This window comes from Talpa europaea (genome assembly GCF_964194135.1).
Source record: "Talpa europaea genome assembly, chromosome: 9".
NCBI classification, from domain to species: Eukaryota; Metazoa; Chordata; class Mammalia; order Eulipotyphla; family Talpidae; genus Talpa; species Talpa europaea.
The window spans coordinates 54795931-54868019 of record NC_140076.1 but is presented as its reverse complement, the minus strand read 5'-3'; the positions used below and the strand labels follow the sequence as shown (position 1 = coordinate 54868019).

Below are 72089 nucleotides of genomic sequence, written 5' to 3'. Positions count from 1 at the left end.
CCTGAGCTGATCCAGTGGAACCTGGTACCTCTCTCTGGTGCTCATCTCTCTCCCCCACCTCTGTTCCCTCATCTTCACTCTCATTCATTTATTCATTCGAACTGCAACACTGGTTCGATCTAGACATAAGTGCTTATTAAATTTTAAATGGTTAATGAGTTTCTCAAAAAAAAAAAAGTGTACTTGTCAACTGGCTTACTATGTATCTTGTCTTCTAGAGATTCCTTTGAGCAGTACCATGAATGTGCAGGCAAATAATTGAGGCTTAATAAAAGTATGTGGAAATATGAATAAAATTATCCTATCTACAGAATTGTTCTATGTACAGAAACACATACGAATGGACAGGAAGTTCAGGTGGAAATTTGGCAAGCATTATTGACCAGCAAGGATATGCAAAGGATTTCATCCTCTGCAAATCAACTAAAGTCTTCAGTCTGGTTGGAACTAGAGCACTGAGCAGGATCATTAAGGTGAGCAGAGAGGGTTAGAAGTGTTACACTGTGCTTCCACAACACTCCATGTTTTCCCTATTTTAGCACTTACAAAGTGTTATTGAATATTTGTTAGTTGTTGGTTACCCTTGCAGATTTATAAGATTTATAGAAACAGGGACAGTGCTCATCTCTGTTTCGTTCATGAATTATGTGTAATAGATTTTTAAAAAATAAATAAATAAATAAATAAATCTTAAAAAAAAAAAACCACAATTAATCTGAGTACTCCTCAAGGTAAAAGCTAAGAGCTTACTTTCCCAGCCTGCTTTGTAGTGAGGGAGCAAACATGTGACCTGGCTTCCACCAATTAGAGAAAAGGGCAGAGCTCCTAGTAGTACCACCTAGTGCCCAGCATCAGTGGTGTTTCTGTCCATCCAAGGCAGTAGTGTCTCCACTGGAATCATTCCACAGTGGAACCTACAGAATTATCACTAACATGGTAGTCTCTAAGTCCCACCTTTTAATCATCCCAGAGACTCTGTTACAGTGATCTACCTAATTTTTAAAATATTTGTGTACTTCTTTGATTAGAGCTGCTTTCATTGTTCACAACTAAGAGTTCTGCCTCAATAACATGATAATAATATAGAATACTGTGGTATCACAAGGAAGAACATATGTATGTGTGCATAAATATATAAATATTTATATATGTGTATATATATGTACGTGGAGGCCTCAGAGGATTTTTTAAAGCTCGTATCTAAGATAGGAAGAGTATTTAAATGTTAGCTAATCAGGGAGAAGAGTCTTGAGACATTTGTAGGACTTTTAAAAATCTGGAAGTGATGGTGATTTGGGGAAATGGCAAGAAATGAAGCTGGACTAGAGACTATCATAGGACAGATTTTGTAGTTTTGTAAACTATGCAGGGAAATTGAAACCCATATCATGAGAGCAGAGGGAATCACCGAAATGTCTCATCCAGCAGTAAGTGACATAACCTGATTTGCATTTTATAAAGACCACTTTGATTTCATTGCAGATAATATGTTGTAATGGCAGATTTGAGAGATAAATCAGAGAGAAACTAAATTAGTCAAGATAACTGATGTAGGAGGATGTATTGGGGAAGACTATGAATGCTCAGATTCAAGAGCTTTTCATGGGAGTACTGATAAAACTTTATGACTGGTGAAAGATTAGTTTCTGGATTGAAATATGGCATACTCATTGAGATAGAACACATTGTATGAATGTGTGTGTGTGTGTGTGTGTGTGTGAGAGAGAGAGAGAGAGAGAGAGAGAGAGAGAGAGAGAGAGAGAGAAGTGATGTTTCCTCATGCAGAGAGAATAAATTCTGATTTTGATATTTCTATTGAAGAAAGAGAATATTAGGGACTGTGAATGTTTCAAGTTCCATAGGAAGTAGTGTGGTGGTATGAGTTGGAATTTGAATGATAGGTAAGGTGTGGACCTAGAGAAAGTGGAAAAGGCATTCCTGGTGAGGAGAACAGAGTAAGAGAAGGCCAAACAGGCAGCTTTGGAGGTGGATATTGAAGAATTTTCTATCTCCTATGCCATTTCAGTTAGATTTCACTTTCTCAGAAGAGCCTCTTCTTGAGAAGAGTTATGGGTAATGTTGTGATATGTGTAAACTATTCAGTCTACTGAAGATAAATTCGAGGAATACCAGGACCCAGTTGCTTTATTCACTTTACCTGCTGTTCCAAGGGTCCAAAGTAGAAAGCTTTGTGGTAGCCAGATGCCAGAAAACCTATATTCGTCAGGTGATAGAGCTTTAACAAACTGCATTTTCTATTGAAGATCACCTCAGCAGATGAAATACTGTCTTACTAGTGTGTACAACTGCACCAAATGCTTTAGGTATCCCTGTACTGTCCTTGGAATTTTGGAGTTGTAGTCATGTTGTTTAAGAACAGTAACTGATTTTAGTTATTTTTGCATTTTGTTTCCATATTTGGTAGCCTTTATTTTCAACCTATAAATCCTAAAAGTTAGCTCTTTGAGGGCTATTTCTTTCAAGTAATACAATTTATGACAATTCATTCCTGGAAAGCTTATGGATGCATGGATTGTGTTAGTATGCTTGATTAAAGTCAGGATGAAAATGAATTAGTATGCTATGACCCCAAGTTCTATAGGTACAACACTGGGAAAATATGCAAAAACTTTTTTTAGCCAAAAGTACCCTATAAATATTATTACTTATCAATGTTCATTCTCCAGAAGTTTGGTTTCATCTTTAATCTTTCAGCTAATAGCTTCTACCTCAGGAGTAACCCATTTCTCCTATTTTCTTGTTGGTATGGCATTAAAGAAGAGCTGGGCTATACACTTTCCAAAATGTCACCTTAACTTTTTTGCTTCTAAAGCCCCAAATGTAGACTTTTTTTTTTTTCAGATTAAACTGTGTTCTTCTGTCATTGCACTGCCATATATTGGATTACTAGTATATTGTTAATTTTACTTTCAGCTCTCCTTCTTATTCTCCATCTCAAATTTTTATTATTTAGTAAAATCAGATCTTCCTTTTCAGTTTCTGTGTCTGCCAAATAAATTGTTTCCTTTTAATCCTTTTGGGTACATCTGCCAAATGACTTGTTCTTAGAACTGGAGATTGCCTGGCTGTTATTTATTAGCCAAAACAAGGCCTGATGCCAGCTCATATTTCAAAGGGTTTGAAAATAGTCCCTACCTTTTTAGCTTTAGTGAGAACTAGTGTGTCATATGGCCAAAGTCATGAATATAAGGAAAGACAAAGAATAAGAACTGGTACCATTTTTGCAGGGTGATACATAGGAGAACCAAATAGGACTTCTAGGTTTTTGCTTAAGCAACTGAATGTCATACTATTCTTTTTGACTAGTGGAGAACTGACTCAGTGGGAATGGGTGTATCAGGTGTTCCCAGTAAAATGTGAAATGCTCTAAGGAATTTACACAGGAGGTGGGATTCAAACCAAAGCAGACTGATTCCAGAGTCTGCATTCTTAAATGAATTATTTCCATCCACACATGGAAGTTCTGGTAAATATTATTTTCTTGATTGCATAACATGGTCAATGACATTTAGTGGGCTTTGCAGACAGATGCTCCTGCAAGATTCCCAGTTGACTTGCCCCTTACTTGTGTCTTTAACTGATCCCCAACCATATGCCAGAGTCATTCCTCTGAAAAGAAAAATCAGACCATGACTACTTTATACTCAGAAACTTTCAAGAGGTCTACATTATCTATTGGATAAAACACTTCAGCTATAAGATCCTCCATAATCTGGCCCTTGCCTCCTTCTTAGTGTTATCCTCTACCACTCTCCCCTTTCTTAGTGTTATCCTCTACCACTCTCCCCTCTACCACTCTCCCCTTTTCTCCACTTGTGCTGCAGTAGTACCAAGATATTCATTGCTCCACGTTGATAATACACCATTTCATGCTTCCTTTTCTTTACGCCATCTAGCTCCTTTGCTTGGAACTCTCCTCTTTCTCTGTCCATCTGGTAAATTCGGCTTTCCTCACATTGATAGAGCATCCCTTCTGTGATGCCTGAGACAGGATACTCTCTTGTATTTTTTCTTCTGTTTGTATTTATATAGATCTATTTTTGTGTGTGTTCCATTGTTATTCCATTTGTTAGCATGTCTGTCTTCCATTTTAGATTGCAAGCTCCTTGCTTAATGTAGAGAAATATAATCAAATCACCCCCAGCATAATGACATTTGGCAATGCCATTCAACACCTGTCAAGATGGAAACTGGCAGTCACCCCAGCTGACCCCTCAGGGTGAAAACCCATAAGCTAGCAAAAGCTCTGCGGTTACTGCTGACACACTCCCATAAATCACATTTGAGGCATTCTTCCCTGTTGTCTCCCTACCACCACCAAAAGGTAGTTTATGCTCTTGCATCATTGAAAAATGTCAGGAGGATGGAGAGAATTTACTATATATACACACACATAACCATGCATGCTTGCTCACTCTCTTCTTTTCCCTTCTGGTGGACATCAGAGTGTCCTTTAAAAAAATTATTTATTTATACAAGCATTGGGTACAGTCAGAAGCATGGGAGGGTGAGAGAATTCACTAGAGCCAGAGCAGGGAACAGAACCCGCAGATGGACCGAAAGACACTGCTGAGGGGAGCAGTGGGAGTGGCAGGAGAGGTCTGCGTGCCATGTGGGACCCTCGCTGGTGGCCAGGGATTGAACTGGCAATGCAGAGTCTGCGGGCAGCTTCGCAGTCCAGCGCTCAACCGCTGTGCCACAAGGAGAGGCCCCCAGAGTGCCCTTTTGCTGGTGGGTCTTACCCCAAACTCAGGAGCTCACCTTTGCACATGACTTGTGGGTAATAAACATTTAAATTATCTGTGTTTGGGTGTGAAGATATTTTGAAATTGCAGAGCCTGATAGCCTTAATATTATCACTTGTGCATCTTTATGTTCAGGGCATCAGTGCAAGAACTTGATAAAAGTTATTGCTCGTTGAACCAAATTAGTGAAGGCCACTAGAACAACTGCCTTAATGAACTGAGAATAAGGATAATTTCAAAAGTGTGTTTATAAATGGGTGCTTAGGGGTTGGGTTTAATTTTCCTAAAGAATGTTAAATATTTTCCTTGAAATCCTGATTATGCTCTAATGTTAATGAATCAGCTCTTTGATTCACACACATACACAAAAAGCACAAAAGAGGATTCTGGGTCAGCCCTATTGGATTAACAGTGCCTTGTCTATTAAGTGTCCCAGCACACTCATAAGTGCTCAGGTTTTGCCCATTGTTGTGAATGTAGAGAAAAATGGTCATCTGAAATCTTTTAAAAAAAGAGACTCCCTGCTCCCTTCCCTGAACCAAAGAACTAGTTTATTAGACAAAAGAAGAGCAAATGTAGATTGGGAGTTATTTATCCTATTAACTAAAAGGCACATGAACATCAGATAAGGAACTATTCTAATAGTATTAAGAATCTGCTTGTGTTGATCCAGTTTATGGAATTATTAGATTGCTTATGGGGCATTTTCAGATAATGGAAGATTAGGTTTCTTTCTTTTCTTTTTTTTTTTTTATAAATTTTATTGTTATATTCCCCATACAATTGCAGCCCCCCCATTCTGACCCCAATCCCTCCCCTCTCGCCCCTGCCCCCCTAAAAGTGTCTCTGGTTCATAGTTTTTTGTTGATTTTGATTTTCACTTTCTTATAGTTATTCATTTTCCTGGTCCCTTATTTAAGTTTTCTAGATTCCTGCTATGAGTGAGACCATCCGGTATTTTTCTTTTTCTTTTTGGCTTATTTCACTGAGCATGATCCCTTCCAGCGCCATCCATGTTGCTGCAAATTGCATGTGTTTATCTTTTTTGAATGCTGAGTAATATTCCATGGTATATATGTACCACATCTTCTTGATCCAGTCATCTATTTTGGGGCATTTGGGTTGTTTCCAAAGCTTAGCTATTGTAAACAGTGCTGCTATAAACATAGGGGTGCAGGTGTTCTTTGGAATTGATGTTTCTGTGTCCTTTGGGTAAATACCTAGGAGTGGAATTGCTGGATCATATGGAAGCTCTATGTTTAGTAGGTCCAGAAATCTCCACACAGCTTTCCACAGTGGTTGGACCAGTTTGCACTCCCACCAACAGTGCAGAAGAGTTCCTTTTTCTCCACACCCTCGCCAACATTTGTTGTTGCTAGTTTTTTTAATATGTGCCATTCTCACTGGTGTAAGATGGTATCTCATGGTAGTTTTGATTTGCATTTCCCTGATGACAAGTGATGTTGAACATTTATTCATATGCCTGTTGGCCATTTGCATTTCCTCTTCAGAGAAGTTTCTTTATGGTCAACTAATCTTTGACAAAGGAGCAAAGAATATGCATTGGAGCAAAGAAAGTTCGTTCAATAAATGGTGCTGGGAAAACTGGGTCGCTACATGCAAAAGAATGAAGCTTGACCACTACCTCACACCATACACAAAAATCAACTCAAAATGGATTAAAGAACTAGACATAAGACCTGAAACCATAAAATATATAGAAGGAAATATAGGCAAAACACTACGTGATTTGCACATCAAAGACATCTTTACAGACACATCACCCAAAGCAGTGATAGTGAAGGCAAAGATAAACAGCTGGGACTACATCAAATTAAAGAGGTTTTGCACAGCAAAAGAGACAATAACAAAAACAAAGAGAAACCCCACCAACTGGGAGAACATTTTTGCACCCAACACTAATGATAAAGGACTGATCACAAAAATCTGCAAAGAGCTGATGAGACTCAACAACAACAAAGGAAGATTAGGTTTCTTAACAGGAGAAAGTTATTGCTAAAAATTGAGCGTTCACACTTATTTTTATTCTACTACTTATCATTCTATTATCTATGTCCCCATTTAGAGAGTTTCTTGAGGTCAGAGTCCCTGCTTATTTGTACAGTATCAGAACTGAACACTTAGCAAGTTGTTGCTAAATATAATACTTTAGGCTATTATAAATAGTAATGTTATTTTAATTTAAACTTCTACTGTTTGATGCTAGTCTACAGAAATAAATTTGAATTTCTGCTGCTCTTGTACCCTGCCATACTTCTAAGCTCATTTGTTAATGCTAGTAGATTTTTTAAAAATAGAATCCATCAATGTTCTACATAGAAATCATCTTGTCTAGGAATAACAACAGCTTTATTTCTTCCTTTCTACTATGGGTCCCTTTAATTTTTTTATTTTCTTGTCTCATTGCCCTGGTTACAACTTCCAGTACAATGTTGAATAAAAACGGCAGAAAGAACATCCATTCTTTATTCCTGACCTTAAATATAAAGTTCTGAGTCTTTCACCATTAAGTTTGATGTTAGGTAAAGGTGTTTTCATAGATGCCTTTTATCAGGTTGAGGAAATGCCCTACTTGTTGAGGATTTTTAATCAGGATTATATCAAATGTTTTTTTCTGCACCCATTTAGATGACCATATGGATATTTGTTATTAGTTTATTAACATAAAAATACATTAATTTTTCACATTAAACTGATCTTACATTTCGGGAATAAGTCAAAAACATCATTTTTAGATTTTATTTGCTAAAGTTGCAAGAGTTTTTGCATCTTGCTCATGTAGGACACTGGTGCATATTTTTTTCTTTTAATGTTGTCTGGTTTTGATATCAAAGTAATGATGACTTCAAAGATGAGTTGAAAACTCCAGCCTCTAGAAGCTGTCTATATTCCTTAATTTGTGGTCCTTTCCTCTATCTTGAAGCCAGCAATATAGCACCTTTTCTCCTATGTTTCTTGCTTCCATCTTTACATCTTTCTCTGACTCTGATCCTCCTGTCCTACTGTAACAGGTTGGTCCCCAGGAAAGGGGGAGGTTCCAGGTTCCCTGCCCCACCCAAATGGAGGGTGGAGCTGAGCAGGAAGAGAAGAAGCTGCAGAGGAGACTGAGGAAGGAAGGATGGAGCCAGAAGGAGACCTGGAGGAGGCACATGGAGCCTAGAGACACGTGAAGAAACTGCCCTGGTCATGGACGGGGTGACACAGATGTGGGTGAGACCCGTGGGGAGGTGACCATGGCAACTTTTATCTTGATTTTGATTTTGCTCTTTTCCTTCCGGGCTTGTCTGGTGGTTTCTGACCCTTTTCTGTGGGTCCCCACTGGAAGATGCTTTAGACTTGTGGCAGGCTTTGGGGCCTTCTCTGGGCCAGTCCCATTTGGATGGAGTTTTACCCACGAGGGGACGGGTAACTTTGGGTGCTTGATTTAGAAACTAGATTCTTTGCCTTTCCTGTATTGTTTACTACTTGTATTAAAGTTGTATTAAAGTCTCATATGTTTTTGTGTTGATGCGGGGGATGGCAGAGCCTATTTAGAACAAGCAGGTTTGCGGGGTCTGGGCTGCCCCTCTCCGTGCCCTGTAACATAATCACAGGATTTTGGCATTAGGATGTGAGCTTACTCGGGGACCTGTTATTCAAACTGCCTCACTGCTACACCTTAATAAAGCTCATCTTTATAGTAAGGTTCAAGTTCTTGGATACAACTTAGATAAATATTTTGGATTTTTTTTTCTTTCCACTGTATCTCCAGTAGCACCCTGCTTAGTTGAGCAATCCTGAGCTGCTTCTACAACCCCTTGCTCCCAGAACACAACTGCTATTTCTCATCCTTGTGCTTTGCTCCTGTCCACCAAGCTCTAATCTCCCATACATCTTCTCTACATTCCTGACCTTTGGCAAAATACTCTGCAAGCACATTGCCTTATCTGAGAAATGTGCTTTCCACTTCTTTCAATGGAACCTATCCCTGCCTTTACTTTTGACTTTATCACACTGGATCAGAACTGATTAAGTATTGGCTACCTTGTTTATTAGTCAAAAGCTGCTTGAGAGTGGAGAGCGTGTCATTCATCTTTCTAGTCTCATCAATTAACATGGTACTTGGCACAGTAAGGGCTTAAGAAAAGTTAAATGGATAAGTGGATATCACTGACATTGTTTATTAGTTAATTATGAGTGAAGAAGCTTAAGTAGTTTTTATCTCAAATTGTTAAGAAAGTTTGGTAAAGAGCAGATTTCTTTGCTGAGTGAGGAGAAGGAGCAGCAGACAGGGCAAAGATGAGATGAGATATGCATGACTCACAGGCAGTGATAAGAGCTGGAGGCACTGAAGCTTCAGGGCTGCTCCTCTCAGTGGGGGTGCTTTTGATGTGTGCTTGCTTTGATCCCTGCTGTGTAGCTATGGCCCAGGATGTTCTGGAATGAAGAAAAACTACTTACTCTTTCCTGTACCAGGGCATGTTAGAGAAGCAGCAGTTGGGGAGGGGATTGGTTTTCTGGTGGCAGATTAAATTCATTTCCTAAATGTTGTCTCTTCAACAAGGCAGACAGCTGAAACAGGAGTAAAAGGATGCAGAGAGGGGACACTGCAGTGTGCAGGAAAGAAGAACAGAAGGCAGCATAAAAGCAGAAACAAGATAAAATAGAAAAATACAGAAGGGCAGCAGCAACATATTGGCGAAACCAGCAAAGCTGTACTAGCAAATACAGCAATGGGACACTGAGCTGTAGGTGACAGGATTATATCAGTCTCTCAGGCAACACACTGGAAATAGGTAGTGACATTTCAACTGCCCTTAAGCAAAGTAAAAATACAACTCAGGTGACAGATCATCAGTGGGGGCAAATGGACACAAAGAAACACATTGCTCTCCCTCCCTGTATGGGAGGCCAAGTAGAACTCCCATATGTATATACTTTATTTTTAGAAGGATAAATTCTATCATGAGTTATGTGCAAGTTAAATCATCCTTATAAACTTTGTCTGATCCAGTTATTCTCAAAAGCTTTTTTTGGAAAATAGCTCCCATATTATAAATTTGTTAAATGTGTTCAATAGCCTGATTCTATCTGACCATCTTAGACTGATACTGTATAAATCTTCTTGAATCTTTACAGGTTGAAAGAAGGGTAGAATGATGTAGTTTTTGGAGGTAGTGCAGGGTCCTTGGGTTCACTCTGGGAAAGGTTTCACCAAAGCTTCCTTTTCAGTGGCATGTGGTGAGTTTCCGGTGAGTTTCTCCATGAGACAGAGATGGTAGTTATAGTTAAATGGCAGGTTTATTAGGAAAAGGGACAGAAAAGTAAAGTACACTTGCATAGACAAAAGCGGGTAGGAAGAGCTGCCCCAGAAGGGACAGGTTTGCTGAGAGAGACCTGCATGGTTGCAGGCGGGCGGCCTTGAGGAGAGCGGCCTCCACTGAGGGAGGTCAGTGAAGAGAAGTCCCCGCATGGACAGGTCACAGGCAGGCAGGAAGCTGCTGCCCTGCAGGGGGAGAGAATTGGTGAAAAAAGAGGCACCTGCATAGTCACAGTGGGACTGCTGCTTTCCCTCCCACCCCACCCCCCAGTGCAGAGACTGCCAACTGCCCTGATATAGTCTTCTTCTGTTTGGGAGGGGTCACTTCTTGTGAGCCTTCAGGTTAGTTGCTAATTTTGGATAACTATGCAGAATCCAAAAGGGACCAGAGATTCTTCAATGGGCTCAATCTCCATATCTTTACCTTTGGATGCACCCTTGCATACCTGCCGGGATGTGATGATTTGTAATCTAGGCATCTGTGCCTAAGGATCTTAGTTTCCACAACTGTGTTGTCAGTGCCTAAGGATCCTATTTCCATAACTGTGTTCAAGGTTATGCTAATCTCTTCTACCCCTACCTCTAGTGTGAGCCAGGTTTCTGGTCTTTTGGTGCTTCCTTTTTCAGTTTTTTTCTTCTATTCTTGTCGTCCATCAGAGAATATTATGAACTTTGAAAAGAAGGGAGTTTGCAGGACAAGCTCTGCAGTTACCAAGCACTCGTATCAAACACTACAACACCACTGATTAAACAGCATAAGGGACAAATTGTTAGGGGGAAAAGGATGTCCTAAAGTTAATTCCATACAGGCTTTGTGGACTCCACCTCCACTTTAGACCAAAGCCATCAGGACATTGGGAAAGACAAATCCCATCACCACCAAAGGGAAGGTTGCCGGAAACTGAGAGTGGGGTTAAGCAGCCAGGTTTGGTATAAAACCAGACACATGGGTTTTGAGGGATTTTCTTTTTGGCTCTCTGCCAGCTCGCAGCGCTCGGCCAGCTCTTAGAGTGCCTTTGGGTTTCCAGGTCGGCAGATCAGGTAGGACGCATTAAAGACTTTATTTCCCTATTTTTTCCCTGAGTTGTACATTTCCTCATTTTTCTTTCCCTTATAAATAAACCTTTTATTAACCTTTTGTGTGTGCCTGTAGTGGAGTGTTAATAAGTCCCTTTTAAGCACGCAGGTGAGGACCCACAGCCAGGCAACCTGTTTTATATCAGGGCTGCTCCGTAACAGTTTGGCGCCCAACTGGGACTGTACCTAGGCAAATGTCTGATGGGACTTGATTCATAAACTCCCTATACCCTACTATTTGATAGAATATGAAAGTGGAGGACAGTCGCTACAAAGTACTCCTACAAAATCCTAAATCGGGCCTCCCTGGTGGCACAGCAGTTAAGCGCTGGGCTGTGAGGCTGCCCACAGCCTCTGCAGCACCAGTTCAATACCCGGCCGCTGGCGAGGGTCCCACATGGCGTGGCAGACCTCTCCTGCTGTGCTTGCTGCTCCCCTCGGCAGCAAGTCTGCCTGTTCTTCCCACTCTGGCTCTGGTGAATTCTCTCACCCTCCCACACTTCTGACTGTACCCAGTGCTTGTATAAATAAATGAATAAATCTTTAAAAAAAAAAGAACAAAATCCTAAATCACATAATATAACACACCAGAGGCAGAGACCTTTTCTGTTTTCTTCACTACTATAGAAATTCCTTTACATTGAAGATACTCAGAGAAATATGTGACATGACTAATGTTGCCAGAAGAATCTCCCATACCCAGCTCTTCTCCTTGCACTTTTCAAGTCCTTTGTTTGTTTTCCCCATAAAAGACTACTTGATCCCTTCTTTGAGAGAAAATGTCTTTAGAGCATGAACTCTCCTTTCTCCATTCCTTAGTCAATGAATAAAAGTATCTGCTTGCTATTCCAAATCACTCTGACTAAAGGACTTCAGTGATACCAGCAGGAGCTCCTCTGTTTGGTAAAGAGGGGAGGCCACCCCATTGGGGGTCAGTAATAGCACTGATTTTATAAAATGTGTGCTTGAAAATGGTACTAACAAATGGGATGAAAATTATGATTTTCCAAAGACCTATGAACATCTGTGGCTTGGGTTTCTGTGATTTAGTCCTCAAGAGTTTATATTAATAGCTATATTTTTATTAAGAGTCCATTCTGTACCAGACATCAGACTATACAATTCAGATACATTGCCTATAACCCTCAGAATAACTCCCCAAAGTGCGCAATATTGTCTAGGTGTAGGGGAAAATTCCTAACCCCTTTGGGTTCTTCAGAGGTGGATGAACAAATTAACAATGGACAGATTAGTAGGAAAAAAAAGACCAAATTTAATAACACATATGGAGAATTTATATGGTTGTAAATTCTCAAGTAAATGCAGCAAACTATAGTTTTATATACTATGCTAAGGGACCTGGAGTGTCAAGGAGAAAAGAGGGAGTTTCATATGACAAAGAGGCAATGATTTTATTTGCCAAAACCTAATCTTTGATAGTTTGCCATGACTTTAATTTCTCAGGTAAAAAGCTGTTTCTGGAGATATTCCTAAATCTAGATGATCTTCATTCTTTAAGTTGTAGTAACAGTTTCTCCCAAGGTCAGGAGACCCTGAGGCTTGATGAACTTTATTTCCTCATAACAAGATGACATATTGAAAAGGCCTACTCTGTACATATTTGAAAAAGTCTGTCTGAACCCTTTTGAGGAGACCAAACCCACAGTGTCATCCTTGTTCTGCAGATAGGGAACTGGCCTGTAAAAGTTAAATAAATTTCCCAAAGTTACTTAACTAGCAAAAAACAGTACAAATTCTAACCCAGACTGCTAGATTGATGTTTTTTATTCATACCATGCTATCTCCAAAATATATTTTATGATGTATTAAAATAAATATATTTTGAATGTATATTTAAAACTATTATGTATTTTAAACTTTTATTCCTTATAATAAAATTAATATATGCTCATGAAAACAAGTTGGGAAATTATAGAAATATAAGAGGGGGAAAATCAGTCAACGTACTGCCACTGTTTTGTAAAAATAAGGTAATACAATTGATCTTCATTATTTGCCGTAATGTTTTATAAATTCACCAATAAACACTTGATCTTAGGGGAAATTATAGGGTTAGATTCCTTAGTGTCACTGGTTACGTTTTCATAGACAGATCAATCTATAATCTTGCTTTAACTGTGTTTCTGTTTAAAGGTGATTATTTACTATATATTGTTAATTCGTTAACATTTAACTCACAACCAATAGCATTTCCTGTAGATCATGCCTGAATGAAGTTTACCTACCACACTTTTTTGCCCCATAAGGCAAAACCTTGCAATGCTTAGGAACACTAGACAGCACCTTAGCGCTATGCATGGGATTGACTTTAAACTGTGAATCACCAACAATAAGAACCAAAATGAGAAAAATCATGTCACACAAGGGCTACAAAAAGGACACTTGTTTGCACTATAAGAGCTGAAACAAAAAAGCAGGGTGTCATTTTGTTTAACCTCAGTTGAACATATTTTCTCCAGTGATTTAAATTATTTTCCCATCCTGGGAATGTCTGCAAGGCCATGAAAACACTGCAAATATTCATTTGAAGGCTATTAATGTATGTTAGTGAGTAGATGAGTTCACAAGCATGGACTGGTGAATGAGAACCAATTGTATTTCCTTCTGATGATCAAAATACTGGTTTCTGAAAATCAGACATGTACAAGATGGCTTTTCAGAAACATTTGCAAAGCTTTCTCATGCAGAGATTTTTGGAGCCTCAGGCCTAAGACAGATTCATCCACCTATCCATTCAGCCATTTAATTTATTGTTTCCTGCTTACTTCATAAGTATAAGTTCTGCACTGTGACAGATATTGGAGATAATAAAAATTATATTTATCATTTTATTTTAAGATTTATTTATACAAGAACCGGGGTACAGGCCAGATGCGCAGGAAGGTGAGAGGATTCACTAGAGACAGAGTGGGGAAAAGAACAGGCAGAGGGACGAAATACACTGCTGAGGGGAGCAGCGGTTCGTGACAGGAGAGGTCCGCTGCGCATGTGGGACCCTCGCCATCTGGCCGGGATCGAACCAGCGCTGCAGAGCCTGTGGACAGCTTCACAGCGCTGCACTCAACCACCTGCGCCATCAGGGAAGGCCCAGAGATGATAAACATATAACGAGATGGTTTCTATCTTGTTTCTAGTTCATGGTTTAATGGAAGGAGACAGACATAAAAACAAATTAATAAAACATGGTAAGATCAGTGTTGTACATAGGCACAACATCTTTTGGGTGTGCATACACACACACACACACACACACACGAGAATCCAGTTGGTCAAGGAGGGGATGCCTCAGCTAAGTGCTAAGGAAGTAGTATGCTTCAGTTAGGAAAAGGGTGGGTGGGAGTGATGACTATTACTGTGAATACGCCGCAACATAGCAGATGTTGACAAAGGTTAATGACATTGATTCCGGAGTCTTTGGAAATAAGTAAAGTGAGTGATTATTTATTCTAACCAATATCTTCCAGGTAACACAGATTTTACTGTATCCCTTACAGCTCAATCTAGACTTGCAGGAGTAAATATCATGAATTCAGTGAAAGTTTATCCCAACCTTTGAATCGTTCAGTTAAAATGTTTCCTTTCTGTTATGTTTCATTAAGGAAGTAAAGATCTGGGAAGAGGGAGAGGGAATTATCATTCACTTTTAATATAAGGATAATCTTGGGGCCACCCTCGTGGCGCAGGGGTTAAGTTGCAACCTATGAAGCAATCCACAGCCACTGCAGCACAAGTTCAATTCCTGGCCCGCCAAGGAGAAACCCACATGACGGGACAGACCTCTCCTGTCTTGACCACTGCTCCCCTCAGCAGTGTACTTCAGTCCGTCTGCCTGTTCTGTTCCCCACTCTGTCTCTGGTGAATTCTCTCACCCTTCCATGCATCTCTGGCCTGTACCCCAATTCTTGTATAAAAATAAATAAATCTTTAAAAAAAATAAGGATAATCTTATGTATTTTCCTTTTCCAATTTCTTGTTAATATCTTGCAGAAATAGCCTATGCAGTTACCAAGATCTGCATCTATATGTTTAAATTTTGTAAGACATCAAAATGAAAAGCCATAGAAGATAGAATGAATAATAAATCTCCTGGGAAGACAGTTTCCTCAAACTCCATTTTCTTCAACAAGGTAATGATATATTTTATAAATTAAATTCACTGGGTATAAAGGCAAGAAACGGTCTTGAGATTTTTTTCCTTAATTTTCAGGTAAAGGCAACTAGTGTTAACTGGGGGCTCATAGTATACATATTCTGTGCTGGGAACTTTATATGTTATCTTATTTAAGCTCTCAAAAGATGTTATGAAGGAAGTATCCCCATTTTATTAATAAGGAGGTTGCATCTCAGAAAGGCAAAGTAAATTCTTAATGTTACATAACTGTTATCTAATGGAGTCACAATTAGAATTCAGTATTGTAGGATTCAAATATCTATGTTCATTCTATATGTGTTCTAGATCCTATGTCTACTACTTTGATTATGAAGACATGACACTTGATATTAACTCAGTGGTTTAAAAATCCTTAATGGTGACCTGTACTGGTTAAATTCATCCTTCTTGAATTTGTGATTAATACCAAGTTTTTATTTTATGTTATAAAGCTATATGCACTAGTCAAATCCTTTTTGAGAAGACCATAGACTAGAGCTCATCAGAGGCCTGCAGATGGCACTGCTGCCCATAAGTCCCTCAAATCTAACATTCTAATAACAAATCAGTTTGGTTTGTTTTAGTGTTAGGGATCCCTTGTAGAGAATATGAAGTGCTCTGTACAGATCCCCATTCAGTGGTGAGTCATTCATTCCCACAATTGCCAGAAATATTGGATGTAATTCTCTTTAGGAACTGTACTCCATGTCAATTAATACTTAACAAAACTGGGGCCTCCCTGGTGGCACAGCGGGTTGAGCCCAGCACTTGAAGCTGTCTGCAGCCTCTGCAGTGCGGGTTTGATTCCTGGCTGGCTAGGGAGATACCCACATGGCGCAGCAGACCTCTCCTGCCTAGCCCGCTGCTCCCCTTAGCAGTGTTTTCGGTCCGTCTGCCTGTTGTGCACCCCACTCCGTCTCTGGTGAATACTCTCACCCTCCCGTGCCTCTGGCCTGTACCCCAGTTTTTTTTTTTTAAATTAATTTATTTATACAAGCACTGGGTACAGTCAGAAGGGCAGGAGGGTGAGAGAATTCACCAGAGCCAGAGCAGGGAGTAGAGCAGGCAGAAGGACCGAAGCACACTGCTGAGGGGAGCAGCAGGCGGCAGGAGAGGTCTGCGCGCCATGTGGGACCCTCCTCCAGTGGCCGGGGAGCAGCCGGGGATCAAGCCGGCACTGCAGAGGCTGCGGGCAGCTTCACAACCCAGCGCTCAACCGCTGCGCCACCGGGGAGGCCCATTCCATGTACTTTCAACTATGCAACTGTTTGGATAACATGGGAGAGTGTATTAGTGTATAACAATTAGAAGCTATTAGGGATAGCTGATAGCAATTACTTCTGGGACCAGAACTAGTTTATAAAATAACCAGAGATCATGTGATTTATTGCAATCTGTGCTTTCCTAAACATTTGCTAGACTACGTCATACCTTCTCCCTTCAATATCCTTCCCACCCTTGCTTTTCTCTCCGCTGTTGACTTTATTTCCTAAGAAAGTAAAAGCAAGTAGAGGATTTCTATAACAACCAACATCAAATGAACCAATTAACCATCTACATTTGAACTTGAAGACTGCTTTTCTTCCTGATATAATGGAATTTGTCCACGTTCCAGACAAGGGCTAAGGAGCCCTGTTGGTATGCTGCTTTCCATATGCTTTCACATACTCAGTCAAGGATATTGTTTCAAATATTCACGCTTAGCTTTCTCATCAAATTTTCTCTTTATATTAGATCAAAAATTTTCAAACAGCATATATATTCAGAAGCCTTGTTAATAACTAAAAAATAGTTTAATCTTAACTTACAGATAAGGAAACCGAGACTTGGAAAAGTTAAGTAATTGTCTGAGTTAGCATAGGATATAGCACAGGATTCAAATCTAACTTCAGAGTTCACATTATTAGAGTGTTAACACATTTATTTTGTGATCTCAGTGTGTAATGCATTCACACTAATGCATATGAAGTTTTACCAGATGTTTATAATATTAATATATTTAATATGAATAAATACAAAACCAAAATCAAACTGTTACAAACCATGATTTTTTTTTATCTAAATAAGCAACATACTTCACATTACTACATACCTTTAAAAGGAAAAGTTATAGCACAAACATCTTGGAAAGAATTCCAATTTTTGTCCAAAATTTTATAGCCAAGATTTCTGGGAAAAAGATTATTTTCTGTCCAAATTTTAATAAACAATACTAATTTCATGAAACATGACAGTCATTTTAAAGAAAAATATGACATTAATTGAGAAATTAGGACAGTCATTGAACATCATTCTGGATATCCTGACATGTAAGGAATGGATCAAACAATGTTGGAGTATAACACGGATGAAAAACTGCTTCCAGTTTCTATCAAGTCAAATAAGCAGAAAATTCAAAGAATCTTGTATTAAGATATGAGGTATTTATATTTGGCATTTTCATCTAATGATATAAAGTGAGTGTGCTACCATGTTGACATTTATTTAAATGTTTAAGTCAAGTATTTAGGGCACTGATTTTCAAAGTTGGTTGGATACTGGAATCACTTAGAGAATGAAAAATACTGGTAACTATATGCCATCCCTTAGAATTGAGATTTAACTGGAATAATGAGAGTTTGAGCAAATATTGGTTTGAAACTCTCCTAGTGATTCTGATATGCAAGGCTTGAGAAACATTAGCTTAGAGAATGGTTCCATGAGTAGCCAATCTTCAGCTGAAAAAAATCCCCATGACTTGATTTCAGGGGTTGTATTTGTTATTTTAAGTATCTCAAGATGTATTTCCCTTGATTAGAAAATAAACACTTTAAGGAAAAATATTTTATTTATTATAGTCTTTCCATATCTGAAAATGAAAGGCACATAGTAGTTGCTACATAAATATCTTTTGAATGAATACATGATTGCTTTTACTTCTTTTATACATCTATCTTTTAGTAGATTTATGTACACAGAATGTAAAGGCAATTTACTCAAAAAAAATTTGATGTAATTGAGATATTTAAGGCAAACTGGTCTCTCTCTCACATATACACACATTTTTAAAAACCACATACATAATAAATAGATTAAAAATAGAAAAATATACAAGAGTGCAAAATTTAGCAACTAAGAATTAATTCATTGGGTTTTCAAATATTCACCTTCTTACACTCAGAAAAAAATAGTAACACCAACCAGTTCTTTAGCTAATACCCATAACACATATGTAGATAAGTTTTCTTCTTTCAAAGATAGAATTACAGCTTCATCTTGATGTATAGGTCAATTTTAAAAATTCAAGCAAATAAAATTTTAGCACACACCATGAAATTTTTTCCAGATTATTGTGTAAAAACCAAAAAATTGTTTCTGGTGAAAATATCTGGTAATAAGTTAATGTTAAGCACCTCCATATATAATGTGTCCTTTTTAGAAAAACCTTATTGATCAAGATTCTATTTTAGAGATTCACAGATATGGCTTCATTTACCATAGTTCCACAAGCATTACATAATTTTATTTCACTTAGTATCTTAGACTGCGAAACTTTGGTTTCTTTAAAATTAGTATTGGTTGCTTGATTGTAGGTCTGTCACCAAAAAGAGCTGCTTCACTCTCTGTGGTTGGAAATCTTTTCTGATATATCAGAGGATACGCCTTCTGAAACTTAAAACCAAGGTGAGGAATTAGACAGCATTTAACATACTAGTTGAACTCAAGATTTTATCAGAATTCAGTACCTTTCACTTTGTCCTTGCTTTTTCTGCTACCAATTCTCTTCAATTCCAAATTTGCTTTCTTTCTATTAGTAAAGTCTATGAAAATCTACTGATAGTATATTTTATATTTCTTTAAACATTCCACACCTGGAATTGGACTTACCAGAATCATAAGGCTCTAGGTTTTGATGTAGGGCTAAAAATTCTAAATGGTACTGGATGCATCACTAAAAGTTAATGTATTATAATCCAAATTTTGTTATTGTTTTCCAAAGCTATCCAAGCTATACTCATAGAAAACACCAGAAACAAGGAGTACAGTTATTATTATTACTGTTACTGTTTTTTGTTTCAGGATAAAGAGTAAAACCAGGAAGGTGGTTGTATAAAGCCTATATATTCAATATTTAAAACACAGAATATTAAAATGAGAAATTAGATTCTAAATATTAAATAACAATAACAGCATATTAGAAAATATTTGTGATCAAAAACTTGTTCATTCCTTATTTATTTATTATTTAATTTTTAAAAAAGATCTATCTATCTATCTATCTATACATAGAGGCACTGGGTACAGTCAGAAGCGCGGGAGGGTGAGAGAATTCACCAGAGCAAGAGTGGGGAGCAAAGCAGAAGGACCGAAGTACACTGCTGAGGGGAGCAGTGGGTGGCAGGAGAGGTCTGCGTGCCAAATGGGACCCTCCTCCGGTGGCTGGGGAGCAGCCGGGGATCGAACCGGTGCTGCAGATGCTGCGGGCAGCTTCGCAACCCAGCGCTCAACCGCTGCGCCACTGGGAAGGCCCCCATTCCTTTTTTTTTTTTTAAAGATTTATTTTTTATTTATACAATAGCTGGGGCACAGGCTAGAGGCACGGGAGGGTGAGAGGATTTACCAGAGATAGAGTGGGGAGCAGAACAGGCAGACAGACCTAAAGCACTGCTGAGAGGAGCAGTGAGTGCTACAGGAAAGGTCTGCCGCACCATGTGTGAATCTCCCTGACAGGCCGGTAATTGAACCCATGCTGCGGACAGCTTCAGTGCTGCGCTCAACCTGCTGCACCACAGGGGAGGCCCTGAAAACTTGTTCATTCTCTTACCTGTTTTAGTTTTTTCCTTTTCTCCTTTAGAGGCAAACTCTTATTTTTAATAATATTTTCTAAAAGTTCTGAAATTGCAGCTTGAGAGGTAGTAACTTTTTGTTCATCAAACTCCCGAGCACTAATCTGCATACAGTATGAATATGTTGGCAAAGGAGCAATTAGTTCTTCTCCAGGATTTTTAATCTATAGTGAACAAAATAATAGTACAAATCTATTAATTCTGGTCAAGTCTCTAGTCTAGCTGATAAAGCATTCTTTTGATGGAATATGGTATCATTATGTTGCTACAAATGTTCAACACATTCAACAAAAAATACAGAAAACTTTATAACGCAGTAGAGTAGTAATAAGTCAGTAGTATCTAAATCCAAGGTGTACAATTTAGCAGCTTTGTAACTCAGCAAGCTGTTTAATTCTTTTGGTCTGTTTTTACTCATCTGTACAATGGGGATTACATATAAAGGATACAGCACATAGTAAGTATTAAAGACAGCTATCATCATTATTTTCATTATTATCATTAACTAGATTTTTATTACAAAACTGTAATAAAATGGTATTTTAATTCACCTTAAAACATTAATGTTCTGATACAGTAACTGCTAAAATTACTGTGGAGGGGCATGGGAGTTCATGACACATTAATAAACGTGGGCAGCACACTGGATATTTTTGACTTTTTAAAAAAAGATTTATTTATTGTGGGGAGCAGAACAGGCAGATCTACTGAAATATACTGCTGAGGGAAGCAGTAGGTGAGACAGGAGAGGTCTGCTGTGCCATGTGGGTAGCTCCCTGGCTAGGATCAAACTCATGCCTCAATGACTGGCGATAGCTTGAAAGTACTAAGACTTAACCTCTGCGCCACCAGGGAGACCCTGGATATATTTTGAATGTAATAGACATTTGTTCTGGCTGCTCAGTATTCTTCTTCTCCTCCACAGTTCCTTTTCATTCTACTTTTACCACCATCCTCACTTTTTTAAACTGTTTCTTCTCTAATCTATGAGCCAGAGTATGGCTCTTTTTCCAACCTACTCACACTCAACCACCCAAATATTAGGCCTGTCAGACTCCATACCAAGAACTTTACAAATTGCAGTTGGAGGGATAGCTCTTTTTTCTTTTAGATTGCAGTCTGACTCAAGAGCTGTACTCAGTCATAGTCCCCTCATGTGAAAAAACAATTTGTCAAAGATAGGACCAAAATGGAAATAAGAGACAAAGGATCGGAACAGTCTCATTGCTACTTGAGGGCTCAGATTCTGCCTATATTCCTTTAGAGGTTATTTATGTGAGCTGATAAATCTCCCTTTTTGATTTAGGCTAGTTTTAGATGAGTTTGCCACTTTAAACTAATGCAGAAAAATTTAAGCCTTACAATACATACATGGCCTCTTTTTAAGTAGTCAAGATGTTTCTCCACTGCAGACTGTAAGTAAGAGGGTACTTGAAGAATTTCCTGATGATGATCCATTAAGAAAGAAACTAATCTTGCAGCAAGAAGCTCATCAAGATCCACTTCTTCAGCACAGCATAGTACACATCGAGAAAAAGTGTGTATCATCTAGAAGCATATTAAGAAATACGAACTGATAAACCTCAGGCTTTATATAAATTAGAATATCAGTAATTTCAAGTTGCATTATGCTCAAATTCAAAATAAGCCAACTTTAGCTTAAAAATGAGGGTAATTTATTAAATGAAGTTATTAATAAGGTAAGAATGTTTATTATTTTATAAATACTTTAACAGAATTTTCTTGATATAATTCCAAGGGAATATGAAGGCTTAGTATTTTCTTTAATGTTGTCACTATTTTAACAGTAAACATGATAGGTTCCATTAATACCATATAAAATATTGCCTAAAAGCCATTAGAGAACACTGACTTATTAATCTCACAAAACACAAACCAGAATATCTAAACATCAGTGATGATAAGGTTGGTACCCATTTATCTTTCAAAACTCAGAATAGTTTTTAATGCTTACCTCAGCATTTGAAAGCAAATACAAACTGAAAGCAAATTTCAATTCCTTCATAAGGACTCTTCAAGTTCTGAGTAAGTTGTTTCAAAACTCATTTATGCATTCATATCCATAACTGCCCCCACCCCCGATATTCCAAAATAATAACAAAATTCTATATAAGTATTTGGCAACCTGTAGGGTAAATGGAAGTTATCAGGTTTTTTTTGGCCTTCCTGCCATTAGCATCTATGATCAACACCTGTGGTCTTACATGCATACCTGATGGGGGGCATCTGGAGTATGGTGTGGGTGTGTGTAGGTGGGCACACTTGAGCCAAGAGACTGAGCATATAAGGGCGGTGAAACAGAGGTGGAGCAGCAGAGAAGAGGAAGCAACAGGGGACTGTGTGGCAGAGAGCAGTAGAGACCAGCGAGGAGACCATGAGAATGCCAGGGAAGTCAGTGAGAGTGAAGATTCGCCAAGGGCTAGGAGGCCTGTTAGCCTCCTGGTCCCCTGACCCCCAGCCTGCCCTGCACCTGGTTCTCACTACAAATGGTGTAGAAAGATTATCTCTGTGCCTTGCTGGCACTACACACCCAATAGATGATGGATATTTTCGTTCAATTGAAATTTTTGGTTTATCTCCCCAATTTTAAGCAGGTTTCCTCATCTTCTTCCAAGACCTACTCTTGGAAGACACAAAGTATTTTATTTTTCTTTTTCAGTTTTTGTACTGCTTATTTACTCTCATAGCTTCCACTACTATGTCTTCAAAAAATCTGCCCTGACCTTTCTTATCAGGTTCACATTTCCAACATTCTGTTTTATAAATTTCACCTAGATATCCTGTAACGTCTAAACTCAAAAAGTATAAAGCCAAAATGATCTCCTTTTCACTCATGTCTCTCAAAATACCTTCCGCTACAATTTCTTTAAGCTTTCAAATGGTGCCACAATTACTCAACAATGATTCTTCCTTCTTATATATTAAGTATGTCATTATTAAAGACCTGCAGTTAATGAGTGAAAGAAAATAGCTTTGTTCTAGATTCCTTACTATAAGAAGCTTTTGTAAAAAAAGAGAAAGAATTAGATACTATTTCAAGCAATCATTTCTAGTCAACAGAGGCATACAAATGCCTTTACCTTCATCACCACAGTCTAAGACTGCTTCACAGTAGTTCCTCTCAACTTCTTGGCCGCAATGACGTGCCATCCTAATTTACATAATTCATTAAATACAACTTCCCCACTTCTACAATCTCTGAAAAACCTAAGACTTTTGGTACGTGGATTTCCTGCTAATTCTCAACTTCACAGATCTATGTATGCTTCAACTTTCAGAAGTGTCTACATCTCTTTCCTTCACACAACCAGAATTGGTGCAAGGCAATATAATGTGGTCTGACACTCTGGGTCAATAACTAAGTGATAAAAGATGAGTGAAGAGATACAGTCCTCAGACAAGACAAGATAAAAATTAGGATGTGAAAGTGTAGCAGACTGAGCACAAAAGGTTAACACACCAACATTCTGATGCTAGGAAAGGCTAGACTTTCAAGAGACTTTCTAATCCAGGATGCTAGAATTTCAAGACCATAGTTATAACTGGAGTAGTGATTTTAGATGATTTTTTTTTTTTTGGTTTATTTATGATCTCTTGAAATAGTATAAGGCTTATTCTTTCTGTAAGAAATAAATTTAACTTACCAGTGATCTTGTACCCATTGTATCATGAAGTCGGGGCATATCAACATTTTGACTCATTCGAGAAATCATGCGCATTAAAAGTTGAAGCTTTCTACGATTTGGTGGGGGCAGTAACAAACAACATAACTGCAGTGCATCAATGGCAACTCTCTCTAAATGAGGTTGCAGCAAACCTAGAAGGCAAAGTTAGCCCCCCCCGCCAAAGAAAACATCAGTGACACTAGTTGCTTTCATACTACCAGCATACACAGTTACATATAGAAGGCAAAACAATATTTTAGTAATTCTTAAAACTATTTGAAATTTTCACATTACTCAAAAGCACTGTAAGATTCTTATATACTTTATAACCCATTTCTAAATATTAAAATCCTTCACTTATAAACTAAGTGACTCAGAACAAGTGTAAGTGAAAAAAAAGAAATTGCTTTTAGGTAAGTAGAATAAATCTGGGTTATGCCATGACAACAGTATTTTACAACAAGAAATTTCATTTTGGAAGAAAAAAATAAAGCAATATCAGAGAAGAAAAGCCACATAAGCAAAGTTAGTCAACATTAAGAGTTAATATTACATGCATCAAAAGCATCAACCTTACTTTGTGTGCCAGTCAACAAAGAAGAAGGTGGAAGTAAAGAGTTTTCTGAAAGTTCTATTGCACTTTTGCAGAGTCTTTTATTGATTGTGGCACTAGACTCTCCGAGTTCACTTTCCATAGCTGTTTGCACACTTGTACTGGCACGTCCAAGATTTGGTTTCATGATAATTTCAGCCACTGGCATATTGATATAGCTATTCTTTCTTGTACTACTTCTTAAAAGTAAACTCTGAGATCTACAAAGTTGTTTTGACTTGCATTTCCCATTATAAAACTTTTCTTGGTCTTGAACAGTCAAAATAGAGGTTTTCCTAAAATCAACACCGACTGGCTTTTGAATGCTTTCCTCTGAATGAAGATTCATTAGGGATTCCTGTTTGGTTTTAGACTCTGAAAATAGTTTATTATTTTGTCCTTCTATGTTTAGAACAGATTGATGGAATATGCTGGAGACCTCTATACTTGAACTCCCTGGCATATCTACAATTCCTTCTAAAGAATAGCACTTTGGTTTGATGTTAGCAGACAGAACATGCATACTACTTAAGCCTATTAAATTATGACAACTTCCGCCCATTATGTCATTAGCAGCGGGTCTTCTGTTTTTTAAATTAACTGGCTGCACTTTTTTAGCACATTTTTCTTGAAATCCTTGATCACTTATCTGTAGTCTCTCAGTAGTATCTGATTCTTCTTTGTTTTTGTCTTTATGAAGCAGACTAAGAAGAAGACACTCAGTTGATTTGAAGGAATTCAAACAGTTTAAGTGAAGGATTTCTGAAGACTGTGGATCATCTTGAATTTTATGAATCCCATTGGGTCTATGTGAAACTGTGATGTAGCCACAAACAACTACCAGGAAATGAAACAAAAATTAAGATGCAACTGTATGACAATAGACAAAAATAAAACAAAAATAGTAAAGTTAAAAAAATAAAGCATCACAATAGTATATATTGTTAGTATAGTACAAATAGCAGTTGCTTAATTCAGAAGCCACTTAAATAGGACACATGCAACATTCAGTCACAAAGCGCAAGACTTAATTAGAAATTTTCCAACTTGTGATATAAATAACTTAAAATTTACTTCAACAATTAAGTAAGTTGAGTCAAATACATTTATAAATATCTGTTCTCAATCTCTAAGTGCAAACTACAACTATGGTATAACAAAACATATAGTCTTTGCTTCTGGTACCACCACTTAAAACCCTTGGAATTTCCTGACTAGAAGTCTTTTTTTATTTGAGTACCCCAGAGTTTACACTAATAAGGTGATTCATGGCTAGTCTTGCTTGGAGAGTTGGAACTCCTGCCCTCCCTCCAAACCTTCCTGAGGGGAGCCAGGGGGTGGTTGGAAACTGAGTTCAACCACCAAAGACCAAGGATTTCATCCATCATGGCTGTGTAAGAGAACCTTCATTAAAACTGAAAACAAGGCTAATGGAGTCTTCTGGTTGGTGAACCCAACATGCTGGGAGGGCAATCCTGGAGAAGACAAAGAAGTGCTACACAATCCCTACCCCCATACCTTGCCCTACATCTCTTTCACTTGGCTGTTCCTGACATGCACTGTTAGAATAAATTGGTAATGGTTAAGTAAAGCACTTAAAGAGTTCTGTGAGTTGTTGCAGTGAATAAACTTGACTGAGCTGTTGTAATCCCCAAATTGGTAGTCAGTCAGTCAGGCAGAAGTGTGAGTAGTTTAAGGATTCCATTTGTATATGGTGCCTGAAGTGAGGATAGTTTCATGAAACTGAACCCTTAACCTGTGGATTTCACACTAATTTTGGGTAGCTAGTATCAGAATTGAATTGACTGACTTTGTCTTTTATGTATTGTGTCTCTGTGTAGAGTCAGAACTAAATTGAATTGTAGGACACCCAATTAGTTGAAATGATATATCTGAGTTATTTTTTGATTTTATTTTTTTTTGTGGGACTGTTGCCGGTGGCCGGGGATCGAACTGGCGCTGCAGAGGCTGCGGGCAGCCTCGCAACCCAGCGCTTAACCGCTGTGCCACCAGGGGAGGCCCTATATCTGAGTTATTGAAAACAATACAACAGCAAACAGAGCATCCCTAAGTTTTAAAATAATTTATAGCCTGCCATCTTCATATTTACTTACACTTTTATATTACTTGAAAATTTTAACAAATGAATACATACCCAAAATGTTCACAAATAACTCATAATATTCAAAGGTAAGCAGAGGTTCAGGGAGATGCAGAAAATAATCTGCAATAGTTCTGAATACATCTCTTTCAAATCCAACGTAAGTTGGATTATTCAAATCATTACTTCTTGGCCCTAAGAAAGAAAGCAAAAAAATAAGCAAAATATATTTTGTTTTATTTTATTTTAAAAGATTTATCTATCTATCTATCTATCTATCTATCTATCTATCTATCTATCTATCTATCTATCTATCTATCTATCTATCTATTTATTTATTTATACAAGCACTGGGTACAGTCAGAAGCGCGGGAGGGTGAGAGAATTCACCAGAGCCAGAGCAGGGAGCAGAACAGGCAGAAGGACCGAAGTACACTGCTGAGGGGAGCAGTGGATGCAGCAGGAGAGGACTGCGTGCCATGTGGGACCCTTGCCCGGGGGCTGAGGATTGAACCGGCGCTGCAGAGGCTGCGGGCCTCTCAACCCAGCACTCAACCGCTGTGCCACCAGGGAGGCCCAAAATATATTTTATTTTAATATACATTTTGAACATACAAAAAATATAAAACCTGTATTTCATGAAGGAGTCAGGTCTTACAAATTTGACAATTCAAAAATTTAAAGGGTTATACTGATCTCGTTCCTTGTTATCTTTTTACTAGAAATCATTGCCATAACTAGCATTTTGCTTTATTTTTAGTATTTATATATGAAAAATTATATATAAAGCAAAATTTGAAATATATTTTAAGAGTATGAGGGAAGTTTATTTTAGTGGAATTTTACTGTAATTCATTATAGCAATTCATTTTATTAGCAAAGATTAGGATAATCCAAATAATTCTTTCACACCATTTTTTTGTAAATTTACATTTTCATGAATAAATTTTATCTGACATGAAACACACCCTTAATGAATTTAAGTAACTATCTTTACATTGATATTTAATTAGTTTAATGCTACTGAAATAATAATGCCTACTCAATATTGTTTCCTGCAGAATTAAGACCTGATGTCATGTAGAGCTGAGGAAAACTAAACTCAAGAGTAACTTACCCAAGATGAATGGGTTCTTGGTAGCAAAGATAGAGTCAGAATTTAGAAAGTATAAAGTAAAAGCAAGGAATAGGATCTTGAGATTCAACAAGACTTAAAATACCATCTAACATGTCTATTAAAAATATCTTTCTCTATACAGATTAGAATCTATAGAGGTGGAACTAGGAATTACTGACTTAAAAATATTTGCTTGTGATTTGCTTACTTAAATAAATAAAGATTTCGATTTAGTTGATTCAACTAAATCAGAATCCTTGCAAATATCTCCCTAGTGAATGCAACATGCACTCAGATTTGAGTTACCATGCTACTTCAGGTTAAAACATTTTTTCTTCCCCAAACCCAACTAATCTCTCTTCTCCATCTCCAAACTTGTATGGTCACAAAAATATAAACACATTGAAAAAAAGGATTAAAGAAAACAAATCATACATGAGTACACATATACACAGTAGCTTAAAAGCTAGTAAGGGTTTTATATAGAGCAAAATAAAGATTTTTCTAGGACATTAACGTCTTAATATGTACAATAAAAATGTGATAATTGTTAGAAAGTTTAATACAGAAAATACTGGAATTAAAAAGTTTGTTAGAAAATCTGTATTTAAATACATAGCTTCTTATGTATTAGAAGACTTTCTTAGCTTTAGTTTTTCTCTTCCGAAAAAAAAATTGTGTAGAGTACATAGACCTCTGATTTCTATATTTGATAGGATTACAGTGGGTGATTAAATTACAAGTTAAGTCTTAATACAATAACTGGCTATAGTGCTGCTAAACTGGCATTTAGTAAGTTCTATCTTTGCTATCAATTAGGTGTAACACAAACAGGGAAGAAAAGGAAGGTACAAATCCCTAAAAATGGGACATTTAGACATCCCTAAATATAGACTTACCTGAATTGCTAACCACAAGCCAAAGTATAAGCTAGAAGGCCAGTTAGGAAGGGAAAAGGTAGAAAGAGAAGTTCAAAAACCTTAAACTTATGATGTAATACTTTACCTCAATTTGATAAATAAAATGGTTCTGTAACTTACATTACTTACTTTATTGTTAGTTATTCTGTTATTTTGTCATATTGACACCCAGTGGACAACTAGGGAATATATACTTATACTGAACATTAATAAAATACTAATTTTGTAAAAACTAGAAAAACACTTTTGTAACAAAATCATTCAATATGCTTTAATTTTTCATTACATTTTTAAAAATTAGGGTTTTTATTTCAATCATGGTCTTAAATTATAAAAATCAATTAAAACTGATGAGTATGGAAAAAATTGATGAATAAAATGTTAGAAAAATGATTTGCCAATTAGTGACAGATGATTTTTTTCATAACCATGAAAATCCCATTAATAGATCTTATGGAGGAGAAACATCATGAAGCATCTGAATGCTGAAGTTGCGCACAAAGTCAAGACTGAAATGGATTTTATGAGACTATTTTTATTTATTTTTATTATTTTTAAGATTTATTTATTTTTATACAAAAACTGGGGTACAGGCCAGAGGCACAGGAGGGTGAGAGGATTCACCAGAGACAGAGTGGGGAGCAGAACAGACAGACAACCGAAATACACTGCTGAGGCGAGCAGCGGGCAAGGCATGAGGGGTCTGCCACACCATGTGGGAATCTCCCTAGCTGGCCGGGAATTGAACCTGTACTGCAGAGGCTGTGGACAGCTTCACAGTGCTGTGCTCAATCCGCTGCGCCATGGGGGAGGCCCGAGACTTTATTGTGAATGACTTTTTCACTCACAAGCTGCTTTCCTTAAAAGTGGCTATTTGAACTCTCTGTAATGCGCTGAGGCAAGTGGTGTAGATTACACCTAAAAATCCTTTAAGATCCTCTAGCCTACAATTCTATGACTTATGAGAATGGCATCATAAGCGATGGGCTTGAATTACAAAATCAGATTTCGCATAGCAGAAGTTAAGGGCTCTTACAAAGAAATGTATTTTCACTTAAATGTTAAACATCATGAGAAAAAATGTATTTTTATCAGCACTAAAAAGTCATTTTAAAAATTTCCTTAGTTCTTGTTAAACACTATCAAAAAAAAAAAATACAGACATTTTTGTTAGCTTAACTTACAATTTGCTAGGCACTTCATAGCAGATAATACCCAGTGAGGAAGGTCATCTATACAGAGAAAAAAAAATTATTTAGCAATTCATATAGACTTAAAACTTCATACTTAGTCAATATTTTAAAATACAAGTTTAAAATTCATAGGTATATTGAATTAGACTCTTTCCACAATACATAAAACAATTAGTTACCCCCAAAGAAGGATTCATTATATATTTTTTTGGAGAGTGGGTCAGAAATAAATTCACATTCATCTTTATTACCTATCTTTTCTTCATCCCTATTATCTCTTCTTTTTTTAAAAAAGATTTATTTATCTATTTATACAAGAACCGGGGTACAGGCAGACTAACGAAATACACTGCTGAGGGGTGCAGCAGGCAAAACAGGAGAGGTCTGCTGCGCCATGTGGGACCCTCGCCGGCTGGCCAGGATCGAACTGGCACTGCAGAGGCTGAGGACAGTTTCACACGGCGGTGCTCAACTGCCTGAGCCACCAGGGGAAGCCCCCCATTATCTGTTCTAACTATAGATATGCTATTTGAACATAAAGGTGTTTTCAAAGCATCTTAAGATGAAAAATAACATAATAAGTGTTAATTTTAACATTCTAAAATCTTTTAAGTGCCACAAAATGTAATATGGTTCATAAAATCTAGCATATTTTTGACACAGACACAAAACATACATACATTTGATTTGAAAGCTTATGGTTATAAAGGACAGAAAGTTTGGATGAGATCATATTTAACATAATGTTAAGTATGTTACACTGATGTTTTAGATGCTGAAAGATAGGACTAGTCCAGAGCTATATGACGATAAACTTTTAAGTTTTAGAACTTAGTTTCTGTTCCTATAATTAAAACTTCAAAGTTCTTGCCCATAGAAACTCAAAATAATGCATATCAGCTAATTCTATAAACAGCGATTATTTTTAAAAGAATTAACATTTTAAATAGATCTACTGTAATTTATTTTTTGTAATCTAAGTTTAATCATCTGGCTTGATTTAGTTCCTTGATTTTTTCTATCTCATATCACAAATCATTATATATAAATATATATTACAAAGTCAATGTTCTTCAGAATAATGGTGTTGAGAGTTTGGTCTTATTTTATGGATTTTACATATATTCCTTGACCCCTGTAAATTTGTAGATAACTACTTATATAAGCTCCATGAAAGCACAGACCATCTCTATCTTGTTTATTACTAAACCTTTAGCACAATGTCTGGCACATTGTAGGCCAACTATAAAAATGTGGTTAGACAATAGTTTTAATTTTATTTTTATAACTTTTGATATTTGATCCTACCATTAAAAAATATTCATTAATCTACCTTAGGAGCTAAAATAATAGTATGAATTTTAACTTAAAAATTATTCCACTGTGATTACTAAACCACGATAAAATAATTGTCTCCCAAACACTCCTTCAATTAGGTTACTTTCAATATTTTGGTGGCTCTGCACCCTCAGTATAGCTGTGACCTTTGTTAGCAAATTTAAAAAACATTCCAACTTCTTTTATTAATACCAACCTGATTTATCTTGTAGTATAACTATTCCATGTTTACTTGTATTGGTCATGTTGTACATTACATATTGAGGAATTACTTGTTTTGGATTTATGACTTCTTCCAGGGATGACACACCTAAAATGGTTTGTAGGCTAAACAGAAGAAAAGAATACAACTTTATTTTCTCCATAAGTGGAACAGAATATAGATATGAAAGAGTATGATTGACAAAAATGTTATCAAAATGTTTTGGTGTATCCTTAAAACCAAACTTTGAAGGCTTAGGTTTAGTATCCACTTTCAAATAAATTTATCTTAATAACTTTCAAAGTGCTATAACTTTGATTGAAAAAAAAAAAAGCAAATTATACCGAAAACACTATTTTCTACTGTACTAGAACTATAGCAAAAATATTAAAAAAAAACATATGGGTTAAATTCTAGGCTACGAGAACAAATCTTTTATTTGTCTTTCACAAATAAAGACAAATTTGTTTGACAATGTCAAACAAATATTCTGAACACCTCAAGAACTTGGTTATAGCTTACTAGGTCAGGATAATATATCTCCAAACTTCTTCAACATCTTCCTGGCTTATTTCCTTATTATCAACTGAGTTTTCTTGATCTTCATTGATTATTTCACAGTTCATTTTTTCTGTATTTTCCTGGAAGGTGGGGGGAAGACATTATGGTAGGTTTGTCCTGCTCAAATTATGGAAATATTGAATTGATACCACTCCTAATATTAATATCAGTCCATTGTGAGGTTATATGGTGTCACTGAAGAAATAATATAACATGGCAATAGTTTTTGGTTTTGTAGTTGTCACCACCATCAAATCAATTTAAAACAAAATCTGCTTAAATTATACAAATGTTTCATGTAGTTCTATCATTTTTCATTGCTTTAATGTGTTCAAACAAATTTATGCACACATTTTTAGAATATATTTTAGATTAACTGATTTCAGTATTGGCTTCAAATATGAAAGGATCATTTACTTTTAGTGATTCTCTTATTAAGCACATAGAAACCATATTTAAATAGGTGATTAGTAAAAGGATATTTTACCTGAAAGTTATGTAATCCATGCTTCTTAGGAGTTCTACGAGATAAGTTTCGTAATTTAAAAACACCATCCTTATCTCTGGAAAAGTTCTCTATGCTGTTTTTTCTCAATTCTAGATGCCTGCGTGGAAGAGCTTTCAGTGGAGAATTTGTAGGAAACCTGGTTTTAAAATGATATGCAATTAAATGTGAGATCAAAAACAAACTTCTCATGTGTCTTTTTCTTACGAATTAACACAAAAAACTAGATTTACTTATATGGCTAAGGAATCAAGATTCTACATACACTGATTTTCCCTTTAAAAATACTTTTGATAGGGTGCAGCGGGTTGAGCACAGCGCTGTGAAGCTGTCCGCAGCCTCTGCAGCATGGGTTCAATCCTGGCCGGCCAGGGAGCTACCCACATTGCATGGCAGATCTCTCCTGTCTTGCCCACTGCTCCCCTCAACAGTGTATTTCAGACATTCTGCCTGTTCTGTTCCCTGTTCTGTCTCGGGTGAATTCTCTCACCCTCCTGCACCTCTGGCCTGTACCCATTCTTGTATAAATAAATAAATCTTTAAAAAAAAAAATCCTTTTGATAGCTTCTTGTTGTCTTTAGTATAAAATGCATATTTTGATTTTATTTCTATATAATTTAGGATTATTAGGATTAATTCTGTTGGAGTGTTAATGATTCTAGTATGTTACCTTTCAAAATTCCTTTGAAAAATTATTAATTAATGTATATTTTCTGCTCCAGAATTTGTTCTGTTGCTGGTTTTGGTCATACTTTCCTCTCCATGTTAATATAAAATATTTCAAAGATATAAAAAAGTACAGAAATATAAAACAACATTTATGTATATAACAATCAATGCAATTTTTAACATTTTGCCTAGATTTCATTCTCTTTTTCTTTAAATGAAAGAAAATTACTTGCCTATTTCTTTTTCTCTTCCTAAGAAAACTCAATACCTACAGTTAATGTATTTCCTTAGTTTTCATGTTTTTATTCTTTATTTTACTCTAAGAAATATTTAAAAAAAAAATGGTTTGGTGTTTTTTCACTCTATCAGTTTTTAGTGACCTCAGAACCTCTTTCTTAATCTACTATACTAAAAAAATATTTTCTAATATTCCTTCATGAATGTTTTCAAATTCAATATACATATAACTTATATCAAGTACATATATATATATGCGGTTCATTGGTTTCTCAGTACTTAATTGCTTTAATTTAAGCCTATATACCAGGTAAGTCAATTCTTGTTCCCTCTTTGTTGTTCAAATTATCTTGGACCTTTACATTACTAATTGAAGTTTAGAATGTCAACTTCAAAAAAGAAAAATACCGGATGGTCTCACTCATATCAGGAATCTAGAAAACTTAAATAAGGGACCAGGAAAAAGAATAACTATAAGAAAGAAAATATCAAAATCAACAAACAACTATGAACCAGAGACACTCTATAGAGGGTTGGGGGGCGGGGAAAGGAAGGATTGGGGTCAAAATAAGGAGGTTGTAATTATATGGGGAATATAAAAATAAAATTTAAATTAAAAAAAAAAACCCAATGATGCAAAAAAAAAAAAAAATCTTCTGAGGCATACTTGACACTTAATAAAGGTGTGCCCACCCTTCAAAAAAATAAAAAAAAAAAAAAGTAAGTGCTATTGGAATTTAGAAAACCTAAATAAGAGACCAGGAAAAAGACTAATCAGTACAAAGTAAAAATCAAAATCAACAAGCTATAAAGCAGAGACACACGGGGCGGGGGGGGGGGGGAGCGGGGAGGAAGGACTAGAGTCAAAATAAGGGGGGGAGATGCAATTGTATGGGGAATATAACCAAAATGAAAATGCATACATTGTGCAAAGATGAAAAAAGATGTAAGAATTATATAAAATAAAATATTTAAATTAAAAAAAAGAATTTTCAGATTAAAAAAAAACTAAGTGCTATCATTCAAATATCAATTTCATTTTTGACGTTCAACAAACAAATCATGATATTAAAAAAATTATTTGGCTTATGTCTTGGTCTCAGAGAAAGTTCGAAGGCATCTGATCCAGGGTCAGACCAAGCACTTTTCTGACCTCACCCACCATGAACACACACTGCTTTCATATAAAGAAAAATCCATTTAATAAATGATTAAAAAAAAAAATAGAATGTCAACTTCAAAAAAAAAATTATACATGGGTTCTGAATGAAAATGTACTGAATTTATATATCAATTTGGGAAGATGTGATTTTTTTATGATACTAAGTCTCATTCATGAACAGATTATCTTTTTCCTTTCATTATAGTCAGTACAATTTTTTAATTTTCTCCAATAAGGTCTTACACATTTTTGGCAAGCTTTGATTCTAATTTTCTTTTTCTTTTTAAAAGATTTACTTTTATTTATACAAGAGCTGGGGTACAGGCCAGAGTCAGTGGAGGGTGAGAGGAGAGGATTCACCAGAGACAGAGTGGGGAGCAGAACAAGCAGATGGACCTAACGCACCGCTGAGGGGAGCAGTGGGTGAGACAGGAGAGGTCTGCCGCGCCATGTAGGATTCTCCCTTGCCAGCTGGGAATCGAACCAGTGCTGCAGAGGCTGCAGACAGCTTCACAGCAACCCTGATTCTAATTTTCTTTAATTTTGTTATTATAGCAGCAGAGACTAGTTGAAGAGTTACACAGAATCCCAGGTAAGAGAGAATAATGGTTTAACAAAAAGAACATATGTAGTGGGCAGAGAAGTAGATAGATTAGGTAACTATTTGGGCAGTAAAGCAAACATGAATTGATAATGAAATCATATTTAATAAGAAGGGAAAGAATGAATGCAAGTAAGGGAAGACAGTGTCATTCATTTAGGCTGGATGTAAGATCTCTGTTAAGAATGAGAGATATTTTTTTTACTGTATGGCATATAGGTATCTAATAGGCAAAAAATGGTTCTAAAGAATGAGGTCACGTGAAGACAAGTCTAGGGTCTTGAGGACCAGTAATCAAAGGATGAGCTGCTGCAGAGACAACAAAGGTAAGTGAGGAGTAATTACAAGAGTAGTTGTAGAGCATTATGCAAAATGAACTATTTTATATGGTTGTTATCCTTTATTTTATTCTTTTTTTTAAAGATTCATTCATTCATTCATTCATTCATTCATTTATTTAAGCACTGGGTACAGTCAGAAGCACGGGAGGGTGAGAGAACTCACCAGAGCCAGAGCGGGGAGCAGAGCAGGCAGAAAGACCGAAAGACCGAAGTACACTGCTGAGGGGAGCAGCGGGTGGCAGGAAAGGTCTGCGCGCCATGTGGGACCCTCCTCCGGTGGCCGGGGAGCACCCGGGGAATGAACCGGTGCTGCGGAGGCTGCGGGCAGCTTCGCAACCCAGCGCTCAACCGCTGCGCCACCGGGGAGGCCCTATTTTATTCTTTATTTTAGTTTTCTATATAATAGAAATAACCTTTGATACAAGAGCAAGCATCAATTTCTAAGACACTGCATTTGAAAAATACTAATTTTGTAGGGAAAAAAAATGCATGGGTATTATAATCCAAGGACCTAGATTAATGGATATATAACAAAAAACTCTGGTACATAAGAGAAACAGAAACTATGTTGGTCTGACAGAGATAGGCCTAACAGAGGAAGCTATAAGAGGGATAAGAAATATATGTACTAATCTGACATGAGTAGTGTTTCAAGGTGGAAGAACATTCCAGAGAGAACAAAAAAGTTGTTGAAACATGGTCTCAAAGTTAATACTTATTTTCCAGTCATTTATCTGTTCAGTACCTGAATAGCTGGCTGTTGTCATCAAGGTTTTCTGATCCCCATCTGCCTTTGATATCTTCAATTACATGATTCTTGAGAAATTTTCTCAGCAGTTGGATAGTCTGTTGTCTTGTAACTTCAGGACCAAAATTACTATTATTTCTTAATAGGTCATAAAGCCAATCCACTGCTTCTCCTGCTGTAAAACAATTGCCATATTTTTTAAAGTGTTGCCTGTGTTTTCTTAAAGGCATTCCTGCTCGAAAAGATGTGGTAACTTCATTCCACTGCAAAAAGAAGGAAAAAAATAAAAATACACAAAAATCTCTTACTGATTTGCAATAAACTAGACATAGTAAATTCTTTCATTCATATCTGATACCTCACAAACTTCATGAAGAAATCATCTTATTTGTAGGACAGAAAATTTGTTATTTCGCATTAATTTCCTCTTGTGAATTCTAGCATTGAAATAATTTTATGTGATAGTTTTTCTTCCACCAAAAGCATTTCAGTGGTTGGTTAACTTATTTAGGAAACCTAGGAATTATAAAGAACTACAATGAACCTACCTTTATTCCTCAACAGAAAAAGTATTTATTCCTGTTTATTTTCCCCTGAATTATTAATAATATAGAGGTAGCATTTTTGTCAGGCACTGTACTTTACATTATTTCGTTTTAATTCTTAAATAGGTACCAATATTATCCCACTTTCAGATAAAGAATAGATTTATTGGCATCATTTCTTTCATATCAAAATAGTCTATGTTTATTAAATATCTTATATGAAGATTCCTATAGTAAACATCGATGGAGCAAGTCAGTAAATTTTAATATTTTGTATTTACTTGGACATTGTGATAAATTTACATTAAAAATATTTATATTTCCAAATTGTCGTCAAACCTCCCAAACTTTTAGGTTTGTGACAACTCAAATATCGAAGCATGAAGGTGACAATGCTGCAGAATACATGACTTTTGAATCAAAGGGTCCATGTTAGAGATCAAGAGATCTGATTTGTAACCCCAGCTGTGCCAATAAAAACTATTTTCACTTATCTAACCTATGTGGCCCTAATAACACAATGCAAAATTTAAGAACTAAAAACACAATCCCACATATTCCCTCAGCATGTGTACTGTGGATACAGAAGTGAAAATGACAGAGGGGCTCTTTGCCTAAAGTAGATTATAGAATAGCCTTTCTGAGATGACAGTGTTTTGAGAGTGGGTTCTGGAGTGAGATTACTAGAATATGTTTCCCAACTCGAGTTCCATCACTTACTGTTTATGACTTTTTGGACGAGTTAATTCAGTGAAACTGTTGATCTGTGCCTCAATATTCTTAGCCATAAAATGGGAGCAATATTACCTACCTAATGGGCTTGGTGTAATGTTAAAATGAATTAATACATAGTAAGTACTAATAGTGTGCTTGCAATCTTTTAACCTACTGAATTTTAAAACAATGTGACAGGACTACCTGATCGAAGGTTACTTTCAACCCTGAACTTTATCCTTACACAGGTAAATATAACCAAAAACTTACTGCAACAGAATTCATGTAAAGATCACTGTAGTAGGAAGACAGGAATTATTCCAACTCTGCTAGTTATTGTTTATGTGACTTTGGGAGGGTCACTTATGTTCTTTGAGCCTGCTTCCTTATTAGTAACAGAGGGCTAGTAATAAATGTCCTTAGAGGGTAAGTTGTCAGTCTATAGCTCCCACATAATACACTTTCACATGCAGTATGCTCTCAGGAAAATTTTCTTTTCTTTTTTTTTTTTTCATTCTATTTTTTTTAATTAATAAATTTTATTTTTATATTCCCCATACAATTGCAATCCCCCCATTCTGACCCCAATCCCTCCCCTCCCGCCCCCCACCCCCCAAAAAGTGTCTCTGGTTCATAGTTTTTGTTGATTTTGATTTTCACTTTCTTATAGTTATTCATTTTCCTGGTCCCTTATTTAAGTTTTCTAGATCCCTGCTATGAGTGAGACCATCCGGTATTTTTCTTTTTCTTTTTGGCTTATTTCACTGAGCATGATCCCTTCCAGCGTCATCCATGTTGCTGCAAATTGCATGTGTTTATCTTTTTTGAATGCTGAGTAATATTCCATGGTATATATGTACCACATCTTCTTGATCCAGTCATCTATTTTTGGGCATTTGGGCTGTTTCCAAAGCTTAGCTATTGTAAACAGTGCTGCTATAAACATAGGGGTGCAGGTGTTCTTTGGAATTGCACAGGAACACGGAAAATTTTCTTTTAAGATTTATTAATTTATACATACAAGAGCTGGGGTACAGACCAGAGATGCAGGGAGTGAGAGGATCCACCAGAGACAGAGTGAGAAACAGAATAGGCAGACTAACTGGAATACACTGCTGAGGGAGCAGCGGGCGAGCCAGGAGGTCTGCTGCGCCATGTCGGTTGCTCCCTGGCTGGCCAGGGATGGAACTTGTGCTGCAGAGGCTGCGGATTGCTTCCCAGTGTGGTGCTTAACCCCTTGTGCCACCAGGGAGGCCCTGCTCTCAGGAAATCTTAACAAGGGGGAAATATACTATCAGTCCTACATTATCATTATGAAAACTGGGGCTCACTTAAAGTTAAGCGACTCACTTAATGTCCCATAACCAGTGGCACTGTATCCTTTTGGACTGAAGACACAAATGCACAAGACATGTTTAAGAGTATAAATTCAGTTACTACCTATAGTGGTTCCCGATGGGTCCTTAAAAATACCCTGGGTTTAAACTGTGGAATAAGCAGCTGTCACCAAGTGCTATTCAATGGGTGTATCTGCATTAAATTCTACAAACCCAGCAAAAGGAATTTATCATACTCAGGCTTGCCTCCTATCTGAATCTAGAAAGCACTAGAACTCATTCTAATTTCTTCTCGAATCCCGATGGGGGTGGTGAGGGGTGAACCGTGGAACATCTGACGCTGTCCCAGGGGTCGCAGACAACACCAGGCACAGGGGTTGCCTACCCAGGCGACAATGTGCCAGGCGACAGCATGAAGGACGCCTTCCAAAGGGCTTTTCCCTTTGGCCCTAACGGCCCCGTGGGTACAGCGTAGAGGCCAAGCAAGACCCTCACAGGCAAGGGAGACGCGGCCCGCGCTGGGTCTGCGTGGCAGGAGCCCCTCACTCTCTCCGGGCCGCAGGGCTCTGGACTCCAACACCCCCCAACTTGAGGTGAACCCACAAACATTCTCACGTTCACCCCGGCTGCCCTCTGTCCTGTTCCGCGCCGCCTTACCAGCCTGGTGGCCCGGTAAGGCCCAGGAGGCACACTCCGAGTCTCCATCCCGCCGACCCAGCCCCGAGGTCCGTCAGCGCCCGGCGCTCAGCATGGCGGCGGAAGACAACGCGGCGGCCGGCGACCCCGTCGGCGACGCGTTGCACAAGCTGCGGCCCCGCCGGTGATTTGAATACCGCGGAGGGCGGCGCTGATTGGCCGCCCGCGGAGTCACGTGACCCACCGCCGGGTCCCAGCGGCGCGAGAGTGGGCGGGGCCGCCTCTCCCGGCGCTGGCGCGGAGGGCGCGTGGCTGGTACCTGCCGGCCTGCTCGGCCCGCGGGTGGGACGAGCTCGGAGCCTCATCCGGTTCCCTGGAGCTGCTTCTCCCTCTTGCGGTCGTTGGCGAGGTGGAGTCATGTTTCTACACTGCGAACTGGTGAGGCGGGTTGGTCCCTGACCGGATTGTTTTGAGCCCAGCCTTTTCAAATTTGAAATGAAAAAGCAAAAAACATCTTCCGTCCACCCCAGTGTTTTCTGCCTGCCTGTTCACCATCCCTTGCACACTGAGCGTGTGTAACAAGGCACCCCGGGGAGCAGCTTTTATTTGACCACTTCCTCGGATTGGCTTCAGAAAAATCTTGCTGGGTGAATGTTGCAGGGCTGTCACATTCGAGCTTCTTAGCAGGGGTCAAGATGTCTTTCTCCCCAGTGCAAATATATGGGGTATCCCCCACCCCCAACCGGCCACCCACCCACCCAATTCACTAGTAAAATGGAGCATCAGTAGATAAGCACATACGTTGAGGGGCTTAGGTAAAGTTGTGTAAAACTTGCCAAATTGCTTCCCTTAAGATGATCTTTCCACTGTACCTTTATAAGAGTCTTGGCTATAGTTATCATGCTTATGACTTGGAAATTTGATAGGATTTTGGAAAATCTGCCCCAAATGACATTTTTCAAATGACATCACTGAAATAAGGTCTGAGCATTGAGGAGTCTTGCCCAAGGTGTTGGTTTTGGTTGGTGGAGTGCGTTCTTCATATTTATATTAAATGCTTCATCACCTGCCTGAATTTATTGGATGCTTGGAGTACCTAAGTATAGTAGACTGAGAGGTTGTTTGAGTGGTTTGAAATTATGGAAGAATTAATTTGGAAGTTAAACAGCAATTTGTAAAGATAGGACTTAGTGTAAAGGAGGGGTATAGGAAAAAATTCTAGAGAGGAATCATGTCGTGGTCTGATTTCTTGACTATTGGATAGAAGATAATTTAGATGGAGACATCTATTTACTGAGCAGGACTGGTGCCTAGGAATTTTGAAAAGGCACATGGCCAACAGGAACAATCAACTCAATTTTTGCATTTGTGGTAAACAAAACTAGAGTGGCAGATGTTACAAAAATGATGTTAACCATAATTTTTCGACACATTGTCCTAGGATTTTCGTTATCTTTTACAGTCTATTTCCCTTCAAAATGAAATGATGATGAGAATGTGGATGCCAAAATTTATTTTTACATTTTTGCCTCCCTTTTAAGTTGAAATTATCTCATACACTGCATTTGATATGAGTAGCTAAAGTTTAATATTACCTATATTCCTAAACTATAAACTGACAGGAGACACTATTAATGACACAAAAGTAATTTAAAGTTATAAAGTATAATCTGAAACATCTTAAACAGTAACAATAAAAGTAATTCCAAACTTTTCATAAGTGAATTGTTGGAGAGGGTCTAAAGAAAAGGCATGTAACAAGATGATTGTGTCACATCTTGGGAAAGTTTCTAAGACTGTTTTTAGATTCTCCATTTTGTCTGTGGACTTGCCCTGCATCATCACCTTCACATTGATAGTTTCTTTAGATAAGAAAAATATCTGAAAAATCAGGGTACTGTCACTATGGGTGATTTAGATTTCTTTTAGGTAACTTTACATGTCTCTAATCTTATTAGCTAGTTATTGATATTAGTTTGATTCTTTATAACTCTTTTTATTTCTTTCTTTATGGTGTTTTTGGGAGCCACCTCATAATCTTCATTCCCCTATATCATAATTTCTTAGGTCGGTTACAAACCACTTTTATAGGGATCATTTGGGATGCCGGTTAAGATGCTGAGTCTGGGCCTCCCCGGTGGCGCAGCGTTTGAGCCCTGGGTTGCGAAGCTGCCCGCAGCCTCTGCAGCACCTGTCCGATCCCCCACCGGATGAGGGTCCCACTTGGCACGCAGACCTCTCCTGCCGCTCGCTGCTCCCCTCAGCAGTGTGCTTCGGTCCTTCTGCCTGTTCTGCTCCCCACTCTGGCTCTGGTGAATTCTCTCGCCCTCCTGCGCTTCTGACTGTGCCAGTGATTGTATAAATAAATAAATAAATAAATAAATAAATAAATAAATATTTTAAAAAAAGATGTTGATTCCTTGGATTCCCCAACAATTTGGGAGGAGGGCTTAGGAAAAGTTGTGTAAAACTTGCCAAATTGCTTCCCTTAAGATGATAGTGCCACTGTACCTTTGCAAGAATCTTGGCTATATTTATCATGTTTATAACTTAGAAATTTGATAGGATTTTCGAAAATCTGTTACTGAGATGAGTCCCAATAAAGAGCATGTACATGCATGTAAATATTTATTAAATCACTAGATTTTTCCTATATGTCTCATAGTATGCACACATCTGCTAGTTTACGATTAGACGTATAATTTACATTTATTGTTGGTCTGGCAATTGATTTTCAGATCTAGGAGTAGCATACCTCCTTATTTGGACAACTACTTCTCCTACTGTAACATGCATTTTGAATAGACTCTTCTATCTTCCTTGCTCTCAGGAGTGAAAACTATGTCCAATTCAATCAGAGTGTTCTGCTCCCCTGATTCATATGACCAAACTGAGTTAAGCAGAGTCCTCTTAGATTTTTTTTTTTCTTAATTAAGTGAAGAAGGAAGAGCTTTCTTTTTCTGGTGACAAAGCTGAGACCATATAAGCCAGGAGTCAAAGGGGGATATAGTTTCAGTTGAATGACCACTTCTAGCATGGTGAAATGTTGATGCCTAAAGAGAAACAGAAACGAAAGATACAGGGTGCTTAATTTTAGTCTTTTGGAGGCTACCTTATATCCCTAGAATTGGATTACGTGGTCTAATAATTGTTTTTTATTTGTTTGTGTGCTTAGATTTTTGTCACTTACCATGCAGCAATCTTCAGTGAAAGAGTTTTTTCAAGAATGTGAATGACTGTGATATTTTTCAGAGAGGTGGGATGAGTGCCATTTAACTTTTTGGTAGGGTTTTATATCATTCCATTATGGAATAGAGCTCTATAGAGATAACAGAGAAACTGTGTAAGTGGCTGGTGAATATTATCGAAATTGCTCAGTCAGATGCTGATTTTATGAGGGACTTTTCAGATGTTGGACAGCTAAGCTGTTTTTAGGACTTGAAACTTTTTGTTTTTAGCAGGAGTTTTACCTTCTGAGACTGCTAGTCTCAGAAGTTTTCTTTTAACTATCAGTTGAGTGAACATCAGTACTTGGTAGATGGAAGTGCCAAAAATATTTCTCCAAAGCTTCTAATAAAGTCCATAGTTTGAAATGCATTGTTCAAGTCTATTGAGACTTGGAAGGGGGAGGAAGGTACTATGACTTGTAGTCAGGCTGCCCTATTCCATGTTTTTTTAGGTTGTGTTTATGTGTAATGAAATAATTTAAAAGAAACACTTGAGGTTGAAAAGTCTATGAAGAATTAAATTATGTGATTTTTCTTTTCTATGCAAGATTGATTAGGCAGCCTCTAAGACAGCCATCAATGATTCATGCTTCTTAGTATTCATGTCTTTGTGTTTTCCCATCACAAGCCAAGTAGGTAGGGCTAACCTGTGTAGCCAACAGGATATCGCAGAAATGACAGTGTGAATCATGACATCCGATCATAAAAGAAATTTGTCTTGGATCTTTTTTTCTGGGGAAAGTCAAAGAAGCTGCCATATTATCAGGCCATTCAGGCAGACTTTTGAGAGCTCCTTGTGTGGAAGAGCTGAAATTTTCTTTTAATTATCAGTTGAATGAACACCAGAAAGTGGGTCCTTTAGCCCCTAGCAAGTCTGTGGATAACCATTCTTCGACAACATTTTGACTGCATCTTGAATTTTTCTTTTGATGTCTTTTTATGCTTAAGAGTGTGTATTCAAAGCATATTAAAATTCTGTGGAAAAAGTTTTCAAGTTTGTTTTGGTTATAGTTTTACTATATTTAAATATTACTGTGTTTAGGTCCCTTGTCTTATATTACTTCTCTCTAAGAGTTCTAATTTGTGTTTGTGCATGCAGTTGTGTATGTTTAGGGCACTATAATGAAAGTAATATAGTTTAATAAATTAGATTCCACTATTAATGTATGACTTTAGCTTTTCCTTATGACAACTACATGAAGTAGCGTCTTATGTTACTTCCTAGATTTATCTGCTTCTTTGCTTTATCTTTTGTTTTTTCTGGCAGAGAAGTAGCAGTAAAGGAGGAGGCTATAGAAAATTCTAGGCTTCCTATCATATGACATTTTATAGACATCTTCTTTTTTTTGAACTTTAATGCCAATTCTTTATTTTCTTTTGACTTACTTAGTCAGGGCTTATGCTATCTTTCAGGGAATGAAATTCATTAATTAGTTCCTGTCAGTTTACGTGAAACAATGCTAATATATTATATGACTATCAAATGTCTTAAGACATATGTACACATGTATGCATATATTCCCAAATCATGAAGAAATCATTTGGTGAACTACCCTGTAACTATAATGTATACATTGAAAATATAGTAAACTTAGTGTATGATAATAACATTGTAGTGAAAAAAATGAAACTAAATATTTTCACAAGGTGAATAGGCTAGGTAAAGGGTAGCATCCATGCTTTGGAAAACATACACGTGTGCTGATATGTTTAGCTCTCTAGGATGTGGTGTTTTTTTCTTTTTTTTTTAAGATTTCTTTATGTATACAATAACTGGGGTATAAGCCAGAGGTGTTGGGGGGTGGGTTGAGAAGATTCACCAGAGACAGAGTGAGGAGCAGAACAGGCAGATATACTGAAATACACTGCTGAGGGGAGCAGCGGGCGAGTCAGGATAGGTCTGCTGTGCCATGCGGGTTGCTCCATGGCTGGCCGGGGATCGAACTCATGGTGCAGTGACTGTGGACAGCTTCATAGGTTCCGTCTTAACCCCTTGTGCCACCAGAGAGGCCCTCTAGGATGTGTTTTTAAGTGACAAGTTGCAAAAATGTATAGTATTATCCAATTTGTATGCATGAGATAGGGGGGTGTGTGTAACTTCATTGTAAAAAAAAAAAAAACAGGTGGGGCATATGTCAGTCTGGAAGAAATGAAGGAGGAGTATATAAATTTATTTATTCCAAGTAAAATTTTTATCCTTTGTTTCCATGAGATGTTTCTTTTCTATTGTTATTATTTAAATTTTTACATTGGGCACATATTAATGTATTATTTAAATACACAGCTAAATAAACAGGTAATATATTTTCTTACATATCATGGTAAATATAATAAACTATGTGGAATGTGTAGAAAGTCATGAAAGGTAACTTTTGGAGGGTCTGTATAAGAAGGGAATGTCTACGGTAATTTTGATAAATAAATTGGAGTTAACTAGGTAAAAACAGAAAGAAGGAGATATTATGAGGAGCAGCTGAGCAATGTATATGCATGGATAATTTGGGGAATAGGAAGTATTTTATGACTAGAGTATATAGAGCAAGGAAAGGAACAGTGAGATGAGGTTTGAGAGGTAAGTATAGGTAAGATCATGATCTTTTGTGCTATGTTAAGGATTCGTATAACACCACTTCCCAATCTATTGCTGATGAATCTTATTTCTGACTTAAAAATCACTGTCCTTTAGTCATATTGCAATTGGAATCTTTACATGTACCTTTATTTTCCCACAGTGTAGACTCCATAAAATATTATTATACATCATTTTCAAATATTAATAAATGAAAATAAAATATATGACCTTAAAATCAAGTTTATTGTAACATTTCTTTTAAGATTTATTTATTTATGCATACAAGAACTGGGGTACAGGCCAGAGGTGTGGGAGGTGAGAGAATTCACCAGAGACAGAGTGGGCAACAGAACAGGCAGACTGACTGAAATACACTGCTGAGGGGAGCAGTGGGCGAGACAGGAGAGGTCTGCTGCGCCATGTGGGACTCTCCCTGGCCTGGGATCGAACTCATGCTGAAGTGGCTGCGGATAGCTTCATAGTGCTGCGTCTTAACCCCTTGCGCTACCGGGGAGGCCCTTTTGTAATGATTCTTGATTGCATGTTTCAGCAGCTTTCCTGCACAGTTACTTCTCTGACAGTAGATCCCTGTATTTATTTGCTTGTCTTAAAATTTTATTTCCAGATTTTCCCCAATTTTCTTTTTTTTTTTTAAAGATTTATTTATTTATACAAGCACTGGGTACAGTCAGAAGCGTGGGAAGGTGAGAGAATTCACCAGAGCCAGAGTGTGGAACAGAACAAGGCAGACTGATGAAACACACTGCTGAGGGGAGCAGTAGGCTGCCGGAGAGGTTTACGGTGCCATATGGGACACTCGCTGGCGGCTGGGGATGGAACCAGCGCTGAAGAGGCCGCGGCCAGCTTCACAGCCTAGTGCTCAACCGCTGCGCCACTGGGGAGGCCCGATTTTGCCCAGTTTTCCCCAATTTTCATATTAATTTTGGATAAGGAATAAGAAATGTCAATTGTGAAATCAGTTCCATCTTTGTTAGATCATTAGCCATTTTAGCCTCACTTTTCAAGGCAAATCATCATGACTTTTTAAGTATAGGTCATAGTAATATCTTTTTATTTTTTTAAAGATTTATTTATTTATTTGTTTGTTTGTTTGTTTATACATACAAGCACTGGGTACAGTCAGAAGTGTGGGAGGGTGAGAGAATTCACCAGAGCCAGAGCAGGGAGCAGAGCAGGCAGAAGGACCAAAGTACACTGCTGAGGGGAGCAGCGGGCGGCAGGAGAGATCTGTGTGCCATGTGGGGACCCTCCTCCAGCGGCCGGGGAGAAGCGGGGGATCGAACCGGCGCCACATAGGCTGCAGGCAGCTTCGCAACCCAGCGCTCAACCGCTGCGCCACTGGGGAGGCCCAGTAATATCTTTTTTTTTTTTTTTTTAAAGATTTATTTATTTATTTATACAAGCACTGGGTACAGCAGAAGCGCGGGAGGGTGAGAGAAATCACCAGAGCCAGAGTGGGGAACCGAACAGGCAGACTGATGACATACACTGCTGAGGGGAGCAGCAGGCATGGCAGGAGAGGTCTGTTGCTCCATGTGGGACCCTCGCTGTCGGCGGGGGATCGAACTGGCGCTGCAGAGGCTGTGGGCAGCCTCACAGCCCAGCACTCAACTGCTGCACCGCCAGGGGAGGCCCTCATATTAATATCTTTACTAGATTACTCTCAGATACATTTTGCTTTCTTTTTTCTTCTTGTCATTGAAAGTTCAGTTTCTGTGTATATTACTTCAAATTAATTTCTCAGTATTTTCCTACAACATAGTGAGAGAAGAGCAACATTTTCTGACTGGATGGAAATTAATAAATGAATGAATGAAAGGAGACGCAAGTGGCTATAGATTCCAAAGCCTTCAGGAGAGAAGGAGAACAACTGAGATGAACATGTCTGTCTTCATGGTCAAGAAGGCTTTGTGAAGTCATGATCATTTATTTACAGGTTATTTGCAGGTGAACTCCAGACCTCTGGGAGAGTAACAGCATTTAGGAACCTACATATTCTGGTGGAGACCTTGGGTATTGCAAAATATATGAATAGGTGGTTTCTATTGAGTAGAGAAGAATAACTAAAGTTGCTTAGATTGTGCCTGAATGATCTCACTTTTAAGAATGTGATGGACTTGATTTTTGAGACATGCTTTATTGTATTGCACATTCTCTGAAAGAGTTGACTGACACACTGTGACAATAATATGCACTGTGAACTGAATCAAAGGACATGTCATGATTTGCAATGCTGAGTTCTTCCCAAAAGGCAACTTTGTCTGTCTCTTTAGGTTGTACTGTCATGTGAAGCAAAAATTGTTCCCTGGAGGTTCTTTGTGTTTCTTTGTGGTGGAGTGGGTGGTTTGGAGCTGTGTTAGAGAGAGAAATATACTTGGATAGCATTCATATCTTATGAGCATGGGCAATTTTTTTTTTTTTTTTAATGGGACCCTCGCTGGTGGCCAGGATCAAACTGGCACTGTAGAGGCTGCAGGCAGCCTCGCAACCCAGCGCTCAACCGCTGCGCCACAAGGGGAGGCCGAGCATGGCCAATTTTATAGAACATTATAATCTATGGAAATCTGTCCACTCTGAAATCAATCAGCCATCAGGAATTACTACACAGAGCAGAATTTATGTTATTTATATCACTATGTGATCTTCTATTATAAAGCAGTAAGTGAGAGTACCCTGCAATTAATTGTCACAACAAAAAATGAAATGCCTGGCTTTTTTTACTCAAATTTCTATTTTGTTACCAATTACCCAGTTGCTTGGTTTCAAGACTTTATTATATCTTTAAATCATAATTGATAAAGAGATTATGACTCAGCTTCCTAACCACTGCTTATCCAAGAACTCACAATTCTTCGTCATCCTATTTTGTATTATCACCATATTTATTTTGTAAGTGAAATGTAGTGGATTTTCTATTTTAGTGAGAGAATTGTACTATAGCAGTTGAATAAAATCAAAGAATTAGAATCCAAATCCACATTGATATTAAGATATGGACATATTTTTGAAAAATTTATTGACAGCAATACGAAAGAGTAAGATGATTTTTACATTTATAAATTTAATATCTACAACACTTATGTTTTAAAATAGCTTGAAATTTCATTAGAGAGCTTTTAGGAGCATTTTCTATTTTTAGCATATGAAATATAGTGAAGATTAGATGGAGATTTACAACTTCCCAGAACATTGCTCTCACTTAGTTTAATTAAATTCAAAAGATGTTGAGAGGTTATAGCTCTCACAAAAATCGCCAATATCGGGCCTTCCCTGGTGGTGCAGCGGTTGAGCGCTGGGCTATGAAGCTGCCCGCAACCTCTGCAGCTCCGGTTCAATCCCTGGCCGCCGGGCGAGGGTCCCACATGGTGCGCAGACCTCTCCTGCCGCACCCGCTGCTCCCCTCAGCAGTGTACTTCGTCAGTCTGTCTGTTCTGTTCCAACTCTGGCTCTGGTGAATTCTCTCACCCTCTGACACCTCTGACTGTACCCAATGCTTGTATAAATAAATAAATAAATCTTAAAAAAAAGAGAGAGAATGAAGGTAACTTAAAAAAAAAAATTGCCAGTTTCGGATACCTGTCTGTAAAGAGTTTATACTTTAACTGGGAAGACTGGGATATTTTCAATATAATGGTGTGGTAGGTGTTTTAATGAGGGTGGGCACAGGGTGCCATCGGTGCACATGAGGGACTTACTCTTATCTGGAATATGCTTTTTAATTTTTTTCTGGGAAGGCTTCCTATATGGGGAAAGAGAGGAGACCATAGTTCTTGGGATTTTGTCTGTATACTCTAGAATCTGAAATAATAGTGATGACTGGTGTACCTTGGGAGATTACAGTACCTAACTTGTAAGACTTAGTGACTCGGAAAACACTGGCAGGGTCCTCACATTAGGGAAGTAACTCAAGGATAGGGTAGCATGATTACAATTGAGGCACTGCAAGGCTAACCCACCTGCGTCTCCACAGTGATACAGCATTTCTGTAATGTTCCTGTGAGTTAGGCTCCTCAGATAAGTGTCCTTGTGAAGATGGTGAACTATGTAACAATTTCCTCTCTTCATCTTCCTTCCCACTTCAGTCACCAAGAAGACAGGAAAGTAAATCTGAGACAATAAAGTGGTGGGAATAGAAATCTTAAGAAAGGGTAGAGTTAATATCACAATAAACCAATTTTCTATTAAGCTATGTCATGTTTACCATCTGTTTTACCTGTGCCCAATGTGGAATAACTGATAAAGTTGTAGTTGGAGAAAGTTTCTTAGATAAAGTGAGTTTTAGATAAAGTGAGACATAGATGCACATTGGTGTCTTAGTTACAATTTGTTGAGTAGTTCACATAACCTAATCAAAGACTTTTTACATTTATCTCTTAACTATATCCACACAGAAATCCTGTATTGTATTATCTTGCCAGTGGCCTAATAATTAATATAAACCATAAAGAAATTAAATATTATTTAAGGACACATTTTATTTGTGGACTATCTTGAGCTGAAATACCCTGTGTTCTGATCTGTTATTTCCATAAAACACAGTTTCTTGCCAACTTTATCCCTCTTTACATAAGTAACAAATAATAGATTAGAAGAACATAGATATTCTAATAGTTTTGCTTACTATTAAAAGTACAAAAATTAAGGATAATAAAATTTAAAAGATAGTATAACTATTAAAAGTAGTTGTTAAACAAAAACTGATGATGACATTTTTCAAATAGGAACAATGAATTCTCATGAAAGATCATGTCTATTTGGAAGGTAAAGTACACTGAGCAACTGATTTGTCTTAATGTAATGTAATAGTAACCTTTCAAATCTTTGCTCATGAGAATTCATATAAACAATTTTTATTTTTCTGATTAGCAGCTTGTTCTAAGTGATGTGTCAAAGTTCTGTCCACTATCATTGTGTCATGCTGTGTCTGGAAATAGAACTGGGTGTGATGTTCTAGTCCTGAACTCTTATTCCTGAGGTCAAGAAATGTTAGAGAGGTATTAGGTTTTCAGAATTAGCTCTAGATTGCTTTATCAGAAAGGAGGGAATTTGATTCATCACTAATTCTTGTATGGTTATTGTCTTTCAAAAGCTACCATTTATGGCATAATTAAAAATGGCTTTTATACCAATTAGAATATGTTCACATTTCACACAGTATCATCATTGTGATTTAAAATTTTTTTTTAAAGATTTATTTATTTATGCATACAAGAACTGGGGTGTAGGCCAGAGGCTTGGGGAGATGAGAAGATCCACCAGAGACAGAGCGGGGAACAAAACAGGCAGACTGATTGAAATACACTGCTAAGAGGAGCAGCAGGTGAGGCAGGAGATGTCTGCTGCACCATGTGGGTATCTCCCTGGCCAGCCGGGATTCGAACTTGTGCTGCAGAGGCTGTAGACTGCCTTACAGTGCGATGCTTAACCCCCTACGCTACCAGGGAGGCCCATCATGATTGTTTTTTTCCCTAGTATTTCAAACTTGTATTTCCCTCTTTGATCACATCCTCCTTTTACTCCTTCCCACTTTCTGCTTTTCCTTAGCTTGCACTTCATCTTTGACTTTTATCCTTACTCACATGCTTTAGTTATTAGATAATGAGGATCCTAATTTTGGAAAATATACACTTTGAGCTCCATTAAGTGAGCTTTTAGTATAGTATAATCAACAAAAAAACACAATCAGAAAAGGACAGTAACTTGAGGCAAAAATTTTGTTGCATTTATTTGTTGCTGGCTTTGTATCTATTTGTAGTAGAGATGTATTGGTCCAACATGAGCTGAGAAAAAAGCTACAATGTATTACTTTTCTATAATTTACCCCAGAACTCAGCGGCTTAAGCCAACAACATCACTTACCTGGAAGTTTCAATCGGTCAGAATCCTAAATCCTGCTCAGTCAGTCCTCTGACCAAGGATCTCTTACAGATTGCAATCAAAGGTATGCTTTAGTCATCACAAGATTTGTCTGGGGTAGATTTGCTTCCAGGCACAGTCATATGGGTTGTTAGACTCAGTTCTTCATTGGTATTGCCTGGAGACTAGTTTCACACCAGTAGTTCTCACCAGTGGGCAATTAGAAGCATGGTAGCTGGCTTCACAGAGTGAGTGAGTGAGAAGGCAAGAGAGGGAGTGCAAGCAAGGTAAGAGTCATTCTCTAATCTTCATCTTCTTGTTATAAGCAAGTAAATAGATTGAGCTCAGTCAAGGGAAAGAGATTACTCAAGGGTATAAATACCAGGAGGCTAGGATCATTGGGAACCATTTCAAAACTGCCACCTCTGTGGCATGAGTTCAATCTCAGGCCAGGGAGCTAACCCACATGGCACAGCAGACCTCTCCTGTCTTTCATGCTGCTCCCCTCAGCAGTGTATTGTAGTGGATCTGCCTGTTCTGCTCCCCACTCTGTCTCTGGTGAATCCTCTCACCCCTCGCTTACCTTGCACCTCTGGCCTGCACCCTAGTTCTTTTATGCATTAAATAAATAAATCTTTAAAAAAATGCTATATCTGGGTACTATAGGATGTTCCAATGATTAATATATACAACCCAAATAAAACTCTTAGTAGAGTAATTGGCAAGTAGTAAGAATTCAATAAATATTAATTGATATTGATAATATTACATTTTGTCTGAATTGATTGGTGCTATTATTTCTAAGTGCCTACTAAATGTTTCCAAATTTGTACTTTCGGTTCAGATATCTTTTCTGAGGTTCAGTCCTACCTAAACTATACATCTAATATTCAAGGACCCATCTGCTTAACTCCCTTTTTATTGCTGTTAGCTTTGCTCATGACTTGGGCTGGACTCTGGGGAGAGCAATGCCAATCAGTTTGCCTAATGGGATTGTGAATAAATCTTTACTATAACAGGCATTTTCAGTTATTAGAACAGTCCTATTTCAGTATTCAATACACATTCTTGTACATTTTAAAACTTCTGTTACAAACTCTGTTTAAAGCTTTCTCTTCTTTTCAAAGCATAGCTAGAACATTCTGTTTTTCAGCAGTTTCCAGCTGAGTATCCATGTGCCTTTCTTCTCTTAAGTTCTGCTGAAGAGGGAGGAGAGTTGAATAGGCAGACCTATTGGACTGTCAGTGGAAGCGGTTTCTTGCTAATTGATGAGAGGTCTGTGGTTGTCATCGGTCATTTCTGTCTTGAGACACAGTGGGATCCTGTTCAGATTTCCTGCTGATATGGGAGATCTAGTCTGGCTTAATTTTTTTTCTACTTCCTGCATTCCTAGTGTCTGGTTTATACCAAGCATTTTGCTGTTAGGGTTCCTCTTGGGAGAAGTTCTTACAAGAAAGCTCAGACATGATGAGGGGCCATCATCCTGTTCTCATTTTGTATCTCTAGTGTCTGCAGAATGAAGGATAGTATTCAGTAAATATTGAATGAATGCAAAGTCAAGCATAATACATGGAAAAACTGATTCTAAACACAATAGTTGGAGGAGACACAATCCTGGAATAGGCACTAGGAGAAATTGCTATCATTATTTTAATACATTGTAACACCTCAAGTTATTTAATTGGCCCCATTGATACCATTGTGCTTATCATGTGGATTGCTATACTTTTATGCTTTGTTCTCACTTTATACTTACTAATTAAATAATTACTTTATGAGAACTGTGGAAATAAATTCAAAACTTTACTGTGTTTCTACAGAATTCTGTAATATAATTATTTTGAAATGATCTTAGATCTGCTCAGAATTATTAAAAGGCACAAAGAAATAACTTTGTTTTCGTTCATCCTTTCCATGTTCACATTAATGATCTCCTTTGCACTTATATGATTTTTAAGAGCTTTATGTTCACTTAAAAATTCCACATCCTTTTTCTAACCTGCAAAATTCTGACCTGAATGTTGATTTCCAAGAAAAAAGTATTCAAGAGAAAATTTAAAACTATATTCAGTCTCTCGGATAAATATGAATAAAATTTGATGAGAAGAACTGAATTAAGGATTATACAATTTCTTAAAAATTTTGTAACTATTTATGTGTTCCTGAGTAGATTTACTTGAGAAATCGGCTATGAGCCATCCTGAAGTACATTAGCCTGGTCACTGATATGAGTAGATCCCTGCATATCTTTGTTAAAATCACAAATAAAAATAAGCATAAATGCATTTCAACATTGCTTAGAAGAGGAAAATTATATAATCTTTTCAGAAAACTCATTCAAAAAATTATTAGGAATTTAAGCAGATTGCTAAAGAAGTAATTTGCATACTCAATCGCTTCTGTAGTTATTTCAGGTAGCTATGAAGAGTGCACTTAGAGAGGCAAGTTGCCAGGGAAACCTTTCCTCATTGGAAAAGGGTATTTGTGTATTAGGAGTCCATGCATATAGCAAGGCTATAATCTTGCTATGCTTATATTTCATTTAGGTTAGCAACAGAGGAGAAGAGAGAGGAGCAGAGAGTAGATGCTAAGAATGCAGAAAACTTAAAGCAGTGTTAATAACTTAAAGTTGACTGTTCATACTATCAGTAATGCTAATACAGTACTGATACTATTGATACAATAATTATAAATATTTACAAAGTTCTCTATAAATATAACTGCACTCATGTAAATTATGTCTATAGGAAGACATTATTGTCATCAGCCTTATTTTAGAGGTGAGGAAACTAAAGTCAGGTGCATAGCCCATAGGGCTTAAGGGTCCTGCAGATTGTACTAAGTTTCCTCCAACCCAGAGGATCTATCTTTTATAAATTCATTTTTCTAAAATAATGTTAATTCCTGATTTTGCTAATCAGAGGATGTAGAGGCAGGGCTAGCATAATTAAAAAGAGCATATTTTCAGGACTCTTCACTTGCATGGGCTCATTTCAACGTCTTGAAAGAGGCCATAATAATATTCATGTTTTTGGAAAATTTTGCAAATTTTTTAAAAAGTAATTTTGTTTTTAATCTGCAGTCATTCTTTTCACTGCATCTTCACCTCTATCTCACTTCCTTTTGTAATGGGTTGGCATTCAATAAATGTGGGCACTTTTGGGTTCTGGCTTTAGTGGAAATTGATTTGGCAATACACGATTAAATAAGATTGAGTTATGCAGGTTACAGTTAAAGCATTGTTAGCCCTGCTGACACAGCGATGTTTTCCAGAGTGCAGTTATTTATAATATGAATTTGTCCTACAACTTCAGCATCCAAAGCATTTGGGAAGAGAATAATGTTTGGAGTTAGAAGCCAGTTTGTGAATGGTTCTTCCATATATCAGATAAGTAAAATATAATTAGAGGAATGAATTTTCATCAACACCTAGATGAAACAGTCTTCTTTTTTTTTTTTTCCAGTCAACCATGTTTTATTTTCCATAGCAGTTTGACCAGACTTATTTCTGATGATTATACCAGTCTTCTTAAAAGAGTTTTCCTAAATATCACAATAATCCTGTATGTCATTGTCAATGGCAAATTGTGAAATTGAAAGTAAATTTAGTAAAGGAACCTAATAAATAGAAATATGTTGTTTTTTCTGATTTTATGTTTTTGGTATTGCAACTTAATAAAGCTTGTAATTTGTTGTGATTTATCTTCTCATTCCAAATAAATTCTTTCATAGTTGATTTTGTATTTATACTATTATGTTATTTTCTTCGAAGAGGTTACTTTTCTCCCAAATTTTGTAAGGTCCCATAAAGCTTAGATTGTTTGTTGAGTACATATATGCCTAGCAAATATTTGTTGAATGAATAAAACATACTCAGGAATTTGTTTTGATGCCAAGATGACTAAACTTCCTGAAGTTCTGACCTTAAGGAATTGTGGTTGAATTTTTTCTTCAAGACTGGGGAGATAGACCCTATACTTTATGAAGTTTGTGTTCTGTACATATTTATAAATTTCCAGTTTGATACCAACCTAAGGCTAACAGCCTACATTCTACATCAGAGTCTTTCTTTCCTTCTCAAGCAATGTAGTCTTTTACCTTCAAAGAATGTCAAGCACAAACTTGTTTTTGAAAAGTTAGTCTTATCAAGGTGATGCAGGTTGATTTAGGTTGGGAGAAATTCCAGTGAAAGTGGTCCACCTTGGGAGAGACAATAGTAGTATTCTTGAGTTTATGTGTCACAGATGATGGGAGACTGCTAGGAGTAAGAGGATTAGCATAGTTATCAGAAGTGAGTGTTCTTTTATAAGGTTGTGTGGATTGTGAAAAATCATGGCAGAAGACACTTGTTCATGGTTTGTGAAATCCTAAATTATCAAAGGGGTAGCCACACTAGTTTATAAAGGGATGTTTGGGTGACTGGGCAGTTATCAGGGAGGAATTATTTAGAATTGAGGACATAGGCCCTGTCCCCCAACTGGCTGAAAAATGTAACCATTTCATCCTGTCACTCAAAAAAGGACTCATATGTATAACCTTGGGGTACTAATTCTCAAAGGCAGTAATGTAGACCCTTTCTAGATAGAGGATGGCATAGGCTTGCTTGTTTTTTTTTTTTTTTAAGATTTATCTCTATCTATCTATCTATCTATCTATCTATCTATCTATCTATCTATCTATCTATCTATCTATCTATCTATCTATCTATCTATCGAAGCACTGGGTACAGTCAGAAGCACGGGAGGGTGAGAGAATTCACTAGAGCCAGAGCGGAGAACAGAACAGGCAGAATGACGAAGTACACTGCTGAGGGGAGCAGCTGGCGGCAGGAGAGGTCTGTGCACGGTGTGGGACCCCCGCCCGGCGGCCAGGGATTGAACCAGCGCTGCAGAACCAGCCTGCAGAGGCTGCGGGCAGCTTCGCAACCCAGCGCTCAACTACTGCGCCACTGGGGAGGCCCATTGCTTGGCTTTGTTATGTAGATCTTCTGAAAATTTCCATGTATAATGCATGATTTTTTAACCTGTTTTTTTTTTTTTTTCATATGATTGAAAAGCAATTTTCCATAGTTCCACAAGAGCTCCAGCAATTAGTAGAGACTGACCAATATATCCCAAACCCAGTTTTGGATGGAAGAATTGATAACTCTAAGTGAGTTATAGCTATGTTGATGGGATCATATGGGACTAGTAGGGCTGTAGGGGAATCATTTCCCAGAAAGGGGGCTTAAATATCATCGACAGAATGCATGTCAGGATTCATAAAACGAAAACAACTAATATTACGGGTTACTTTTCTAATTTTTATTAGTATTTTTGGCCAAAGTTTGAATCTTTTGTACTTTGACTAGGTCTGGTGCTCATTTCCATAAGCCTGAATAAATGAAGAGAAATCAGACTTGGCAAAAAAGTTAAATTTCTGCTGAAATAAGAGGTAGTTGGAAGTTTGACTTTCATGCTGGGTTTTTATTGCCTGTTTAAGATACAAATAGTATTTTCTCCAAAGCTCTGAAATAACAGCTCAATAAATAACTACTAATATTGCAGTTCAGACATTTTAATTAAGCATATTTAACTTTCACTACCATAATGTTCAGATAATGTATGATGCAATGAGCCTTTTTGGTTGCAAAACTGGAAGCTCTCCAGTAATTTAAACAACATTTCAAATGAATTTAATTTTAACTTAGACTCTAGGTAACCAAGAGTTATTTTTACTAATATCTAAAAATAATCACAGATTTGTTAAACTTTTAATCTTCTTTTGGTTTCTTTATTTCTAATAAGCTGAGTTATTTGTAAGTCTCGGTTTTTATTTCCTTGCCATTGATTTTGCTTAGTTCTCAGTGCCATATAATAAGAAGAGACCTTCAGTCACAAAGACTTCAGAACATAGTCCGTAAGTTAGCAGACAATTTCACTTAAGAGCCAGATAGTAAATATTTAGGTGTTACGGACCACATATAATCTGCCACATCTTTTTCTTCTCTTCCTCTTTCTCATTTCTACCTCTTCTGCTTCCTTTGCTCCTTATCTTATTTCTTTTTGTACCTATTCTTACTTCATGGGTTAGATGAAAATAGGATGCAGGCTGTTCACTCATAAGCAGTGGTTTTCCATCTGAAGATTATACTTCAAAAGGAAACTAGAAAGTGATTGAATTTTTTCTCTTCAAACCCTCTTGTGAATTTTCATTCATCCTTTTGTGATGGAATGATGATCAGATTGTGGTGTAGAAAAAGGGTGAAACATATGGGGGAAGGGAAGTCAGGAAGAATAAATTGATAAATGACTTCAGAATTAATAATAAAGATGTTGTAAGCATCTGTGCAATGTCTGAAACTAAATATATATATTTTCCACTTAATCCTGCAAACCACTCTGAAGATTTTATAATGTTTACTTTATAGATGAGAAAACATGTGAAGAATAACTTAAAAGATCTGTTGAATTTCTTTTTTTTTTTTAAAGGTCTATTTTATTTATTTATGCATGTAAAAGCTGGGGTGTAGGCCAGAGTTGAGGGGGAGGAGGGCGGTGAGAGGATTCATCAGAGACAGTTGGGAGCAGAACAGGCAGATCTACTGAAATACACCGCTGAGCGGAACGGTGGGCCAGACAGGAGAGGTCTGCTGTGCCATGTGGGTTAGCTCCCTGGCCAGGGATCGAACTCATGCTGTAGTGGCTGCGGATAGCTTGATAGTGCTGATACTTAACCCCTTGCTCCACCAGGGATGCCCAAGATCTGTTGAATTTCAATCTCAAGTTTGTGTGGCTTGTAATGCACATCTTTTTTGATGATATACCACATTATGACCTGTAGAATAGAATAAGGAATATACTGCATACCTAGTGATTTGTAAACATCTAAAACCTGCACTCTGGAAGCATCTTATGAAATTACTAATGTGTTAAAAGAATTTTAAAGTCAGGGCCTCCCCTGGTGGTGCAGGCAGTTGAGTGCAGCGCTGTGAAGCTGTCCCCAGCCTGTGCAGCACTGGTTCGATCCTGGCCGGCCGAGGATCCCACATGGCGCGGCAGACCTCTCCTGTCGGGCCCGCTGCTCCCCTCGGCAGTGTATTTCGGTCAGAAATTCTGCCTGTTCTGTTCCCCACGCTGTCTCTGGTGAATCCTGTCACCGTCCCACGCATCTGGCCTGTACCCTGGTTCTTGTATAAATAAAATAAATAAATAAATCTTAAAAAAAAATCAAAGTCAGTATGTGCAAATGAATTTGAACTGTTTAGAAATAACATTATTTTTAATGAGAACATATTGTTCTTTCACAGTATATATGGTTTGAAAAGTTCAAAAGTTTTTGTTCTAATAAATTGAAGTAATGCATGCCTGAAATGTTCGATAACCTATTCCCTACCTCCAAATCAGTATACTCACACTCAGAATGTATTCATGAAATGACAGGTATACAGGACAAATGTGGCACTGTTTCACTCTATTTTTTTGAGGCACAGGAATATGAAAGAAGGAACTTGCTGAAATGAACTTGCTTAGTGAATGATGGCGCTAAGACTGCCCTTGAAAATACATACATACCTGTAAACTGGTAGATATTTTACTAGTTGTCTCTGTGTATTGCTTTATGTTTTAGACAGAGACCATTTTCCTTCTTTCTAATGAATATACAGCTGGACCTACTTTTCTCAAATTAGCTTACCATCAAGTCTATTATTGCATAAATGTGCATCAGATGTTACTTAAATCTAGCTTGATTACAGATGCTCCCTACAGTTTTATTCAATTGCTTAACTCTAAACATTATTCCATCAAACCATCTAATTTAGCCATCTCCAAAAGTTTTATTTAAATTGTTTAATATTATGGGAATTAAATAACTCATTACTCAAACTTCATAAGGGAGGTCATAGCAATAATCGTGTTACCATCTGAACATTATTTCTTCCACCTCTCCAACATAGTAATAAAGTTTTGTATGAACTCTTAATGTACCTTTGTGAGATATAGTAGCTATCAAATTGCATATAGACTTTATAGATTAAAAACTCATAGTGGTATATTGATTTGCATTAAATATAAAAAAATAACTAAAATATTTCATGGTTTTATGACTTTTCACAGAACGAGAATGTCTTAATCTGTTAGGGCTACTATATACTCCATATACTCCTACTACTATATAGCTCCATATACTCCACCCAATACTATATATTGGGTGGCTGAAATAATAAACACTCTCTAGTTTATCTTCTGCATACAAATCTCTGTCCAGAATCTATTTTCCAAGGAACTTTAGTTAATGCAGGGGTAATTTCTTTTTTATTTCCACAAACAATTATTAAATTGACAACTGTATGATGATTATTGAATTATTTTGTGTAGGGTAGGGTAAAAAGTATCAGGCTTTTCTGCCCTCCTGCCATTAGGATAGATGACGGAACCCCGTGGTCCCGAATGCATGCCTGATGGTGGACACCTGGAGTAGGGTGTGGGCATATGTAGATGGGATTCACCCGGGCTAAGACTGGGCTTTTAGGGTGGTGTTACGGGGACGCCAGCAGAAGCAGAGAAGGAGAAGCAGAACCACGAGAGAGCAGAGCAACACAGACCACCAGAGACTGCTAGAGAGCCCAGACAGAGTGAAGACTTGCTGGGGGCTGGGAGGCCTGCCAGCCTTCCGGCCCCCCAGTACCCCTGCCTGCTGTGTACTTGGTAAATCCCAATAAAAGCCCGCAAAGGCCACTGAGGACTCCAGGACTCTTTCCTCCTTTACCCAGTCTGCTGGATCAGAAAACCTTCTCAGTGGCCTTCCTGCCCATACATTGTGATAGGCATTGGGGATAAAAATACATATTCCTTGGTGTAGGTTTTCAAATTATATGAATTGGCAGGACATATACATAATGCACTGTTGAGCAACACACATATATATGGGCCAAATGTGTGAAGCTGTAGAGGCAGGAATGGCCACTGAGCAGGTTTTCTGATCCCATGCAGACCGGGTAAAGGAGTAGTCAGAGTCCTCAGTGGTTTTTTGCAGGTCTTTTATTGGGGTTCACCAGGCATATGGCAGGCAGGGGTGCTGGGGGGCCGGGAGGCTGGCAGCCTCCCAGCCCCCAGCAAATCCTCACTCTATCTAGGCTCTCTGGCGTTCGTTCTGCTGCTTCTCGGCTTCTCTTTCGGCTTCTCCTTCGGCTTCTTGGCTTCTACTGGGGTCCCTGTGACGCCGCCCTTAAAAGCACAGTCTTAGCTCAGCTGAATCCCATCTCCCTATGCCCACACCCTATTTCAGGTGCCCGCCATCAGGCATGCATTCAGGACAAGGATCCATCATTTATCCTGATGGCGGAAGGGCAGAAAAGCCTGACATTTTCTTTACCCTACAGAAGCCAAGAGCATACTATAGGAATTCAGGGAAGGGAGAGAGCTGTATTCTTTTGTAGAACTGTTAAAGTAAATCAGAATTGCAATAAATGAAATAAAAGATATCATGCCTGGTTTGGGACAAGGTAGTTTGTTCATAGCTTTTTAACTATACATGCCAGATGGTATCTCAGGCTTCTTTATTCAATGAGAGTATGAAGTCCTCATTGATGGGTTCATATTTTATTCACCACTGAATTCTCTGAAAGCCTGTTTATTAAATTTGTAAGTATTTAGCATTATCAGATAGTGTTCCAGGCAGTGGACATTAGCATATAAATAAGGTACTCTCTGCCTTCAGAGAGCTTATAGTCCAAAGAGGCAGATCACTAATGACACTTTAGCTTAAATGCATGATCACAGATACCTCGTTGAGTGCCATATATGTACTAGACTTGGTGCTATCTGTGATGAAATAATCAGCAATGTACTGTGAGGCTAAACAGCATGGACCCTCATCCCACATGAAGAACTCATTGTTTATTGGACACCCTGCAAGAAGTCTGATCTTGGGTGAGGAGCCTTTCTTCATGGGGAGTTCTCTAGAAGGACTCAGCTGAGAGTTATTAGCTGCCTAAACCCCTAACAACTGGTGGAATGAGTGCCTCTGTTCTGAGGGTGCAGCTAAGTCCTTGTCAGTGGTTTGGGTAGAGCAGTGGATCTCAAGATTGAGAGTAACTCAGGATCACCTGAACAGATTTTTAGAACACATATTGCTGGATCCTGGTCCCAAGATTTGTTGATTTAGTAGGTCTGGAGAGGGACCTAAAATTTTCATACCTAATAAGTTCTCAAGTGATGCTAATACTCCTGGCTCTGGATCCACACATTGAGAACAACGAATTTGGAGAAGGATGCATTCAAAATGCCACTCTGGGACATTGATTATGAGTAAAGCTTTGCCAATATTTATTGAATAAATATCACCAAGATCAAGGATCCTACTTCCAACTGAGGGGAAAAGAAATGATGATTACAATACAGTGTGGTTAGTGCTCTAAGAAGATAGTGCAAAGTATTAGCAGGTTCATAGAAGAAAAGTGCAAGTTTTTCTTTAGTGCACATGAGAATCCTGACAGAGTGACAGGTGAGCTGGTCCACCTTCTGACTGAGTGAACTGATGGAAGTAAATTACTATTTTTGAATTTTAGTTTTGCTGTGAGTTAAAATGGGTACAGTAATAATGATATCAGAGGGTTGTTGTTATACTCAATTAAGATAATGCATGTGGAAATACCTCAAAATTTCAAGTAATAGTAAAAATTCTAGCTTGCCTTCTTTGCTTGCCTTCTTAAGTATCTGTGATTGCAGTGTTGATATAAAATCAGTGGTACTTTCCTGGGTATTCATTTTTTAAAAAATATTTATTTATTTATATAAGAACTGAAGTACAGGTCAGAGGTGCGGGAGGGTGAGAGAATTTACCAGAGACACAGCTGGGAGCAGAATGGACCGAAGGCAGATAGATCGAAGACACTGCTGGGGGGAACAGTGGGCATGGCAGGAGAGGTCTGTCTCGCCATGTGGGTTTCTCCCAGGCCTACTGGTAATACACAAGGAAATAAGAAGCCACTATTAATGGTCTAAATGAGAAAAATTAATTTCATTTTTCATATAAATTTTACCTTTATTAAAAATTATTGGATAAATTGAGACAGGAATGTATTCAAGCAATACAAGAATCACTGTACATTTGGCTAGAACTTTTATTTGTGGATTTCAATTTCATCTCTGGAACTTTTTCTTTTTAAAAAATAAATTTAATCTCATTTGCCACACGATGGTAGTGTTGCTTCTCTTGTTAAACCACAAAAATAGATTTCAGATGCCAGTTAAAATCATAAAAAATGATATTTCTCCAAGGAGAGCTAACAGTAAAACATTGGTTTCATAAAGAAAAAAGACTCCTACACATTTATGTTATTTTTAAAGAGCAGGAAACATCAATGCCAGTGTTTCCTGAGGAGAATTGCTAGTTCTTCAGTAGGAAATAGATCTTTGCCTGTCAGGAACATTCTCATCATCTCTCTTTTAAAAGAATGTTGTTTTAGGCATTATCTTTCAATTTACTGCCCTTTTTAATTGGGTTGACCAATGTAATTTGTTTCTTTGTAAGTTGATGTAGATATTTATCTTCACGAAGAGAAATTTTAAATGGTGCTTACATTGATTGCATTCCACATAATTTTTTTAATAGCAGATTGAGGATTAGAAGCAAAATTGGAAGTTGTCTGGTGTGACCCTCTATTTGCATGAAGTAATTTCTTCTGCATCATCCAGAGCAGATGGCTATGTAGTTTCTCAAGAGCCTGTAAGGATGCCCTTCAAGGCAACCTCTACTTTTTGTAGGACCCCTGGAAAAGGAACTTGTTTGCTGTTTTTCCTCAACATAATGTGATGTTGCTTGGAAACTCTGAAGCTTTTGTTTGCTTGAATTCAAAGCTATTTCATGTGTCTGGGGGTAGCCATCTTGTTGAGAGAATGAGTCATAGGATAAAATTATGAAATGTAGTTTGCTGCATACTATAGTCAGCCGCAATCTGTCCCACAGATCAAAAAAATGTTGAAGAAATATAACAAGCTACATTTTGTACTCTAAGAGATCTGGGTTTAACAACTCAGAATTTATCATTTCCCTCACGACCATCATGGACTTACTGAACTAGTCAGACAATTAGGAATTTTGGTTGGCCAGTTCCCTTAACATTAAATTGTATGATAAACTTGTTTATTTGAGGAAATAAATTCCTTTGTCACCTTGTCAAATGGGATGGTGGTATATTGAGAGGCAGGCCAGTCTCAGAAGGATTTTGGCTGTTTTCTCAGGGACACTTGTCTCTTTACCTAGTAATCAGGTGACTGTTGCCTTTTCAGGGTAAGATGGTAAGAGAGAAAACTGGTGGAAAGTTTTAGATTGAGCTTGTAGGAGTTTGAATGGCACTGGGGTCACCAGGGTCACCATGAGTTTAAAATACATTCCTCAGCTTTATAGATTTAGATTGTCCTCTTAGTTTAACTAGGAGCTGATTGTGCTCTGGAGAAACCCACCACACTGATTGATCTCAGAAGAGAATGAGTTGTAAATCTGAGTGCTTCTTTATTACATTTCCCATGAGAAATTTATCTGGTAGACAGGACTACAATGGTCATTGCCTTTGCTGTAGTATGTTAGTAGGTGCTATAATATTATAAGGCCCCTTGGGGGCACTATGCCAGGTCTGGAGCTGAATCACACCCTCAAGAGATATGCTGCTTTTGTAGGTGGCTAATCCCTTCCATTTTGTATTCATTTTTCTTATAACTTCAGAGAGTTTATTTTTCACCTTGACCTCAAATTCTTATTTTGGTCCTGAAAACATCTAATCAACTGCATAGATTTTTATGATTATAAATTTTGTGTAGTCTAAATCCAGGAATTAAACAGGAATAATTTTTTACAAAAACATGCCATTGCAATGATTTTTTTCTATTAAAATATAGCATTTTGATCAAGAGAGGGAGGAGAAACTGTTGGATTTCATTATACTTTTAGTAAGCATGGCAGACACTCTGATGTAAAGGGTAAAAAATGGAGTAGGAATGTGAAAATACAGAATTAAGTAACAATTAATTTGTCTTCAAATGGAGAGCCATGTACAAACTCACAATGCACAGCTACTTAAAAAAATCAGTTTTAACCTTTTTCTACCTAATGAAGGGCATATACCTTATACACATTTATTCACAAGAAAATAAAAAAGATTTAATGTTTACCAAATACCAGGCACTGCGGTAATGTTGAAGGAGACAAAAATAAATAAGACAATGTCTCTATCTCAAGATGCTCACAACCTAGTGGGAGAGATTAACAAGCTAACAGATAATTCTAATTAAGTAGAATATATAAAGAAGCAGAGGCACTAGTGATACACAGGAAAGCATTTCTAACCCAGCTCTCTATTTGTGAATAATGCAGGAAACAAATTTTAGCCAAATGACTATGTACTTTTCCTCTGCTTTATGTTCTAAAACATTTAAGATAAAATAGATAATTGTGCATAAAGATGAGATACATGCTTATTATATATATTAGCATGCTGCTGTCATCCAGGTCTTAATTATAGAAATGATGTTCCCTTTTTTTTAAACACTGCCCTGAGGTCATAGCAATAATTCTCCAAATTTTCAATATCTCCCTCAAATCATCCCACAAAAAGTCCATGAAAAAACAGGCACAACTTCAAGCAAGTCCCTTAGAAACAACTCTGCCCACCACATACATGAACTCCTCTAATGCTCCTCCTGTGCAGAAACTTGGAATCTGCTACTATATGGAAGTCTATTTAAGGTAGAAGGAAATACTACAGCAAAATATAGCTATTTCTATGTGATACTTAGAATTATTATCCAAACTGTTAGTCACTTTCTCAACATTCCTTACTTAAATTACAAGATTTTATTATCCTTTTGTGAATGAATAGAACACACTCTATTGTGTCTCCCCAAACTTCAAAGAACAAACCAGTACTGATCTTTCTTTAGAGAGCCTGAGAAGAATCTGTGCTCTAAATTCTTATCTTGGGGTATGGGCTACAACTAATAAGTTCCAATCAATCTCAGACTAGAATAAATGGTATTCAATAAAATTTCATCTACTTTGCTGATCTAAATGGTATCAGTCAAGCTTCCGTTATATGCTAAGTGCTGTTATGGATATTGGGGATCAATTATTGAATAATCTGTCATATCTGTCTCCGAGCAGTACATACTATGTTGTGGGAACTACACTTAGAAATGGTCTATCATCTGATAAGTATTATAATTATTTCTTGAACACAGTGCTATAAAAACTCTAGATTGGAAGGATGGATATTGTCTTTTATAGGTGATGAAAGACTCTAACAGCCAAGTTTGTACTAATTCTCAAATTAATAGGAATTTTCTAGGTGACTAGAGTGAAGACATTTTGAGAAGAGAAAATATTATGAGATACATTAATGTATAATTTACACGATTCATTTTAAGCCTTACCTTTTTACAAAGTTAGATGACCAGAAATCTCTATGCTTAGACTGTACTTAGCTTCCTGTAGAAATGGCTTCACTGAATTGTTCAATATTATAATTATGATCATATATTTTCCTAAAAAAACCATATAAAAAAGATGGCTACATTATTTTAAAATGTTTTGATTGATTTCAAATATTTATTTTTCTTAATTATTTATTTTAAGATTTATTTATTTATACAAGAACTGGGGTACAGGCCAGTTGCTCAGGAGGGTGACAGGACTCACCAGAGACAGAGCAGGGAACAGAATAGGCAGACTGACGAAACACGCTCTGAGGGGAGCAGCTGGTGAGGCAGGAGAGGTCTACCGCGCCCTGTGGGATTCTTGCTGGCGGCCGGGATTGAACCTGCACTGCAGAGGCTGTGGACAGCCTGACAGTGTGGCGCTCAACCGCCCGCACCACCAGGGAGGCCCTCAAATATTTACTTTTAAATACAGGTAGTTTTCTAACATTTCCTTCACACTCTCCATAAGTAATTTTCTTTTTTTTTTTTTGGTCTCAATTCGTAATCTTTTACTCTTCCTTAATTAAGATATGTGGACTTCCTTTTTTACCTTTTTCATAGATAAAATAGATCCTATCAGGTGTGATAACCCTCAAAGTTCATCTCATTGAACTGCTAAGCTTTCTTGTCTTTATTTATCCTTTCCACTTTTTTAAAGACTAGCCTTTTCATAAAGACCTTCTAAACATTCATTTCCAATTTTTCCTTTGGTAGTTCATGAGATCAAATAATGCCTCACTTCTAAAATCTATGTCTTTCTGAACTATCTTTCAGCTTGTAAAAAGGCTTATGCCTTTTTATTGAAAAAAAGAGGGAAAAAGTGCTTCCTTCAACCCTGGTTTTTCTATTAACTGGTTTTCTTCATTCACTGCCAAGCTTCTTGAAAAAAGTGGTCTATATTTGTGCACCTATTTTTCTCACTTAATATTAAACCTTACTCCAATTGTATCTGGCTACCATCCATCATTACTGAAACTGCTGTCAGTAAAGAAGGCAATATTTTTTCAATGATCAAAACCTAAAACTACCATCAGTCCTTGTTATTGGTATGGGTTGGTTGACATAAGCGTTAGAAACTGTATATTGAGAATTTTGGGTAGCTCCCAGAGCCAACAGGAATACTGGAGAGCTGGCATTAGACAATGAACAAGAAACAAGGAAATCTGAGTAACAGGACCTGTGGCCAAAGGATGGCTAACAGGACCCATCAATTAAATGACAGGAGATTGTAGACACTTCCCAGTCACTGAGTCTGAATTCTGAGCTGTTTCTATACATTTGCATCCTCATTTGAGACTGCACACCCTGGGGGAATTTCCAGTTGCATGGGTCTGGGTCACTTGTCACAATGAATTCTGTCTGCTGGTTTGTGGAGATGTGGCCCTTTGCATTTCACACAAAACAAGATTTTCTACCAAATAAAGGAAGTGTTTTAGGCATTGAGAGACAATATATAAATGTTCCCTTATGATCCTTCTGTGAACTTTTGTAGTGTTATTCACTCTTCTTGAAATCTTTGTTTCCTGATTTCTAGATTCTTCTGTTTTTTTAATTTTAATGTGTCCCTATTACCAATAGGTTAGATTTAAAATCTTTAACATGGTATACACTGTTCTTCATAATAATGCCCTTTGGATTTTGGGTATTGTACTCTCCCTTTCCATTCCAGCTCTCCATTCTACCTTCATGTACCCTTCATTCTGATCTAACTGGCTACTTGTAATTCCCTCAACATACCCTTCACTTGGAGACACCTGGAAAAGCCTTTCTTCCTCTGTCTTGTATTCATTCTTCAAGGTTCAGATCAAGTGTGCAGCCCTCCAGGATTACTTCTCAGCAGAATTAATTTCTCCCTTCTCTGCCTTTCTTTGGCATTTTATCCAGTTGTTTATGACTCTCTCTTTCTACTAGATGTTTCAAAGGAAGACCATGTCATATTTATATGCAGCACAATGCCAGTTGAATGAATTTTGAATCATCTTAAATCTTTTTTTTTTTTGATGTATCCTGGATATAAATTTTATGGTAATAAAAATAATGTTACAGTAACTGATATTCCTTATCCTCTAGGTTTTCAGTTATTTTGCATATCATTGTTTCCATTTATCACGCATAATTAAAACATTCCTGAAGTATCTTTCTTCCAAAGACCTGGACACAGGTCATCAAGCAAGGCCGAAGTCTTCTGTTGTGCTGAGGAGAGTACTGTGGTGAAATGGGAAGAAGAGTGTCCTTCCATTGTGTTCCTGTTATTTTCTAGGACAGAATAATCTCTATGCTGCCAAAAACCTAATGTGATTGCTGGCATAAATTTTGGTAGTGCCTTTTCAAAACCAGCATAGCAAAATCCTGGAAGGGAAGTATTCTAACAGCTGCTACAAAAGCCCCTAAATTGCCACTCATACATAACTGTCAGTGTTAGCGTGGACATGTGCCGGCCACGGTTGGTCCCTTTCTAGACAGTGTAGTAAGCTGCAGATGAACAGAAGGTTCTTCCATCATTCTGAGATTCTCCACTGCCTACACAATTCCTGCATTTCAAGTAGGAGGCAAGATTAGACCAACCATAGTATGAACATTCATGCTAAGTAGGTGGATGCCATTTCGTCTTAACCAGGTTCACTATTAGATATGTTCGGAAACCAAAGGAGATATGTGTTAATCATTCTCAGGCAATAGATTGCTAAGTAGTTTTAAATGATGTAATATACCACATAGAGTATATGTCGTTCACTGTTGGACAAACAAGTATCTGTGAATAGGAGATTAATATACAATCCATGAAGGGAACTATATGAAAACTTATTTCAAGCTAGTGGCAATGGAATTCAAGAATCAGTTAATACCTAAAATTTGGGCATTAACTCGTCTCTAATGTAAATGGCACAAATGTAGTTTAATCTGTGGACAAATGTACATGCCTTAAAAGCCACTTATAAAACACATTTATGTATGATTCCTATGTCTGTACTGAGTTCCAGTATTAGAAATATAGAGGTGTGTAGCATCTAAGTTCTACAAAAAGAAAGGGAGAAAGATGGTAAGAAAGAAATGGAAGAGTGGAGAGAAGACAGAGAAATAAGTAACAATACAAACAAAAAGTTAATAATGACTTGCTCCAACCAGCAATTCTGGAGGTAGACATGAACGCCATTTGCTCGATTTGGCATTGGTAGAAAAAAAGCACAAAAAAGCAGAGGGAGAATGGTTGTCCAGTAATGACAGCTGCCATTCTAACTCTGGTGTTAGAATTCTTTGCTGCTTAAATTCTGTACATTTTTAGGGAAAAATTCCATTTTAAGGTTTATTGGAAGTCCTTTACGTTTGTGACAAAATTTCTAAATAAATTTATGTATTTTGTTTCATAGATAGCCAGTGGTCTCTAACAAGTTAATGGCAAGCAGAAAAGCCATTGCTGTCCTTTCACCGAGTCAAATCTTTGAGAAACTACTTTGTAAAACTGAAGCTACTCATATATATATAGTCAGGAAAAGTTATGAAGGACTGAATTGGGAAAAAACATATTATTGACTTTTTTGTCTGGTGTATCTTTCTGGATTATCTCTGCTTTTCATTGTCTTTGAGCTGTTTTAAAACTCTATATAGTTGCATAATAAAAACAGTGATGAAAATTATTTTTGTCTATGATATGCAAATTGTGTCTCATGGAATCGCAGTTGATTGTTGCTCAGATTTGCATCTAGTAAGCAAATTTATTTCAGCATTCCTCATGTTCTACTTATGGGTGGCTCTTTTGATTCCCTTTTGTACCATTTCTAACATCTTATTGGTTTCATTATTTAATGAGTTAAATAAAACATTTGGCACATATGTTTTCTTTATGTTTACATATCTTTAACTTCTGAAAAATTATCTTTAACTGTTTGTACTTATAATTTTACAAAAAATAATTTAATATTGAGTGGCAATATTAAACTTAATATTAAAATTAAAATATTGAGTGGCAATAGTTTAATATTGAGTTGGTTCTCTTCTTCTGTCCCTTCTTATCTTTCACTTCCTTCAAGTATTTATTTGGTGCACATTGTGTGCCAGACACTTTAAGAGGTACTCGGTGTATAAATTCCAACATGACTCAACTTGTAACTTTTGCATTTTTGATTATGATCTATAATGACATACATAGGGACAAATAACACTATATGGAGTAATAAAAAGAATAAGGACTATGGGTTTACATAGACTTTGCTTTAAATTTGGAGTCTACCTCTTTCCTACTGTGTGACTTTTGTCAAGTTTTAACTCTTCTAAATTTATTTTCTTCATTTAAAGTTGGTTTTGCTAGCAACAACCAGGTGATGTTGCTATTGGAGAAAGTAAGTTTATGTGTATAAATGCTTAGTACCCAGTGATTCCTGGTTCTGAGTCAGTGAATGTTAATTCCCACTATATATTCCATACTTGCAGCTTCCTTATTTTTCAAATCTTTTTCCTTTTGTTTTTTTGGCCACTGTTGCCAACAAATTATTGCTCTTTCTATTATATTGATACTGGAATGCCTAGGCCAGTATTATTGGCCTAGTCATTGGCATCTCCAACAAGGGATAGGCTCACAACCAGGAAAACCTTTCATTGTCAGCAACCACACTTATAGTTAAGGGACTGTTAGTGTTTAAAAAAAAAACAAAAGTGATTAAAAGAATCAGCCCATTGCAGAATACATAATACTAGTTTACCTGGGCAATTATGGATCAAAATTTGTAAAAGCTAAATTTATCCTGTCAAATCCTTAAAAGCAAATGCTTTCTTTTTTTTTTGTGGTCCCACAGCATTTTATTTACTCAGTGAATGTTAAATCTTCCCTCTGTTATTTTTCCCTCCAATTCCGCTGTGCATTCTCTTTTAGCAACCAGACATGTTTGCACCCTTCTCTTACAATCTTCCACGTGGTAGTTTAAAATTTTAAGTTATTTACACTCCAAATGAATACTTAATGGATTATTCATTATGCACCTTCCAGTTGCCACTTTTCTATTACTGCAGTCACACTGAAAAATGGTGAAGATGCAAATGCCTATTTCTTGTGAGTTTAATCTAAGCTCCTTGTGTCCTGATATATCTTATCATTTTGTTTGGTAATTAGACTTCTCTGATGATGCTGTAAACTACATCTCAGTTGTGAAGGGAAAAGTCATTATTTATCATTAGAGGGTGGGGAATATGCTCATTTTTCACTGCCCTTACCTGGGCAGCAAGGACAGAGTGATGCAATTTCAACCTAGAGGCCTATACTTGATGTGATTCTGGGATGGAACGAATAGCCATGAAATTAATTTGAGAATGTTCAATCATTTTCTTGCCAGGGCTTGGCTGGCATCATCTTGTTATATGAAGTATAGCTTTCCAGGCTCTCAGCTTCCTCCTGAGCACGAGCAAAACAGAGGAAGATTTGTCCCTGTTATGCATTGTCCTATAAAAGGTGAGGATTGGGACCAATAGGAAATGAATTAATAAGTGAGGAATGTCTTTTGAAGCTAAGGGACTATAAATAGTACAGTTCTGTCAGTTTTGTATTTATGAAGCAAGGCTGTTAGCTGTTACCTAATGTGAATTGGAGAATAACTTGTGTAGTAAAGTCCTAGGAAGAGGGGATAAAATAAACCAAGCCTTGCCTCTGAGATGTTATATCATAAGGAAAATGAAATCACTAAATGTTGGATGGAGGTCACTGGTTTCCAGCAGAGGACAGTCTCCTTTCTGTCCACTCATTCATCTAACACTTAATGAACCCCAACTAAATTCTAGATACTTTCCTGAGATGCAACATTATTCTGAAGTTCTGAAGGTTTAGAGAAAAACTTCAGTATATTCTAAGAAGGTTAACTTGTTAATGATATATTTTATACATCCATCATTAACCCCTTTGGTTATATTGTTGAATTTTGTAAAATATATTTCCTTAGTAGAGATGATTCATTAAACCACCATGTACCCAATGTACACAATGTATTGTTGCTGAAGAATTTATCTTCATTGTTTATAAATGATATATTATCCTTGATGATACTATAAGAACAGAAAGTTCTATACAAACTGTGAAGTGATTAGTATCTTTTTAGAGACACACAGGAATTCCCCAGAAAGGTGTTCTTGCCTATTCAAGGTTAAATGAAGTGGAACTATGATGTGCCTCTGAAGGAAACTCTATGGATTGCCAGAGATAAGAAAAGCCAATAATTATCACTTTACTTATTATTGCAATGATTTTATCACACTTGTTGATAATTAAGTACATTATCATTATTTTATGTCACTTAAATGGGTGAATACATATCAAGTGCTTGAAATAACGTCTGGACTTTGGCAAACAGTCAGTGACCTTGTCATTGCTTGTAATTGTAGACCCCCATAAATTCAACTTCATGCATCCCATTCTTTGATCATACCTCCTCTTTTTCTGGGTTATTACATTTTATTCTCCAAATTTAACCATCTTTCACCCCAGGGGGACTGTAGTCCTTTGAACTTACCACTTTTTAATTGTTCCTCACCATTCATGATGTCACTTTCTTTTTTACACAGATTAATGGATATTTTCTTTCTTTATAGTCATCACTCTGAACAGTTAATTCTC

General features: G+C 37.3%; 1 protein-coding gene across 3 annotated transcripts; it reads right to left on the bottom strand.

The window, feature by feature from the left end:
- Positions 1 to 18844: 18844 nt before the first annotated feature.
- On the bottom strand, positions 18845 to 39479 carry DEPDC1 (DEP domain containing 1; the record flags this gene model as incomplete). 3 transcript variants are annotated; one of them, XM_084241594.1, is made up of 12 exons in its annotated part: positions 18845 to 18985; positions 20139 to 20324; positions 21532 to 21708; positions 23826 to 23998; positions 24424 to 25275; positions 26594 to 26734; positions 29761 to 29808; positions 31304 to 31434; positions 31832 to 31950; positions 32358 to 32514; positions 36131 to 36396; positions 39387 to 39479. In XM_084241594.1, 12 exons carry the CDS (start codon positions 39432 to 39434, stop codon positions 18845 to 18847), a joined length of 2439 nt encoding a protein of 812 aa, XP_084097720.1. The 3 variants fall into 3 exon arrangements, with proteins under 3 accessions (XP_084097720.1, XP_084097719.1, XP_084097721.1); XM_084241593.1 differs by having other exon boundaries at positions 18845 to 18979; positions 39387 to 39434; XM_084241595.1 differs by lacking the exon at positions 24424 to 25275 and having other exon boundaries at positions 39387 to 39434.
- Between the last annotated feature and the right edge of the window lie 32610 nt (positions 39480 to 72089).